General features: G+C 25.9%; 3 protein-coding genes across 23 annotated transcripts; 2 read left to right on the top strand and 1 right to left on the bottom strand.

The window, feature by feature from the left end:
• The first annotated feature begins 21325 nt into the window (after positions 1-21325).
• Positions 21326-26134, top strand: LOC111275311 (PHD finger protein Alfin1-like). 2 transcript variants are annotated; one of them, XM_022860565.2, is made up of 5 exons: positions 21326-21766; positions 21865-21897; positions 23184-23412; positions 25318-25447; positions 25540-26134. In XM_022860565.2, the coding sequence occupies exons 1-5, from the start codon at positions 21670-21672 to the stop codon at positions 25810-25812; spliced, it is 762 nt and encodes a 253-aa protein (XP_022716300.1). In that variant the 5' UTR covers positions 21326-21669; the 3' UTR covers positions 25813-26134. The 2 variants fall into 2 exon arrangements, with proteins under 2 accessions (XP_022716300.1, XP_022716302.1); XM_022860567.2 differs by having other exon boundaries at positions 21336-21766; positions 25318-25444.
• Positions 26135-30195: 4061 nt separating this feature from the next.
• On the top strand, positions 30196-70956 carry LOC111275310 (uncharacterized). Of its 20 annotated transcripts, none has more exons than XM_089754888.1 (12): positions 30198-30396; positions 30851-30893; positions 32262-32424; positions 32512-32629; positions 32768-32970; positions 33213-33415; positions 34095-34440; positions 34528-34614; positions 34865-34971; positions 35063-35203; positions 35338-35535; positions 70524-70956. In XM_089754888.1, exons 10-12 carry the CDS (start codon positions 35095-35097, stop codon positions 70850-70852), a joined length of 636 nt encoding a protein of 211 aa, XP_089611014.1. In that variant the 5' UTR covers positions 30198-30396; positions 30851-30893; positions 32262-32424; positions 32512-32629; positions 32768-32970; positions 33213-33415; positions 34095-34440; positions 34528-34614; positions 34865-34971; positions 35063-35094; the 3' UTR covers positions 70853-70956. The 20 variants fall into 20 exon arrangements, with proteins under 20 accessions (XP_089611015.1, XP_089611014.1, XP_089611011.1 ...); XM_089754899.1 differs by lacking the exon at positions 70524-70956 and adding an exon at positions 41050-42125 and having other exon boundaries at positions 30200-30396; XM_089754885.1 differs by having other exon boundaries at positions 34865-35203.
• Positions 39425-41946, bottom strand: LOC111275309 (Pentatricopeptide repeat (PPR) superfamily protein). The gene has a single exon (XM_022860561.2). The coding sequence runs from the start codon at positions 41944-41946 to the stop codon at positions 39952-39954; it is 1995 nt and encodes a 664-aa protein (XP_022716296.2). The 3' UTR covers positions 39425-39951.
• Positions 70957-72089: the final 1133 nt, after the last annotated feature.

The raw sequence follows: 72089 nt of genomic DNA, 5'->3' as shown, positions 1-72089 counted from the left end.
AAAGGTCACAATGATTTGAAATGGGTAATTATTCAAATAGTCATGACTATTTGAAATTGTTCGGTATACATATTTATTTTTTAAATATTTTACTTATTAATTGTTGAAATATTAAAAAATTAATGTTATTTTAATTTGAATGAGCTTGTATGAACAGAAACAATTGTTTTGTGACAAAACAAAAAGTTATAACAATTTGTTGTTCAAATAGTCACAACAATTTGAACTTGTTTGGTAAACAAATTTATTTTTTAAATCTTTTACTTATTAATTGTCTTAATATTAACAATTTTGTATTATTTTATTTGAAATAAGCTTGTATGAACAAATGAAATCTTTTTATGATAAAACAAAAGCTTATCGCGATTCTAAATAGATAATTGTTCAAATAGTTATAGTTATTTAAATTTGTTCAGTAAATAGTTTCATTTTTAAAATCTCATAATTACTAATTTTGGGAATATTAATGACTTAATATTATTTTATTTCGAATAAGTTTATATGAACTGAAATAATTTTTTTATGACAAAACCAAATTAAAAAAAGTTTAATTTTTTAAATCTCTTATTAATTTTTGAAATATTAATAGATTTGTATTATTTTATCCTGAACAAACTTATATGAACAAAAACATTTGTTCTATGAGTTATAATGATTTGAAATAGATAATTATTCAAATAGTCATAATTATTAGAACTAATTAAGTAAACAAAATTATTTTTTAAATTTCTTACTTATTAATTTTTGAAATATTAATAAATTTATTTTATTTTATTTTGAATAAGCTAGTATGAATTGAAAATATTGTTTTATGACAAAACAAAATGTAGTAACAATTTTAAATAGATAATTGTTCATATAGTCTTAATAATTTGAACTAGTTCGACAAACAAATTTAATTTTAAATCTCTTAGCTATTAATTCTTGAAAAATGATTAGATTAGTAGTATTTTATTTCGAATAATTTTGTATAAACATAAATAATTATTTTATAATAGAAAAAAGGTTTATTTTGTAAATAATTGATTTGAAGTATACAATTTTTCAAATAGTCATAACTATTTGAATTGGTTCAGTAAATAGATTTATTTTTTAAATCTCTTACTTATTAATTTTTAAAAGATTAATAAATGAGTATTATTTTATTATGAATAAGCTTGTATGATAAAAAAACATTTGTTATATGACCAAACAAAAGGTAACAAAGATTTGAAATAAATAATTATTGAAATGGCAATAATTATTTGAACTAATTTGATAAATAGATTCACTTTTTAAATCACTTATTAATTTTTGGAATATTAATAAAATAGTATTATTTTATTTCAAATTAGCTTGTATGAACTGAAACAATTGTTTTATGACAAAACAAAAGGTCATAATAATTTTAAATAAATAATTGTTCAAATAGTCATAACTATTTGAATTTGCTAGGTAAACAAATTTATTTTTTTTTAAGCTCTTGCTTATTAATTTTCAAAATATTAAGAAATTACCATTATTTTATTTTGGATAAGCTTTTATAAACTAAAACAATTGTTTTATGTTAAAACAAAAGGTTCTAACAATTTTAAGTAAATAATTGTTCAAGCAGTCATAATTATTTGAACTTGTTCGATAAACAGATTTATTTTTCAAATCTTTTGCTTATTAATTTTCCAAATGTTAATAAATTTGAATTATTTTATTCCGAATAAGCTTGTAAGATATGAAATAAATATTTTATGACTAAACAAAATATGATAACGATATGAAATAGATAATTATTCTAATGGTTTTAACTATTTGAACTGGTTCTGTAAGCATATTTATTTTTTAAATCTCTTGACTTATTAATTTTTGAAATATTATTAAATTAGTATTATTTTTAACCGAATAAGCTTCTATGATAAAAAATAATTGTTTTATAACAAAACAAAGATCTTAACGGTTTGAGATTGAAAATTGTTCAAATAGTCATAACTATTTGAATTGGTTCGATAAATAAATTTATTTTTCAAATCTCTTATTTATTAAATTTTGAAATATTAATAAATTAGTATTATTTTATTTTGAATAAGCTTCTATGATCAAAAACAATTGTTTTATGACAGAAAAAAAGATCATAACAATTTCAAATAGATAATTGTTCAAATGGACATAATTATTTTAACTTATTTGGTAAACAAATTTATTTTTTTAATTTCTTACTTATTAATTTTGAAAATTTTAATAAATTATCATTATTTTATTCTATCTAAGCTTGTACTAACTGAAACAATTATTTTATGATAAATCAAAAGGTTTTAATGATTGTAAATAGACAATTGTTCAAATAGTAGTAACCATTTGAACTTGTTCAGTAAACAGATTTTTTTTAAATCTCTTTTTGTTATTGATTTTTTGAATGTTAAAAAATTAGTATTAATTTATTTTGAATAAGGTTGTATGAACTGAAACAATTGTTTTATAACTAAACAAAAGGTCAAAATGATTTGAAATAGATAATTATTCTAATAGTCTTAACCGTTTGAATTGATTTAATAAACAAATTTATTTTTTAAATCTCTTACTTATTAATTTCTAAAATATTATTAAATTAGTATTATTTTAATCCGAATAAGCATGTATGAACAAAACAATTGTTTTACAACATAACAAAAAATCATAACAATTTGAAATAAATAATCATTCATATAGTCTTAACTATTTGAACTAGTTCAGCAATTAGATTTATTTTTTAATTTTCTTGGTTATTAAGTTTTGAAATATTATTAAATTAGTGTTATTTTATTCTGAATAAAATAGTATAAACAAAACCAATTGTTTTATGACAAAATAAAATGTTATAATGATTTGAAATACATAATTATTCAAATAGTCAAAACTATTTGAAATATTTGGTAAGCAAATTTACTTTTTAAATCTTTTACTAATTAATTTTTCTAAATATTAATAAATTTGTATTATTTTCTTTTGAACAAACTTATATTAACAAAAACATTTTTTTTATGACAAAACATAAAGTAATAACAATTTGAAATAGATAATTGCTCAAATAGTTATAATTATTTGAATGGTTCAGTAAATAGAATTATTTTCTAAATCTCTTACTTATAAATTTTTGAAATATTAAAAATTAGTTTTATTCTATTCTAAATAAGCTTGTATGAGCTAAAATAATTGTTTTATGACAAAACAAAATGTCATAACAATTTCAAATAAATAATTGTTCATATAGTCTTAAATGTTTGAACTGGTTTGGCAAATGGATTTATTTTTTAATTCTCTTAGTTATTAATTTTCAAAATATTACTAATTTAGTATTATTTTATTTTGAATAAGCTTGTATAAACATAAACAACTGTTTTATGATAGAACATAATGTTATAATACTATGAAATAGATAATTGTTCAAATAGTCATAATTATTTAAATTGATTTGGCAAATAGATTTATTTTTTCAATCTCTTATTAATTCTTGAAATATTAAAAAATTAGGATTATTTTATTTCAAATAAGCTTGTATGTTGAAAAACAATTGTTTTATGACAAAACAAAAGGTAGCAACGATTTGAAATAGATAGCTGTTCAAATGGCCTAATTAATTAAACTAATTCGATAAACTAATTTATTTTTTAAATCTTTTAGTTATTAACTTTTGAAATATTAATAAAGTAGTATTATTTTATTTGGATAAGATTTTATGAACTAACACAATTGTTTTATGACAAAATAAATTTTCATAAATATTTTAAATAGATAATTGTTCAAATGGTTAAACTATTTGAACTTGTTCGGTAAATAGATTTATTTTTTCAAATCTCATGCTTATTACTTTTTCAAATGGTAATAAATTAGTATTATTTTATTTCAAATAAGCTTGTATAAACTAAAACAATTATTATATGATTAAATAAAAGGTCAAAACGATTTGAAATAGATAATTATTCTAATAGTCTTAACTATTTAAACAAGTTTGACAAACACATTTATTTTTTAAATCTCATATTAATTTTTGGAATATTATTAAATTAGAATTATTTTTATCTAAATAAGCTTATATGATCAAAAACAATTGTTTTATGAGAAAACAAATATCATAATGATTTGAGATTGATATTTGTTCAAATAATCATAACTATTTGAATTGGTTTGAAAAACATCATTAGTTTTTAAATCCCTTACTTATTAATTTTTGAAATATTAAAAAACTACTATTATTTTATTTCAGATAAGTTTTTATGAACTGAAACAATTGTTTTATGACAAAACAAAAGGTCATAACAACTTTAAATGGATACTTGTTCAAATAGTTAAATCTATTTAAACTTGTTCGGTAAACATATTTATTTTTTTTAAATCTCTTACTCATTAATTTTTCAAATGTTAATAAATTAGCATTATTTTATTTTGAATAAATTTGTAAGAACTAAAATATTTGTTTTATGACTAAACAAAAGTTTAGTACTATTTGAAATAGATAATTATTCTAATAGTCTTAACTATTTGAATTGGTTCAGCAAACACATGTATTTTTTAAATCTCTTACTAATTTTTGGAATATTGTTGAATTAATTATTTTAATTTGAATAAGCTTGTATGAAAAGAAACAACTGTTTTATGACAAAATAAAGATCATAATGATGTGAGATAGATAATTGTTCAAATAATCCTAACTATTTGAACTGTTTCGGTAAACAGATTTAGTTTTAAAATCTTTTATTATTTTTTAAAATATTCATAGATCAATATTATTTTATTCTAAATAATTTTGCACAAATAGAGACAATTGTTTTATGACAAAACAAAAAGTTGTAATGATTTCAAATAGATAATTGTTCAAATGGATGTGACTATTTGAGGTTATTCGATAAATAAATTTATTTTTTAAATCTCCTACCTATTAATTTTAGAATATTAATAAATTAATATTATTTTATTTTGAATAAACTTATATGAATAAAAATAATTGTTTTATGACAAAATAAAAGATCATAACTATTTGAAATAAATAATTGTTCAAAAGTCATGACTATTTAAACTTATTCGGTAAATGGATTAATTTTTTAAATTTTCTACCTATTAATTTTTAAAATATTAATAAAATAACATTATTCTATTCTGACCAAACTTGTATGAAGAGAAATAATTGTTTTATGACAAAACAAAAGATCATAACTATTTGAAATAAATAATTGTTCAAACAGTTATAACAATATGAATTTGCTCGTCAAACATATTTATTTTTTAAAATTTTTACTTATTAATTTTTGGAATAATAATAAAATAGTATTATTTTTATTTCGAATATGCTTGTATGAATAGAAACAATTGGTTTATGACAAAACAAAAGGTCTTAACTCTTTGAAATACATAATCGTTCAAATAGTCATAACTATTTGAATGTATTTAGAAAACAGATTTTTAAAATTTTTACTTATTAATTTCTAGAATATTAATAAACTTATATTATTTTATTTGAAATAAGCTTGTATGAATATAAAAAATTATTTTATGACAAAACAAAATGTCATAACGGTTTAAAATAGATAATTGTTCAAATAGTCATAACCTTTTGAACTTATGCTGTAAACAAATTCATATTTTAAATCTCCTATTCATTAATTTTTGAAATATTAATAAATTAGTATTTTTTTATTTTGAATAAGCCTGTTGAACTAATACAATTGTTTTATGATGAAATAAAAAGTCATAATGATTTGAAATAGATAATTATTCTAATAGTTATGAGATTTGAAATAGATAATTATTCAAATAGTTATGACTATTTGAACTTGTTCGGTAAACATATTTATTTTGAAAATTTATTACTTATTAATTGTTGAAATATTAAAAAATTAATATTATTTTAATCCGAACAGGCTTATATGAACAAAATAATTGTTTTACGACAAAACAAAAAGTCATTATGATTTAAAATAAATAATTGTTCAAATAGTTATAACTATTTGAAAATATTTGATAAACAGATTTATTTTTTAAATCTTTTACCTATTAGTTATCTAAATATTAATAAATTTGTATTATTTTAATTAAATTAAGCTTGTATGAATAGAAAAAATTATTTTAAGACAAAACAAAATATTATAGCGATTTGAAATATGTAATTGTTACATAGTCATAACTATTTGAACTTGTTCGATAAACAAACTCAATTTTTAAATCTCTTACTTATTAATTTTTGGAATATTAATAAATTAAAATTATATTATTTGGAATTTGTTTGTACGAATAGAAAGAGTTGTTTTGTGATAAAATAAAAGGTCATAACAATTTGAAATAAATATATGTTCAAACAGTAATAACTATTTGTATTGGTTAGGCCAATAGATTCTTTTTTTAAATTTGTTACTTACAAAATTTTAGAACATTAATAAATTAGCATTACTTTATTCTGAATAAGATTGTATTAATAGAAACAAATGTTTTATGATAAAACAAATGGTCATAACGACTTGAAATAAATAATTATTCAAATTGTTATAACTAATTAAACTGGTTTAGTAAACAGATTTATTTACTAAATCTTTTATTAATTTTCAAAACATTAATAAATTAATATTATTTTATTTTGAACAAACTTATATAAACAAAAACATTTTCTTTACGATAAAACAAATGGTCAAAGTAATTTCAAATAGGTAAACTCTTCTAACAGTCTTAACTATTTGAAATGGTTTAGCAAACACATTTATTTTTTAAATCTTTTACTTACTAATTCTTGGAATATTATTAAATTAGTATTATTTTAATCTGAATAAGCTTGTATGAAAAGAAACAATTGTTTTATGAAAAAATAAAGATCATAACAATTTGAGATAGATAATTGTTGAAATAGTCATAACTATTTGAACTCTTTAGGTAAGTAAATTTAGTTCTTAAATCTCTTGTTAATTTTCAAAATATTAGTAGATCAATATTATTTTATTCTAAATAATTTTGCATGAATAGAAACAATTGTTTTATGACAAAACAAAAAGTCATAATGATTTCAAATAGATAATTGTTCAAATGGATGTGACTATTTGAGGTTATTCGATAAATAAATTTACTTTTTAAATCTCCTACCTATTAATTTTAGAATAGTAATAAATTAATATTATTTTATTTTGAATAAACTTATATGAATAAAAATAATTGTTTTATGACAAAATAAAAGATCATAACTATTTGAAATAAATAATTGTTCAAAAGTCATAACGATACGAACTTGCTCGGCAAACAGATTTATTTTTTAAAATTTTTACTTAATAATTTTTGGAATATTAATAAATTAGCATTATTTTGTTTTGAATACGCTTGTATGAACATAAATAATTGGTTTATGACAAAACAAAAAGGTCATATCTATTTGAAAGAGATAATTGTTCAAATGGTCATAACTATTTGAAATTATTCAGAAAATGGATTTATATTGTAAATTTTTACTTTTTGATTTTTGGAATATTAATAAATTTATATTATTTTATTCAGAATAAGCTTGTATGAACAAAAATAATTATTTTATGACAAAACAAGAGGTCATAATGATTTAAAATAGATAATTGCTCAAATGGTTATAAGCATTTAAACTTGTTCGGTAAACAGATTCATATTTTAAATCTCTTACTCATTAATTTTTGGAATATTAATAAATTAGTATTATTTTATTTTGAATAAGCCAATATGAACTAATACAATTGTTTTATGTTGAAACAAAAGGTCATAACGATTTGAAATAGATAATTATTCAAATAGTTATGACTATTTGAACTTGTTCTATAAACATATTTATTTTTAAAATCTTTTACTTATTAATTGTTGAAATATTAATAAATTAATATTATTTTAGTCTGAATAAGCTTGTATGAACAAAAACAATTGTTTTATGACAAAACAAAAAATCATAACGATTTGAAATAAAAAATTGTTCAAATAGTCATAATTATTTGAACTTATTTGGTAAACATATTTATTTTTTAAATCTTTTACTTTTAAGTTGTCTGAATATTAATAAATTTGTATTATTTTAATTGAAATAAGCTTGTATGAATAGAAAAATTATTTTATGACAAAACAAAAGGTTATAGCGATTTGAAACAAGTAATTGTTCAAATAGTCATAACTATTTAAACTTGTTCGATAAACAGATTTAGTTTTTAAATCTCTTATTAATTTTTAGAATATTAATAAATTAGAATTATGGTATTTCAAATTAGCTTGTACGAATAGAAACAATTGTTTTGTGACAAAACAAAAGGTCATAACGATTTGAAATAGATAATTGTTCAAACAATTATAACTATTTGTACTGGCCAAGCCAACAGATTTCTTTTTTAAATCTGTTGCCTATTAAGTTTTATAATATTAATAAATTAGCATTACTTTATTCTGAACAAGATTGTATTAATAGAAACAATTATTTTATGACAAAACAAATGGTCATAACAACTTGAAATAAATAATTATTCAAATTGTTATAACTAATTGAACTACTTTGGTAAACAGATTTATTAATTAAATCTCTTATTAATTTTTAAAATATTAATAAATTAATATTATTTTATTCCAAACAAATATATATGAACCAAACATTTGTTTTATGACAAAACAAAAAGTCATAACAATTTGAAATAGATAATTATTCACATAACCTTAACTATTTGAATTGGTTGGGCAAACAAATTTATTTTTTAAATCTCTTAGTTTTTAATTTTCATAATATTAGTAGATTAGTATTATTTTATTTCGAATAAGCTTGTATGAAGATAAATAATTGTTTTATGATAAAATAAAAAGTTATAATGATTTGAAATATACAATTGTTCAGATAGTTATAACTATTTGAATTGGTTTGGTAAGTATATTTATTTTTTAAATCTCTTACTTATTAATGTTTGAAACATTAATAAATTAGTGTTATTTTCTTCCAAATAGGCTTGTCTAATGAAAAACAATTGTTTTATGACAAAACAAATGTTCATAATGATTTGAAATAGATAATTGTTCAAATGGCCATAATTATTTGAACTGATTCGATAAATTGATTTATTTTTTAAACCTCTTACTTATTAACTTTTGAAATAATAATAAAGTAGTATTAGTTTATTTTAGATAAGCTTTTATGAACTAAAACAATTGTTTTATGACAAAACAAAAGGTCAAAACAATTTGAAATCGATAATTGCTCAAATAGTCATAATTATTTGAACTTTTTCGATAAAGAAATTTATTTTTTTAGATCTCTTGCTTTTTAATTTTTTGAATATTGATAAATTAGTATTATTTTATTTCAAATAAGCTTATATGAATGATACGATTATTATATAACTAAACAAAAGGTTACAGCGATTTAAAATATATAATTGTTCTAATAGTTTTAACTATTTGAACTGGTTGGGCAAACCCATTTATTTTTTAAATCTCTTATAAATTCTTGGAATATATTTAAATTAGTATTATTTTTAATTCGAATAAGCTCATATGACAAGGAACAATTGTTTTATGACAAAATAAAGATCATAACGATTTGAGATAAATAATTATTCAAATAGTCATAACTATTTAAATTGTTTTGGTAAACAGATTTAGTTTTCAAATCTCTTATTAATTTTCAAAATATTAATAAATCAGTATTATTTTGTTCAAAATAATTTTGCATGAACAGAAACGATTGTTTTATGACAAAACAAAAGCTCATAATGATTTGAAATAGATAATTGTTCAAATGGATATGACTATTTGAACTTGTTCGGTAAATAAATTTATTTTTTAAATCTCTTATTAATTTTCAAAATATTAATAAATTAGTATTATTTTATTATAAATAAAATGGTATAAATAGAAATAATTGTTTTACAATAAAACAAAATATCATAACTATTTGAAATAAATATTTGTTCAAACAAGCATAATTATTTAAACTTTCTTGGTAAACATATGTATTTTTAAAATTTTTTACTTATTAATTTTTGAAATATTAATAAACTAGTATTATTTATTTCAAAAACACTTGCATGAACAAAAACAATTGGTTTATGACAAAACAAAAAGTCATAACTATTTGAAATAGATAATTATTCAAATAGTCATACTATTTAAACGTTTTCAGAAAATAGATGTATTTTTTAAATTTTTGCATAATAATTTTTGGAACATCAATAAATTTATATCATTTTATTTGGAATAAGCTTGTATGAGCAAAAACAATTATTTGATGACAAAACAAAATGTCATAACGATTTGAAATAGAAAATTGTTCAAATAATCGTAACTATTTGAACTTGTTCGATAAATTGATTCATTTTTTAAATCTTTTACTTATTAATTTTTGGCATATTAATAAATCAGTATTATTTTATTTCGAATAAGCCTCTATGAACTAATATAATTGTTTTATGACGAAACAAAAGGTCATAATGATTTGAAATAGATAATTATTCAAATAGTTTTAACTATTTAAACTTCTTCGGTAAACATAATTATTTTTAAAATCTTTTACTTATTAATTATCAAAATATTAATAAATTAATATTAGTTTAATTCGAATAAGCTTGTATTAACAAAAACAACTGTTTTATGACAAAACAAAAAAGTCATAATGATTTAAAATAAATAATTGTTCAAATAGTCATAACTATTTGAATTTATTCAGTAAAAAAAGTTAGTTTTTAAATCTTTTACTTATTAATTGTCTGAATATTAATAAATTTATTTTATTTTAATTAACATAAGCTTGTATGAATAGAAAATTATTTTATGACAAAACAAAAGGTTATAGTGATTTGAAATAGGTAATTGTTCAAATAGTCATAACTATTTTAACATGTTTGATAAACAGATTCAGTTTTTAAATATCTTACTTATTAATTTTTGAAATATTAATAAATTAGAATTATGCTATTCCGAATAAATTATTTTATGACAAAACAACTGGTCATAACAATTTGAAATAAATAATTATTCAAATAGTTATAACTTGTTGAACTAGTTTGGTAAACAAATTTATTTATTAAATCTCTTATTAATTTTTTAAATATTAATAAATTAATATTATTTTATTTCAAACAAACTTATATGAACATAAACATTTATTTTACAACAAAACAAAAGGTTATAACGATTTGAAATAGATAATTATCTATATTGTCTTAACTATTTAAATTGGTTTAATAAACAAATTTATTTTTTAAATCTCTTAGTTATTAATTTTCATAATATTATTATATTAGTATTATTTTATCTCTAATAAGTTTGTACGAAGATAAATAATTGTTTTATGATAAAATAAAATGTTATAACGATTTGAAATATATAATTGTTCAAATAGTTACGACTATTTGAACTGGTTCAGTAAATATATTTATTTTTTAAATCTCATACTTATTAATTTTTAAAATATTAATAAATCATTATTATTTTATTCCGCTGGCATGATGAAAAATAATTGTTTTATGACAAAACAAAAGTTCATAACGATTAAAACTAGATAATTGTTCAAATGGCCATAATTATTTGAACTGATTCGATAAATTGATTTATTTTTTAAATCTACAACTTCTCAATTTTTGAATATTAATAAAGTAATATTATTTTATTTTGTATAAGCTTTTATGAACTGAAACAATTATTTTATGATAAAACGAAATGTCATAATGATTTTAAATAGTTAATTATTCAAATAGTCATAACTATTTGAACTTGTTTGATAAATAGACTTATTTTTTAAAATTTCTTGCTTATTAATTTTTTGAATGTTAATAAAATAATATTATTTTATTTCGAATAAGCATGTATAACTTGAAACAATTATTTTATGACTAAACAAAAGGTCAGAATGATTTAAAATAGATAATTATTTTAACAATCTTCACTATTTGAACTAGTCCAACAAATGCATTTTTTTAATCTCTTATTTATTAATTTTTAGAATATTATTAGTTTAGCAATATTTTACTCCGAATAAGCTTGTATGAACTGAAACAATTGTTATATGACAAAATAAAGATCATACTGATTTAAGATAGATAGTTGTTCAAAGAGTCATAACTATTTAAATTGGTTCAGTAAACAAATTTAGTTTTTAAATGTCTTATTAGTTTTCGAAATATTAATAAATTAGTATTATTTTATTTTGAATAATTTTGTATGAATAAAAACAATTATTTTATGAGAAAACAAAATGTCATAATGATTTGAAATAAATAATAGTTCAAATGGACATGATTATTTGAACTTATTAAGTAAACAGATTTATTTTTTAAATCTCCAACTTATTAATTTTTAGAATGTTAATAAATTCGCATTATTTATTTCAAATCATTATGATATTTTATTTTGTCATAATTAGTATTATTTTATTTTGAATAAGCTTTTATAAACAAAAACAATTGGTTTATGACAAACAAAAGGTCATAACAGTTTAAAATTGATAATTGTTCGAATAGTCATAACTATTTGAACGTGTTCAGAAAACAAATTTATGTTTTAAATTTTTACATCTTAATTTTTGTACTATTAATAAATTTAAATTATTTTATTCAAAATAAGCTTGCATAAACAAAACCAATTATTTTATGACAAAATAAAATGGTCATAATGTTATGAAAGAGATAATTGTTTAAATAGTCATAACTATTTAAACTTACACTACAACAAATCTGGCAATTTGTGATGATTTTTATAAGTGACACATTATATTTTATCATGCAAAGTATGTAAAAGTTGATGAAAATATATTTCGCCACACTTTTATATTGTTTTGATATTTTATATGACGATATATAGAATTGCCACATGATAACGTTATCAAATTCTTGTCGCCAAATTTTACCTTGGTGGGAAATTTTTTTGTGACATTTTTTATTTTAGGTGATGCTTTAATTTTGTCACCAACTTAAAATTTATCTTTGATGAATTTTTTCTGATAGATTTTAGGTGACACTAATTCTTGTCGCAAAATAAATGCTTTAGTTAATTATTAATGACATTATAATTTCATCACGTCAATTTATGGTTTATATGACGATAACATTAATATTACAAACTTTTACCGTCAAATTTATTTGGTGAAAAATTTATTTGTGACATTTTTTATTTTTGGTGATGTTATAATTTTTGTCACCAATTTAAAATTTTATTTGTGACAAATTTTTTCTTATAGATTTTAGGTGACGTTATTAATTTTTATCACAAATTGAACTTTTTAGTTAACTATTAATGACATTACAATTCTATCACATTAATGTATGGTGTTATATGATGATAACATAAATGTCACAAACTTTTACCACCAATTTTATTTGGTAGAAAAATTTTTTTGTGATGTTTTTTATTTTAGGTGACGTTATAATTTTGTCATCAATTTAAAATTTTATCTGTGATGAATTTTTTTTTATAGATTTTAGGTGACGTTATTAATATTTGTCACATATTGAACACTTTTGTTAACTATTAATGACGTTGCAATTTTGTCACATCAATGTATGGTGTTATATGACGATAACATAATGTCACAACTTTTAAATGATGTTAATGTTATTTATTCATCACTAATAAGTTCAAATTAATGTATAATTTATAAGTGATAATTTTACTTAGATTATATATATCTAAATAGAAAAAATTTTAAGTAAACTTGACCATACTAATAACTTTTAAGTAAAAAATAAATTTTAAATAATTATTAACACTGATAGAAAAAAAATAATTTTAATTGAAATTTCCCTAAACTACACCCTAAGAAAAATGATTCTATATATATATAAAAGTACATGTAGAAAAAGATAAAAATAGGGTACCTTTCAAGAGGAAGGGTAAGGTTAAGATTCTAGAAATCATCCAAAGCACCTAAAAAAGGTTCAAATTTCAGAGTTTTTTTTGGCCAATAAATTTCAGAGGTTTAAGAAACAAAAGATTAAGGAAAAAAATAAGGCAGAGATTTTAGACACAGAAATAAGTCCATTCATATGAGACATTCGTATAAGTAAAGTTCTCTATCTTGCATTAAATAAATATTTTACATCGAAAAATTTAAATGTGTGTAATTTATATGATATTACATGTTAATTTAAATTAATTAATTTTAAATTAATAATGTGTCTTATCTCTAAAAAAAATACTGTTTTGTCTCCAAATATTTGGAATGTAATGATTTTTATGAATTTAAGAAACAAATTTTGATTTTAATGTATTTAATATTAAAATTAAAATTGTATAATTTTTAACAGTAAAAAATTAAAAAATTTTAAATATTAAATAGTAAAAAAAATAATTTTTACATAAAAAGAAATATAGAATTTTTTGAGAACTCAAATTTTATATTTTTAATTTTTTGGCCAATTTTATATTTTTTAATTTAATAATATGTACTTATTATAATTAAATAAATAAATAAATAAATAAATGGTCAAGAAAAAGAATACGTTAAAGGCATAGTAGCAAATAAACAGCCCAATCCAAGCCAAAGAAGAGTACCAAAAAATGGCGGCTATTGCTGCTTTAGGACCAGTCGCTCTTCTTTAGTTCAAACCTTACTTTACCCTCCGTTTCCTTGCCTTCTATTCCAAAAACCTAACAACTCCTTGCCTTTTCCCGCCACTTTCTCACCAGGCATCCTCTTTCCACTCACCCATTCCTCGGAAACAATGCTTCCACTCCATTATTTTCGCAATGTTACAGTCCAAAGAAATGACAAAAATGAAATTCCAAGGAAATAAAGTTGGCTAACTCGGGAATACAGTTAGTGAGTTTGGGAAGAAGTTCAAAATTGTTGACATAAAAGGAAGACCAGATGAAGGTTTGGATCAAGTTGACCAAACTATGGTGGTTATGGGTTGGCTACGGACTCCTGAGTTCAAAGCAGCGTAACATTCCTTAAGGTAACAATTAAATTTTTTTTTCTTTTCCTTTTTTTCCAATTAATTAAAATTGATGATTTTATATTTTATAGGTTAATGATGGTTCATGCCTTTCAAACATGCAATGTGTGATGAATTCAGACGTTGAAGGCTACGATCAAGTATTACCAAATCGAATAATTATGTTCATCCTTTCTTATACATGAAATTGAATAAAAAAGCTCTTTCTTTTTTTCTTTTTCTTTTTTAAATTTGTTTTAGTTTCTTAGCACTTTTTTTATTAGTATCCAATCCATTCGATTTACTGTGCAAAGTTAAATTCTCAAATTTTTATTTGGGATATGTCTTTGTTGAGATAGTTGCCAATTATTTTCGTGTTCAAGCTTATTGGTGGAATCTAACTTGATTTTTATTGGTGCATCTATACCGATATAAAAGACTTTAACGGCTAGCCAAGGATCAAAGCAGAAAGTGGAATTGAAGGTTGAAAAATTTGTTATAGTATGGTAAACTCTCATTTTATGTTGTTGAAAGTTTATTATTGTGATATGTAAGAGTTTATCCATCCATTTTTCCTTGAGAATTGACTCAAGCATTATGCATTTGTAGGCTATCGAAGTTGCTCTAAGGAATAAAAAAAACTTTTTAGTTTTTTTGGACTTAAATTTAGAAGAGAAAAGACAGTTGATAAGTTATTAAATTTCACCCATCATGTTGCATTATACATTGTACTTCGTGATTCCTCACCTTTGAGAAATGACAATGAGTGTGTATATTACATTAATGTTACTACATGTTCCTCTCTTAGGTTATTATATGAAACTTCTTTGCCAAATTAAAAGATGAAATTTAAACTTCTAGTAGTATCTTTGTACTAATTGCATGTAGTTTTTTGGCAGGTTGGAAAAAGTGATCCTTCCTATCCTATTCAAAAGAAAAGGGTTAATCGAGAATTTTTGAGAACTAAAGCTTATCTTCATCCTAAAACAAACACATTTGGTGAAGTTGGATTTTGCTACTTGTCACTATCATCTCTAGTTCCAAGTATATACTTGATTTTGTTATGGTTGTGATGTTACAAGCATTATATATCCAGTTGGTGGTGCCTTTTAGTACATTGATTTTGTTGTGGTTGTGATATTACAAGTGTTATATAACTAGGTTTTCTTTGATTCCTAATTCAAAAGTGAGAATTGGTACTTTTTTTAGCATTCGATTTTTAAAAATCAATTAATTTTTCTTTATTTGCTAAGTCTTTATGAACTTTACTTGTCAATTTCAAAGTTACAAAAACTCCCACAGTCCCATTACAAATTTCACCTTTTAACAAGTTACAACTATATCTATAAAAAGAAAGCTTCATCTTTAAATTCTTTATCAAAAAGCCCTTGCCTGATTCTTGTGATTCTTGATTTGATGTGGTTGCTTATATTGTGTCTATATGTTTCTACTTTATTTGTTTGCATGTTTATATCTTAGTTTAAGTTATTATTACAACTGCTACCTTTCTATTTTGATTTGGATGATAAAATGTCTTTCATATGATGCAAGATATACCAAAGCATGATAATGACATAGGGTCCTTGAAAACAGGTGTAATTGTAATTTTCCCATGATTTATCCGAATTGATTTAAAAATAGGCTTGAGGTAATGGTGATTACTTGTTTAAACATGAACCACCCATCTATTGCCTATTTCTTATGATTAGTATCAACATTGCAGATCGAGAAGTTTACTTGTCAATTTCTTAACAAAAACTATTCTTTAATATAGGGTACGACCTCATTTAAAAATTGCATATGCATAAAATATATTAGTTTATTTTTTATATTTGTTTTGATCTTATTGTGTGTATTGTGGTTTGTTTTGATATTGGATATTATTTATTTATTGCAGCTTCACGTGACACAAACTCACCATCAACACAATCACCCTCGACACAAGATTTGGATTGAGAGCTTAAAGACAAGATTTTGATGACTGCTTATTTCATAGTTTCAACTCTTTATTTTTTAAACAGTATTATTTCTATATTATTTTGACATAGACTTTAAAGAATATACTACATTTTTAAACCACTTTAAATATTTTGTGGATTTACAAGAACACTACATTGGATTATTCCACAAAAATGTTTTATATATAGAATTTAATGACGTTAATTATGTCACCAATACTGTGACGATTTATCTTTAGTCACTAATATATCAAATTTATCATTTATTTTGTGACGATTATAGCCTTTAATGATATTTTGTCATAAATAGCTAATGAAAACTAATGTCACAAAAAAATAAAGCATAATGTTGCATTTGATTTTATTGTCATGTTTAATGTTATCTTACAATGTTATCTTACAATCATTTGTGACGATAATTGTGTTACTAATACTGTGATGATTTACTTTTCATCATTAATGTATATGATTTTATCGTTTATTTTGTGATGATTATAACATTCAATGATGTTCTTTTTTATAAATAGCTAACGAAAACTAACGTCACAAAAAAAAAAAAAAAGCATAAGGTGACATTTGATTTTATTGTCATGTTTGACATTATCTTATAATTATCATGACAATAATTGTGTCACTAATATTGTGACGGTTTATCTTTCGTCACTAATATATATGATTTTATCATTTATTTTGTGACGATTATAGCCTTTAATGACATTTTTGTTCATAAATAGCTAACCAAAACTAATGTCACAAAAATTAAAGCATAAGGTAATGTTTGATTTTATTGTCACAATAGACATTATCTTACAATCATTGGTGACAATAATTTTGTCACTAATATTGTGATGATTTACCTTTCATTACTAATATTTTGAATTTAAATAATAAAGAATTTAACTTTATTGAAAGCTTCAAAAAAGAGTTTAAAAAAATTTTTATATTTAAATAATAAATTAAAGAAACAAAAGTGGTGAAATAAAAGAAATTAAGTGAAAAAGACTATTTTAATGAAAGCGAATTTAGAATAATATAAGATTAATTGATACTATTTTGGGATGAGTATTGTAGGGTACTAATACCTTTTTCACACATAACTGACTCAAAACTTAGTTTTGAAATGTAGATAAAAAAATTTTTTTTTTAAAGGTGTCTTAGTCAAGGTTAAGATTTCTTTAGGAATGATAGATTCAATTAGGTTACTAATTGTATGTAACCAAAAAAATTAATGATGACTTTTTTTTTGTGTCTAGTGATCGAGTTTTCAGATATTAGTATTATAATAATATCTTTCATTAGTGTCCAAACACGACAACTTGTAGTTTTCTTTTTTCCATGTTAGATGTGATTGTTTGCGAAATATCATTGACCTAGATTGCCAACAACTAGATCTAATTGTATTGGTTAGAAGGTGGCCATATTTGGCCAAATAACGTAGATAGTGAGATGTAATTGTTGGCAAAAAAATCTTACTGTTGACAACCTTTAACTGGAATTCCCATGATCAATTTAAGGGTTCATTTGGATAGATAATTAGATTGAAAATAATGATAAAGGTGAGATTAATTATTATAGTAATGAAATTTGTTACTATGATCATGAGATTAAATTAATGGTAAGATATATGTTTAAATACAAAAACAACGATAATAGTGGGATAAATTGTACATAAAAGAGAAAATGAATATTAAAAATATTAGATTAAAAATTATATTTAATAAAAATTTAAATTATTTAATTTTATAAAATTAAAATTTATTTATTATATTAAATTAATAAAATTATTTCATTATTTTTAAATGAAAAATAAAAAATGAAAAAAAATATAAAATTGAAAAGTTTCTCGTAAAGATATTTTTATCTTTATAATATAAATTAAAAGGTAAAATAGAAAAGAAAAAGAGATGGGGAGGGGAATTTAGTCATTGGACCAAAAATAGTCCATGGCTAAACGGAAAGAAACTCACGGATCAGAACCAAACAAAACTTCGATAGCTTTTTGTTAACTTTTAGGATGCAATTGCATTTCATCGTGGGTACGATTATATCCAAACGAAGTTTAAGCTGCTTGCATTATAAGGTCAAGTTCTGTTCTGTTGTGGGAAACCGTGGTCAATTTTCGCCATTGGAAACTAGTGGAGAGAAGAAAAACAATGTTTTACTAAAAAGTAAATGAAATAAAAGATAAATAATAATTACTTCTTACGTCTTATAAATATTGTCATAACTTGATTTTTATTGATCAAAATATTTCATCTTTAATTTCATTTTATTTTAAATATATGACTAATTAAGATATAAAATATTTTTCCAAACACCTTGACGAGGCTTTCAAATACATTTTCATAAAATTTTAATTTAGTGAAATATTCAAAATATCAATAATTAAAGTTGAAAATTTTTGACTGTAAAGTAAATCAAGCTAAATATTATTTATGAGATTGTGAGAGTATAATTTATTAAAAAGAGTAATTGTAATTTTCTATTCTTATTCCTTACATATACTTTAATTATAAGTTTATTAACCGAACATCGTATCAAAATTTTCTTATTTATTTTATTTTACATATTAAACTATAATGTGATAATCATCTGTTGCTGTTTGGCAAAATTAATAACAAAAAATATGATAAATATTTTTTTCTATTAATGTTTTAGTCATTTCTAACAGTGAATTATTCGTTCACTATTTTATTTTGGGACAAATAAACAAATGGTTTTTTATTATATATGTTTTGTTATTTTCTACTTAAAAAAATAAAATTATTAGTTTGATTTAACTTTTATTTTATCATTTACTTTGATATCTTAGACTAATATCGTTAATCAACTTAATAACGTGGTATTACATCCAATAAAATTTTGACATGTATTAAAAAAAATTAGTAATGTCACATCGTTAATAGTAACATCAATATTACAAGAAAAATAAAAAAAACTCTAAAACATAAAAATTAATTCTAAAAATTTTCCTAAAAAACCATAAATTTTTAAAAAAAATTTAAAAAATGAAATATTTTTAAAATCTATAAAAAATTATGAAAATTTCAAAAAAAAAATCTTAGAATTTAATAAGATTCATAAAAAATTTAAAAAAAAATCAAGGATTAGAAAAGAATTTCTTAAAATCTTATAAAAATTTTTTAAAATTAAAAAAATTAAAACAAATAAAAAATCTGAAAAATAAAAAAATTTTAAATTTTTTTTAAAAAATATTAAAATATTTAAAATTTTAAAAAAATCCTAAAATGATTAAAATTTTTGAAAAATCTAAAGCATTTAAAAAGCAATTATAAAAATTAAAAAATTTATGAAAAATTAAAAAAATTGAAAACATAATAAAAATCTTAAATTTATAAAAAATGCTAAAATATTTTAACAATAAAAAATGTAAAATTTTGATACAAAATCCAAGAAAATTGAAAAAAAAAGTTCTAAAAAATTATATAAAATATAAAAAATGAAAATATTAATAAAAATTTCTTTAAATTAAATAATTCACAAAACATGATAAAACGTGAAAATTTAAAAAATATATAAATTTTTTTAAAAACTGAAAGTGTAAAAATTTCTAAAAAAGTTTAAAATTTTTGAAAAATTAAATAAAAATTCAAAAAAATCTGAACCATTTAGAAAAATTACAAAAAATTTAAAAGTTTATTAAAAAATCAAAAGAAATAAATTGTTTTTTTATTATTTTTTTAATTTTAATTTTGTATGAAATTTTTTAGATTTTTTATTAGAATTTTTTTAAAAAAATTAGATTTTTGAAAAAAAATTTATATTTTTTAATTTCTAGATTTTTATTATTTTTTTAATTTTTAGAATTTAAGAAATTCTTATTTTTATTAAAATTTTAATTCTTTTGAATTTTTTAGAATTTTTTGTATTTTCATTAAATTTTGAGATTTTTTTAATAATTTTAAAAAATTCTTATTATTTTAAAAAATATTTATATTTTTTATTTTTTTATAATTTTTAAAAATAGTCTAGATTTTTCAAAAAGTTTTTAGAATTTTTTTTAATTCTTTGAAATTTTTTATTAGTGTTAATGTAACAATTAATTATGTAGTATTAACTGAACTTTTTTTTTATACATGCTTGCATTTTATTGAGTGGTAATGTTATGTTAATGAGTTGACTGATGAGATTAATCCAAAATATCAAAATGTATAACATAGTGAAAGTTAGAGTACTTAAACTGATAATTTGTTTTAAATACTAAATTGATTAAAAAAATGTAGAATATAAGGGACAAATGAGTATTTACACTTTTTATTTTAATAACTATTTAATTCTTTTTTATCCCATTCCGGGAATCAAACTTGTTGTAAAAAATTGTTTTAATAATAGGTATGCAGATAAATATACTATAATGTTGATATTTGACAAAATGCCTTGGTATAATATAAAATAATATAATATAATATAACTGCTTAAAATATTCAACTCAAAACTTGAATGAATAGGAAGTAAAACACTTTTTGATCCAAAAAAACAAAAAGAAAAGAGAGATAGAGACAAGACAAGGCAAGGCAAGGGAAACGAGGGTACTGCTTAACTCTCTCATTCTTTGAGTCTAAAATTGGCTTTTAGTTTCCGTTATCCGTGACTCCTCTGCTTAAATCCCCAATATCCCAAATCCCAACCCAGCAACAAAGAAAACCCTAATTCTGATTTTCCTTTAATTGTGATTTGCTCCTCTCAAATTCTTTTCAAAGGACTTATATATATGTGTGTTTTCTCCACGTACTACTCTTCATATAGTCTTAATTGAATTTATTATTTCAATATATATACGTATATAGTGGGAGATCAAGGATTTTGGGTAAGTGAGAGAAGAAATTTTAAAGAGAAATTGAGAAAAGCGAATGGAAGGGATACCACACGCAATACCTAGAACGGTAGAAGAGGTCTTCAACGACTTCAAGGGCAGACGCTCTGGCTTGATTAAGGCTCTCAGCACTGGTTCGTTCGCCTTTCTTTCTTTCCTTGATTTGTTTTATAATTTTGTGTTTTGAAAGTTACAAACAAATTCAATTAATGGGTTTGGGTTTTTACGGCAGATGTTGACAAGTTCTACCAACAGTGTGATCCTGGTGGGTTACTTTTGCTCAATTTCTATGTTTCATTCTGATTAGTTAAAGGTGCAGCAGCGTTAACTGTTTGTCTGTCTGTTCCTTTTTTCTTTCTTGTAGAATATGGTTTTTACATTTTTTTCTTTCAGTCAAATTTATGTTTCTATGATGATTTTCTGAATGCCAAAGACAAAACACATTATCTATCCTGCGGTGGCAGCTGAGTCTTTAGTGAAAGCTAATGAAAATCACACTGTCAAATGTATTTTAGTTAAAGCTGTTAACCTTGTTTTCTTGCGTGATGGCTGCCTGATCAGATAAATTCTGTAATGTCTACTGCTTGAGTATGCAAATTTCCGTTTTATCTTTACTTCTGTAAGACTTTGATTTCCTTTTTGGCCTTATCAATCCATAAGTGGGTCATGGTTGTTTCTGTCAATATGTTCTATCAATCGCATCATGCCCTGTATTCTGTGAGCACCTTTCTTGTTTTAAGTCCTCTCAGATCATTTACCTAATTGGCTCCTTGATTTTTTTTTGGTGATTTCTTGATCATTTATCATTGTTTTATGGTGTAGTTGGGCTGGCGGTCTTTAATGTCACTCTCAAAAGTACTTATCATGTCTTCATTTTATGGTTTCTTCCGTGGTGGCTTAAGATTTGCTTGAATTTTTGTAGTAGTCATATAATAGTTTTGTTGAATGAATGAATATAGTTTTATCATTGTTTTATGGTGTAGATGGGCTGGCGGTCTTTAATGTCACTCTCAAAAGTACTTATCATGTCTTCATTTAATGGTTTCTTCCGTGGTGGCTTAAGATTTGCTTGAATTTTTGTAGTAGTCATATAATAGTTTTGTTGAATGAATATACCTTAACCTGAACTTTCAGTGGAAATGGAATGGTTCATTTTCTTCATTTACAGATGAAAATTACTTTTTGACTTCAACATGCTGCTTTTTCGTACTCTCCTTGATAATAATAATACTCATGATATCTCAGATGTAATTCTGCATTCTTAAATTTCAGTTCCAAGGAGCAGTTTGGGTCTGATTCTACTTGACAAATCACAGCTGAAATGTGGTTCTCATGGCTATTTGATTAAATTTTATATTTATATTCCTACCTGATTATTTTTACATATTACTATTTAATTTTAAGTCTATCATTGAATATTTCTATTCTAATGCATACATAACGACTTAAAACTTGATAATGTGCTGCATGTTGTGATTAATTTCAGCAAGCTTATATGATCGAAAATTCTGTATTACATTTGTTTCCTGAATGTACTTTATTTATTTGCAGAGAAGGAGAACTTATGCCTATATGGACTTCCAAATGAAACATGGGAAGTTAACTTGCCTGTTGAGGAGGTGCCTCCTGAGCTTCCAGAGCCTGCACTGGGCATAAACTTTGCTAGAGATGGAATGCAGGAGAAGGACTGGCTATCATTGGTTGCAGTTCACAGTGATTCATGGTTGCTTGCTGTAGCCTTCTATTTTGGTGCACGATTTGGGTTTGGCAAGAATGAGAGGTATGTGTGCTTTTTCTTTGTCTACTATGGCACACTGAGTCCCAGTTTACACAGCTTAGTTGCTGCAGTATCATGGTTTAATTTTGAATTTTATGCTAACTGAATTATTCTCTTTGAGTTTACTAATATATAAGCCCAGTACCCTAGTTCTGTTAAAATGGGTTTATTACAAACTCAAACGAGGAAGAGAAGGTGCATGAGTGGACAATGGGTATTGGCCACGAAATGCGTTCCATTCCAGTGTAGAGAGTGTGCCATTGGATTATGGCACACGATTGGAATGGCTAACCGGTTGAGCTAGTTTTAGAGTTAGAGGAGTTGTTCTTAGGAGATTCCTCGTTAAAGAAAGTCTCTTTTAGCTGACTAGAATGCATGAGAAACCATTTAACTGTCATTCTCTGAAGTAAGACTCGGAAGTAGGATTAGGACTCGTACTCGGAAGTGAGGGGGCAATCGGTATTGCACAGGTTGATGGAGCATTACCTTGATGATATAACATAATAAAAGGTTCTTCTAACTCGCATAATGAGGCAAGAAGAATAGCTAAAGATTAATAAGAAAAAAAAAATGATAGAATTGAACAACCATACAGGCATTTCTTTTACCAATCTGACTTGTCAATCATTGAAAGCACAAAGTTTATGAAGGATGAAGTGATACTAAATGTACAAAATTGTGGAAAGTCTGTTTAATCTTTATTTCTTTCTTTAATTTTGCATTCTTTTTTGCTTTAAATTTGGTAATAGATGAATTGGGAGATATTTTGGTACTCATTACTTTTTGCTGACATGCCATAACTGTTTATGCTTTCAATCACCTGAGGAAGTGACTGCCTTTTTCAATTTGTAGAAATACATCTCACTAAGTTTGAGAGCACAGTTTGGGACTTGAGAGGGAGTTCTGGATGCCAAAAAGCTAAATGAGATGTTCTATTCCATTTTACTACTTAACTGTTATTATGTAATGTTAACTAAAGTCTTGCATGCCATTGAATGAAATATTGACTGGAGTGTTCTTCTAAATGCTTACACACTCAAACATAGTGATTTAACTATAATTTTTCCTGTTAAAGAGAAGTTTGTCATATGCATATTCAAACATAGCTAAGCTACCAACCTTATGGTTACTTGTTTTCTGGTCTACACTGACTGGAACAAGAGCTCTATTTGTTGCTATAGTGTTTTTTTCTTTTTTATTTGAAGGTGTGATGTCCTGCAGCCATAGCTCAATGAAAGCTACATAGGCAAATTAATGATTAATAAGACAGTACTTGCTTAAGGAAGGAATATTTGACACATTTGGGTTGTCTCAAAGATATGGAGTTTGTATTTTGCGAAAGAAGCAAAATGAGCCTTTAGTTCCATTGTTGCAGCGGTGTGATGGTGACAGTGTGGAAGCCTATCTGACCTAAAATAAAATAGTGAGTAAGCATAAGGACGAGGCGGCTGTGAGAGAAAAGGGAACGGCCCTGTTTGCTGGGAATATGTAGAACAATACCATGTCACCTGCCATCTCTTAATTTAAGCCCTATAGTTGTTGCTTCTTTCTCTTTGGGTGGTTTTCTATCATTGAACCAAAGGATGCTGTTCTCTCAACTTTCTTTCCTTGAGTAAAAGAAAAGAAAGATTAAACACCTTTTGCCCTAATCTCAGGTGTTGCTCAAACATGCATATTTACCTGCTTCATAAACACATGCATAGTCCCCTCTCATTAGGGACTACAGTTGTGACACTTGTCTTTGTGTGTGTGTTGGGGGGGGGGGGGGGGTGGGGGTTCCTCGTATCTTTTACTTTAATGATGCTTCCATAATATCGACCAATAGGCCCTTAAATTACCTTATCCAGTGTAATGTCAATTTGATATTGCTAATACTATTCTAAATGTTTTTTCTTTCTTATTTTGCAGGAAAAGACTCTTCCAGATGATAAACGATCTTCCAACCATATTTGAAGTTGTGACAGGAAATGTTAAGCAACCAAAGGACCAATCTGCTAATCACAACAACAGTGGCAAAAGCAAATCAAGTGCTAAGGTGGTATGAAGTTAAACTTGATTCTTTTGTGTTTTTATTCCTTTTATACTTGCTTCTCTTATTTAATGTCACATTCATATCCTTGTTGTTTGCAGTCTCGTCAATCTGAACCCCAAAGTAAAATGGTAAAGATCTCTCAAACACCTAAGGATGAGGATGAGAGTGGGGAAGAAGATGAGGAAGATGATGAACAGGGTGCCACTTGTGGGGCATGTGGGGATAGCTATGGCACTGATGAATTTTGGATTTGCTGTGATATCTGCGAGAGATGGTTCCATGGCAAATGTGTGAAGATTACACCTGCAAAGGCTGAGCATATCAAGCAGTATAAGTGCCCAAGTTGCAGTAGCAAGAGGGCTAGAGTTTGAAAGTAGGTTCAGAAGTCGGACTTGAAGCAATTTAAACGCAGCACGCAAGGTTTATAGCTTTTTCCTTACAGTTTGGAATTAAAACAGAGTTGCACCTTTTAGTTGATGAATTTGGATGACTGCAGATGGGATTTTAAGTTTGGCTACTCTTGGCTCCTGATCTTTTTAATTTTTATCGGAATTGTGTTTCAAACCGATACTGGTAAGTAGAAATATTATTATTTTTTATAGGTCAAATTGTGCAATAGATATCTGTATTTTAGTTAAACAGTGGAATTAGTCCATTTATCTTAACGCATTCAAATTGGATCCTTACGCTTCATTTAATTATCAAATTTAGTTAAATTATTAACAGTTTAAAATTTTTCATTAAAATTGATGATGTAATATTTTGACTTTTCTAATGTGGCATTTTTGTTTTTATGGCCGTTGATTTTGATAATGTGTAAAGTTCATGTGGTAAAAGATGATCACATGACAGTTTTTGGATATGTCATCATTTTTTCATGTCAATTTTTTTCAAATTGTATGGCTTATTTTTGTATTTTAGATAAATGGTGAAATTAGTCCTATATTAATATATGTTCTAATTTGATATTTATACATCAATTAATTTTCAAATTTAAGAGTTGATATAAAATAAATTAAAAAACCTACAATAAAAGATAAAATTTTTAATGCAAATAGGCTGAGTTATGATAAATATTTTAATGCAAATAGGTTGAGTTATAAATAAAGTCAATGTGTGGTTCAAAACATGGGTTTTATCATGTTTTCTAAAACGGTATCGTTTCAACTTGTTATAAAAACAAAAAAATTATTTTCTAAATTTTTCTTTTTTTTTTTTCCTTGTTTTTCTCTTGCTTTTCTTTGCAAGTCTTATTTAATAAACTTATATTTCAATAGGATTTTTAGAAATTAATAATAAAAAATTCAACGATCATAAAATAATTTATCTAAAAATTTCAAAAATTGTTAGTACTAAAAATCAATTGTTGTTGAATTTTCAAAATTTTTTCAAATCAATATTTTCAAAAGTTTTCATATTTTATTTATGTTTTCAAATTTCAATTTTTTTTTGACTTTGACTTCTTGATTTCACTAACTAAATAATAATAATAAATAATAAATAATAAATAATAAATAAAATACTTTTAAGCTTTTAAATTTGAGCATAAAATCTAATATCACAATTAAACCCAATTGATTCAAAAACAATTTTAAAACCTAATGCCGAGATAAAATTTGAAATCCATTTTATATCAAAAGAATTAAAAAAAAAAAGAATATCTACAATTACTTTTATTATTGATTGTGTGTATGGGCTTGTTGATTATGAGTTTCTTGATCTAATTTTTAAGTTTCTATCATTTTAAAAGTTTTTTTTTTAATTTTTTATCTATTTATTTTTTATATTTCCTAAAAAATAAAAAATAACAAAAAATGAAATAAATAAAAGATAAAGAAAAGGTATAATAATCAAATATCCAAAAATTTTTATTTCATTTTTTTGTTAATAATCTATTTTTTAGTTTATGTTGGACTTATAATCTAATTTGAGATTAATCCAAATTGTTAAATTAATTTCAATTAATAATTTAAATATCCAAAAATTTTTTTATCTAAATATAAAAAAATGTCACGGCTGAATTTAGGTTTTTTTTTTTAATGTTATTTAAGGTAAAATCTTAAATTTGATAATTAATTTATATATATGAAACAAATTTGAATATACATTATGGTAGAAAGAATAATTTCACAATTTAAGCAAAATAAAGAGACTAGCGGTATAATTTAAAAAAAGTTGACATGAAAAAATAATGGCGTGCTAAAAAGTTTTGTTACATTATTATATTTGACTACGTAGATTTTATACATCAACAAAATTAACAATCATGTAAATAAAAATTATCACGTTAAAAAAATCAAAATATCATAATATTAATTTTAATAGAAAAAATTTGAATTATTAACAATTTCACTAAATTCAATAATTAAATAAAATATAGAGATTTAGATTGAATACATTAAAATAGAAGAATTAATTACACCATTTAATTAAAATACAAATATCTATTATATAATTTTGACCTATTTTATATGTTGGTGTATCTTTCTAGTTTCCTCTGTATGCTTAATATCTTCTACTCATTTGATTACCTTTTTGTGGTTGCATTTATTGATGGTATCTTGTTCCTTTTGCCAATTTAGTGGCAAAATCTTTTGTTTAGCTTTGGTCATCGAATTAGTTTTAAAAAATGGTATCTTATAAATATGTTATTCAAATTTTAATATTTATAATTTTTTTATTTTTAATTTGTGGTTTCTGTGTATAAAAAAAAAAAAATTGTTTAGATTGGAGTCTGTTTCCTGTCAAAGAAATATTACCGGCTAATTGTTTTGGGTATTTATTTAATCTTAGAGTTGTTTGAAACCTGTTTCGTTCAGCTGGAGCTTTTATAAAAAAGTGTTATTTGAGTAAAATTGTTCTAAAAATGTTAGAAGGAGAAGTTAAAAATATCGGTTAATAGTTAATTTTATTAAACTAAATCACAAATTTTTGGATAAAAATAAATAAAATAAAGAGATATTTTTTGTTAATTATAATTTAAAAATAAATGAATTCAATAGAAAATGAACAAAATAAAAATAATGTGAAATAATAAAATTTTTCATAATTTTATAAATTATTAAAGAAAATGAAAATATAAAAAAATTAATTAAAAATTTGTTAAAATTTTAAATCTGCTTATTGTATAAATTAAAATTCTTAGAATTTTAAGAGAAGTCAGTGTTTGTAGTAAATAAGCCATACCATAAACTGGGCGAAATCCCATTTTAATTTTGCGTCTTTAATTTTATTTAATATAGTTTCACTTTCAGGTTGCAAAGTCTAAATCCTACAACATAAAACTGGCTAACATTATAGAATCTATACATATACTTACTTACTATTAGGTATTTAGTGGTATTTTATAATTTGATTACTCATTTCAATTTTGGGATTAATTGAAGAATAATTGAATGACATTTCTCATTCAATTAGCATCCACCCATAATTTTTTTAAAATTTTTTTAGGATAAAACATTTACTTTTTAAATAAAAAAATATATATATTTTTGCTTTTTTCTTAAAAATAAAAAATATAATGAGGATAAATTGAATGACATTTGTCATTCAATTCGTAACCCACAAAGTTTTATTTATTTTTTAATTTTAGAAGAATTTTTTAACTCTCTTAATAAACAAAAATAAAAATAGAAAAAAGAAAAAGAAAAGTAAAACAGTGGTTTTTTTTTTTTTTGCTCTTACAAATTTTTTTCTTTAATTTTAAAAAAATATTTCTCATAAAAAAGTTAAAATCGGAAAGGGAAAAAAATAATTGATTTTTTTTTCATTTTATCTCCTTTAATTTTTCCTTTAACTTTTTTAAATAAATATTTTTCATGAAAAAATAATATAAAATATAAAATACCAATAATCAATATTCACCAATGAATTAATAATAATAATAACAATAATCTAAACATTATATAAAAGTTATCTCAATTTCTCAATTTACTATACACATCATTATTATATTTAAAAATAATTAAAAAAGTAATTGAGGGGAGGGGAGAAAGCATGGGGAGCGAAAAAGAGATATTTATTATGTTTAGCTTTAAGTTAAAATAAAGAACAACAAGAAGATTCCATAAATACACGGAGATGCTTCACCTGTTGCCTTTCTCAAGAACCAAATATATGCGGCTTCTAGAGTCTTCCGTGGATCCACTGGCTGATAGCAACTTTCTTTCTTTTTGGATCTTTATTCCTTCTTTTTTTAATCATTGAATTCAAGTTAATATAATATTAAATTTAAATTTAATTTTAAATTTATTATTTAAAATTTAATTTAAATTTAATTAAATTTTATTTTTTTATTTAAATTTGATTTAAGATAAAAAAATAAATTATTTAAATTTATTTGATTAAGTTCAATTAATATGTAAAAATAAATTTAATTTTTATATTTAATAAAAATTTAATTATTTATGTTCGAACTCAAATTCGAAATATTTTATTAATTAAAATAATTAAAATATATTAAAAATAAAAATTTGATTAAATTCGTAAGTAACTCATTATTATAAAAATACATAAACTTAATTCGATCAATAAATTAAATTATTTAAACTCAAACTTAATCTAATAATAATCAAATTTAATTCAAATTTTATTCAAATTAAACTTAAATAATTTATAAATATTAATATATCATTTATATCTTTGATCTTAATCGAGATAAATTTTTCGTTCTCATTTTTTCAATTTATTTATTTATTTAATTTTTATTTTGGTTTTTAATTGTTTAATTGATTTATTTATTATTTAAAATTTTAAGGGCTCAACTTTTGTTTCGTTTTCGAGAACCAATTATGGCTGTAGGTTCCAACCATGACTGTAGGTTTTCGACAACTTGGCCACTTTTTGCCCTCCTAAAGAACCGAATACCCATTCAAAGTAATCCCTTATCACCTTAGAGGCTAAGGTTAAGATTAAATCTTTTCTTTCTGATGATGCATTCCTCCCTTTATGAATGGGTAAGTGTTTTTTTTTTTTTCTTTTTATTGTTAGTTGTAGGACTTAATTTTTTTTTTATTTTCTTATTTTATTTTCATAGTTTTTGATTTCTTGACTAATTAAATTTGAATTTTACTGGCATAAGTGAACTATTAGGAAAACCTGTATCTTGAGATATATTATTAGTACTCGATTTGACTTGTATCCTTAGATGTCCCAAATAATTGATAGTAGCGTATACTAATAAGAATTGCAATGTTCTGTCAAAATTTAAAGTATAAAATAAGTTGTCAATACTACAGATTTACTAACCCAAGTTCTCAATATGACAAGGCAGAGTTAAAGTATCTACAGTATCTTCCAAAACCTACTATATCCTTGGACTACTTTTGTTTATCTTTTACTATATGTTGTTTGTGTTTATTGAAATGTGTTTTTGTGGGTGAGATTTTACTTGCTTTTAATTTTTCTTAGGTGAAATTTCATACTAAGTTTTGGAAAGAAGAAATTTTTGAAGGTAATGTTTCATTGATTTGCCAAACTTTAATATGGAACTGTTAGTTATTGATATGAAACTGCTGCATAATGTTTCAATAAATAACTTTTATTCACTTATTTATTTATTGTTCAATTTGATATATTTAATCCTTTTCATTTGGGCTCAGGTTGAAGAATTTGCTAAAAGAAATTTCAACAAGGGGTAGATGGGTAATTATCTGTTCATAATGAAATTCAATTCAAACAAATTAATATTTAATAATAATTTGGACATCTCATCCATACAGGTGCTCAGTTTTGGGTTTTTATTGGGGTTTTAGCTATTGTTGTTTTATTAAGTTATGAAGGATTCTTATAAAGATAAAATATTTTAATATATTGTATGACATGCTCCAAGTATTTTTAACAATAAACTTTAATCAATGATTATAATTGAAATTATAGTAGCTATAGGATGTAACTCTTACAACATGAAAATGGAAATTTGGTTTATGTATATTGGAGCTGTTACTTAGAATTCATTTATATAAATTGTTAGTCAGTGGTTCCATTGCACTATACATTCATGATATGTGTTCGTAGCAAAACTAAAATATGGTGTTGCATCAAAATTGAGATAATTAATTGAAGCGTTTTTCAATGTATGAATGAAAGGCAATTCTTAAAGCGTGGCTCTTTTACATTTGTTTAAACAATTAGATGATTTAAAGTCATTTTCAATAATATTAGCTTTTTACATTTGTTTAAATAATTAGATGGTGCTATAGTGATTTGTCTTGGTGGGCTCAAATCTTTATTAGTAAATATTAAAGACCTTCTCATTGTGCATATTTTTGTCCATTTTCTCTTTTGAAATATAAGCTATTTTTTTTCTATCTCCTACTTCTGTTTCGTTTGTTAAAAATAATTTTAGTAGGAAGTTTGATAGAAATAATAAGTTTGATAGAAAAAATAACTATATGCTCTTAAACTGTCCTGATATTATGCTTTAAAAGAATTGTTGAAACAAATGGGGCCAAAACTTATGTGTTGTTATGTATGAATTGAGATTGATAAAGTTTATGTCTTGTTTAATCATTGATCTTAGAGGAAATCATCTCTAAGTTCAAATCCCAGATGAGATTGCTCTGTTCATCTTTGAAAAGTTGTAAGTGATTTTATTTATGTTTTGAATTTCAGTTCTTAGAATAGATATTTTGACTTCAACAACCTGGTAGAGGTTTGATTCTTTACCATGCAAGTTAACTCATCCATCTATAGCAAGATGGATTCCCATCCATTTAGCTTATCTTTGTGATGGAATGGATGTCTTTATATTGCTATATGATGTCTCTGTTAATATCACTAATAATGATTGTGTTTTCCATTTCTTGGGATGTTGGAACAGGTTACTGAAATTGTTACAAGAAATCTTGACAAAATAATTGATGTTAATTACTATCCTATTGAAACTGTCAAAAGATCAAATTTGCATCAGACCTATCGGCATTAGAGTTTAAGGGCTTGCATACACATTCATCTTACTTCGCATGGACTTTAATTGGTCTAAGGTATATTTCAATACAGACACATTGATTTGGCATACCTTTTTAACCTGAATTAGTTTTGTCTCATAGATTACTGGTTTTGAATTTCAGGCTTAACCGCTGAATAAGGACATATTTGAGACCATAATCCTATGCTTTAATAACTTTTTCTGATATAGATGAGAAAGAGGGCCCCTATGAGACATATAATGGGAATCCTATGAGTAAGGTAGGTGATTTTCATAATTTTTTTGAAATGCATGCAAGTATTTTGGATTTTAGTTATTCAATGTGAATGCAATGCCTTAAATGCTCATTTCTTACTAATATATTTTGCTCACTGCTGAGTTTTTTTGTTAAATTGCAGGGTATTCTTCAGCCAAACATGTGGGGCGTTACACCTTTAGATTAGTGGAATTGGAACGATCTTAGCGATATGATAGCTGAGAATGGAGTGACAAATTCACTTTTGTTAGCACCTATGCTTGTTGCTTCTACTAGCCATATTCTTAGAAATAATGAATGCTTTGAGCCATATACTTTCAATATCAATAGTCATAGAGTTCTGAGGTGATAATTCCTGGCTTCCTTTTACTCATCTCCTTTCATTTATTTGTTGTTCATTCCTTAGAACTTATCTTCTATCTATCTCCAATAAGGAGTTTGTGGTGGTCAGTAAGCATCTTTTTCATGACTTAATTGAGATGGGTCTTTGGTATCTTGTTATTAAGAATAACATAATACATGAAGATGGTTTTGTTGAGAATGTTCCAGAAATACATCACACCACTGAGTTTTTTGTTAAATTGTAGGGTATTCTTCAGCCAAACATGTGGGGTGTTACACCTTCAGATCGGTGGAATTGGAATGCTTTTAGGGATACAATAGCTAAGAATGGAGTGAGAAATTCACTTTTGTTAGCACCTATGCCTACTGCTTCATCTAGCCATATTCTTGGAAATAATGAATGCTTTGAGCCATATACTTCTAATATCTATAGTCGTAGAGTTCTAAGGTGATAATTCTTGGCTTCCTTTTATTCATCTCCTTGCATTTATTTCTTGTCCATTTCTTAAAACTTATTTTCTGTCTATATCCAGTAGGGAGTTTGTGGTGGTGAACAAGCATTTTTTTCATAACTTAACTGAGTCTGTTATTAAGAACAACATAATACATGAGGATAGCTCTGTTAAGAATATTCAAAAATACCTCAAGAATTGAAAGCAATTTAAAAGTATGAATTGCTGTTTTCTCCATGGTTTTCTTTTCAACCAAGGCCCAGATGCCTATTCTTATTTATTTATTTATTTATTTATTTTTACTTTAAGTGTGAATTGTGAAGCTAAGGCTTATATTAATAATAAATAAAAACAATCCCTGCCTCTATTTTGCTGTACAACTCATCAATGTAAAAAAACCTGATGTGAAGGATGTTTTGGGAAGACACCGAGTAATTTAGTGTTATTTGAGAGAAGAAGCTTATAGAGATATGTGGAGAAAAGAAAGGGGAACAACACGTAGGACTTGGAAGAAGAAAAACAGGGGAGAAAGAAAGGGGTTAGGGAATCTACAAAGAGAAAAATGATGATGGATGTCAATATGTTTGATCGCCTGGATGATGGATCAATTCTTGGGGTTTTATTGGGTATCTTTTATTTTTGAAAACTGATTGATTCTTATTGTTGTAATGGCAGGTTTCAAAGGGCTACCAATCTTCATCGATTCAACATCAACGTCAGATCAAAATAGCAACAATGACAAGAAACTAGTTCCACCATTGGATTTGCACCAACCCAAGAATAAACTAGGAGAGGTAGATAGCTCATGTAATCCTTTTTGGATGATAAAGATTTTGTATTTGGAGAATTGAAGTTTTTAAAAGAGATGGGTGGGTTGGATTTTGGTCAAGATATCAAATTGGAACCATGTAAGCTTTTAGAGAAATTTCAGAGAGAAACGAAACAAGTGAATTTGGGTTCTTCATCTGGTTTCAACAGGAGTCAATATTGTTTCCGATGTAGAAAGCCTCAGCTTGCATTGGTTGGTGCAAAAATTCTTTTATTTTTGTTCATTCAATGCTGTTATTACTTATTTATAGCTTTTTTCTTTCAAAATTTGTACTTTAAGGTATTTGATGATTTACTAGTTGACCCACAACAATTGCTAATGGTGACCATTGCAACTGCATTAAGAGAGATTGGTTATGAAATTCAGGTAAATGACATTGAGTTTTGGACATTTCATCATTTGTGAGTTTTATTTTTATTTTTATTTCTTTTGTTTTTAATAGCTTTAAATCTGGTTGTGAGTCAAGAACACTCTAAATGTCTTTTCGGTTGATAACTTAGTGCTTATATTGCTGGGCATGTTGGAAGTGATAGCTGTGACTATGACTTACAAAATCTTAGAAAATGAAGTTATGGATTCATGTTAGCTTTATGTGTTTTAAGTTCTTTCTTCGAAGGTGGACTCTCTTGAAGAAGGTCCTGTGCACAATGTTTGGCGAAACATTGGAGTTACCATCACTATTCTTAATGATAAGCTGAATGAGATCGAAATTGATTGGCTGAGGTATGTGTGTTTGTAGTCTGTAATAAATTCACTTTAAGATTGATATTTTGCATGATAGTGTTTAATTGAAGGTACATACGTGATAACACAGAGGCAGAATTGGTTTTTGGTGTGATATTTTGCATGACAATATTGAAAATTAATTATTATGATAACAAAAAGGCAAAAGTGGTTTTTGGTGAGCCGATGGTAGTAGGAGAAACTCTTGATAACAAGACATTGGAAGGGCAAGGTTAGTAAATTCTATTCTAGCAAGCTCAAGTTAAACTCGAATTTGTTTGGCCTTTTATTTGAGTTGAACATTCATCTGTTCATCAAGTGATCAATTTAAAACTTATTTTGGCCCTTCCATGTTTATAAAACAAGGAAAAATTGAATTGCATCCTCCAGCTGAGTCTACAGAAGTTAATGTAAAACCAAGTGAAGTAGTTGAAGGCAGTGAAACACAACCAGTTTCTTCGTCGAAGAACTTGGAAGATCATGAGATGCAAAAGGAATCGAATTTCGAGAAGAATCTATCTGGAAGAACTCACCATTTTGAGAATCAGAATTCCATGACGGAAGGTTAGTACTCTTCTGTAAGTAGGTACTAAAAGATACTGATACATCATAAATATTAATTTGTTTTGAAAGTTCATTTAGATACACAATAAACACAAGATATCCACCTTAGTTATTTGGTACTTTTTTTGCAAAGATGACGAGGGGACTAGAAATTCAATTTTTGGTGCAACATCTTCTACTTGACTTGATTCTGTACCTTAAGAACCTGCAGTTCTAGAGCCTAAAGAGCGTGAATTAGCCAAAATCCATACAAAGGGCCGTGTTTTAAGATAGGATCGAGAAGGCTTACCAAAAGAATCCCAATTTGGCTTAGCTTGGTTGTGGACACCGAGTTTTCTAGGGAAGATGATTTAAAGGCAAATAGCTTGAAAGAAAGTTGTGGAGTTGACTATCTTTATTGGGATTCACATACTAAGAATGTACGTAGACTCTTTTAACATAGCACGGGTCTACGTTCTAGTAATCATAATAATAATAATAATATACAATTAAATTGGTCATCAATTAAGGATAATTTTCAATTGAACTCTCCAATTGATTGCACTAAAAAAAAAAGATCAAAATATAAAAGTTTTTATTTATTATTTAAATCAAATTATGTTAAAAGTACTTGTACCCCGTCAAATTTTGAAATTTAACTCTTCTATTATAATTTATATCAATTCAATCTAATATATATATATATATATATATATATATTATATTACAACATACAAGGTTACATGATCAAAATTGCTTATGTGGATGTCTAGGTGGATAATCTCTTTTAATGACACATAGGATAATATTTATATTATTTATTTATCAAATAAAATTTTTTAATAAATTATTTAAATTGATATTTTGATAATTGTTTAAATTAAAATCAATATCTATCTAAGATTGAAATTTTTGCATAAGATTTGAATTCAAATATATTAAATTATAATTTATCTTTTCTTTTTAAATTTAATGACAATTTCAAATATATATACTTAATAAAATTTTATTTTTTGTCAAATAATTTTATTTAATAAATTATTTTAATTTAATATTTTTAGATAATTATTTAAATTTAAATAAAAATTTATCAAAAATTGAAAATTATTTAATAGATTATTTAAATTTAATACTTTTAGATAAGTTAATGAATTATTGACTAGAAAGTATGTATTTTTAAAGTAATAAAAGCTTACATCTTTATATGAAAATATAAGACATTTGAATGTTGATAAAAAAGTTAGATAAAAATACGTTTTTGCTTTGAAAACAAATATAATGTTTTATTCTAATATATTATATTATATTATATTATATTATAACATACAAGGTTACATGATCAAAATTGATTATGTTGATGCTTAGGTAGATAATATCTTTTAATGACACATAAGATAATATTTATATTATTTTATTTATCAAATAAAATTTTTTAATAAATTATTTAAATTTAATATTTTAGATAATTATTTAAATTGAAATAAATATCTATCTAAAATTGAAATTGTTGCATAAGATTTGAATTCAAATATATTAAATCATAATTTATCTTTTCTTTTTAAATTTAATGGTAGCTCCAAATATATATACTTAATAAAATTTTATTTTTGTCAAATAATTCTATTTAATAAATTATTTAAATTTAATATTTTTGGATAATTATTTAAATTCAAATAAAAATTTATAAAAAATTAAAAATTATTTAATAGATATTTAAATTTAATACTTTTAGATAAGTTAATGAATTATTTATTGGAAAGCATATATTTTTAAAGTAATAAAAGCTTACATCTTTATATGAAAATATGAGATATTTGAATGTTGATAAAAAAATTAGATAAAAATATGTTTTTGCTTTGGAAACAAATATAATGTTTTATTTATGTTCTAATTCAAATATTTTTATATTATATATTTGGTTAATTTATTTGTTTCTCTTTAGTCTATAACTTTTTTTAATTTTGCTTAGATTGATTATAATTAACTTTTTGTATCATATATTTTTTTGTTTTATTCATTTCTTCAATGTTTTTATTCTCTATTCATTTATTAATATATTTGCTTTTATTATTATATATATTTAATATTGACAAATTAATATGTAAATTTATATTATTTATTTCCTTTTGCTATACTTTTTATTATTGAATTTCTTTGTCTATAATGGATGATATGAGAAGAATGATGATCACTGTCATATCTAACTCACAAAAAATATAATCAATTTTGTTAAAAATAATTAAAAATAAAAAATATTTCAAAAAAAGTTTTTAAGCATAACATAAAGAATTATTATTTCTCTTTTATCTAAAAAATAACTTTATTTTGTTGACATATATAGAAATAATTGTTAGTCTAATATATTTGTGTAATAATACTTTAAGTATTTCAAAAATAAAAACTAATAAAAGGCAAATATTATAACAAAATTAATAATTGTGATTTGTTGTTTAATCACACACACACATACACACATATATATATACACCACTTAATCAATATTATGGTAAAAATAATTATTAATTATAACTATTTAAGTATTGATTTTTGATTTTTTATCAAACAAGAAAAAAAGCGGTAGCAAAATTTTTAATATTTAACAAATAAATTGAAGAAAAATTTTTTTATGAAAAAAAAAGATTTTTATAATTTTTGAAAATTTACAAAAGTTTAGACTTCTTTTATATGAATAATATCATTTATAATATATTATATATAAATTATCATTTAATTGTAACTTAGTATTTATAGATATATAATTATATATTAAATAATTAAAAAATAGTTTTAAAATTATGAAAAATTTAACAAAAAATCCCGTCCATTGTACGAGTTAAAAAAGCTAGGTTTTATATTATTTTGATTTGATAATTTTAATTTAATTATTAATTTTGTTTTTTTTATTAAATTTATTGATGAAAAATTTTAACTATATACAGATCCATTAAAATGATGTGACATTTTTATTGAGTTAAATTATGAGAGATGTGATGTGGATTACAGAAATATCATATGATTTATTTATTTTTATTCCACGTCACCTTAAATTTTTTTCACCCAAAAAAGACCTTAATAACTTGCTTTAATTTCTTTGAAGTAATAAATGAAACATGAGGATGGCATACGCTGCATCTATTACGCTTTTGAAGCAGATGCACAGTTGCACCATGTTGAATTTGGGTATGTTTAGTTAAAGGGATTTAGGGATGCGGATTTTCTATTTGGGTTTGGGATTAGTAGAAAGGATTTGGAGATTGGGGATTTAGTGGCTTAATTTTGTGATTAAGAGATTTACGATTTTTTTTTCCTTTCAAATGTGTGTGTTTTTTTTAGCTTAATTTTTTTCATTTATTACTTTAAAAAAATTTGAAGTGAATTATTAAGTCTCTTTGGTTAATAATAAAAAAAAAGGTTTAAACTAACGTGATTAAAAAATATATCACATGATATTTCTTTAATCCATGTTAGCATCCCTTGTAATCTAAATAAATCAAAATGCCACGTCATTTTAGTCAATGAACACGTAAACAAATCAAATGTCATGTTGGAAAAAATAAATAGAATTAGTTCTTAAACTAAAATTATTAAATCAAAATAATATAAAGATTAAATTTATATGAAGTATAGTAAAGGCACTAAATTTTAAAGTATGGCAAAATACATGAACTTGTGGTAAATTTGACCTATTATTTATCAGAAATAAATATTAAAATCTTAAAAAATATAATAATAAATAAAAATATAAAATATATATAAAAATCAAAACTATTTCATTAAAACTTATAATTTTTGAACTGTTCATATTTTGCTTCATTTTCACAAAAATTAATATACAATAACTCGAAAAAATCATACAATTGATCAAATAATTAAAAACAAAAACATAATGCTCCTAATAAGACATGAAATGTTAATAAAAAACAATAATCATAACATTTAGATTTATTTTTTAAAAAAACCTTTAAAATTTTTATAATATTTAATGTATACTATTTTTTTATTATTTTTATGTTAAAATAAAAATAAAAATATTAAAAATGAGAAACGGTCAACCCGCTATGCCGGGCTCAAATTCTAGTGATCATAAAAAGTTAGGTTTGCTTTCCTCACCAATAATCTCTACAAGAGCCATTACCTGTAAATGAGATGATGAAACCCGTCTATCCCGCACTAGTATCTCCATTCGTCCCAACATAGAGATAATTTTTATAGCAGTATGGCAATGATGACAAATTCTTAAATTCTTCACCACTCGAATAACAGCCCCCATTTCACTACAAGAAGAGCCAAACAAACAGCCAATTTCTCGCTCTGAGTGCCCACCATCTCTTCCTTCTCTTCGTCTTCAACATCTCTTAGCCTGTAACTCTTATTAGCAATGTATCGTAAGCCTTCGCATTTCCTGCACAGTTCATCCAATAGCTTATAGATATCAAATCATCGATCGTATGATCTATCTCCCAGAATGACCTTATGCACTTTACCATCATGTTCCACCCATGTCCAACGGGTTGTCTTCTTCACTCCTAATTTTCTCATTGATTCTCTGACTCGGTCCACATCATCCCACCTCTCAGCTGAAGCATATATATTTGACAGCAGAACATAATTTCCTGAATTAGTTGGTTCAAGCTGAAAGAGCTTATTTGCTGCAAACTCCCCAAGTTCAATTCTTTTGTGAATTACGCTGGCATTAAGAAGAGAGCCATAAATTCCTGCATGTGGTTCCATTGGCATATGATCAACCAATCTCTTTGCTTCATCTAGTTCACCCACTCGACCTAACAAGTCAATCATACAAGCATAGTGGTCTACAGTTGGACATTTTATTGATTCAAATACCCTGCGACCTTCTTTCAATAATCTTGCATGGCTGCATGCTGTAAGGACACCGATATAAGTAATACGGTCTGGCTCAATACCTTCTTTTCTCATCCTAGAAATTAGTTCCACAGCTTCAATTCCATTGCCATGGGCGGCAAATCCTGAAACCAGCACATTGAAAGAAACAATGTCTCTTATTTTCATTTCCTGGAATATCCTTTCAGCATCTTCCATTCTCCCGCATTTTGAATACATGAAAATCAAAGAGTTGTAACCAGAAATGCTCAGCTTGATCTGGTTATCAACAAGGAAATTGACAATCCAATTTCCCATTTCTAAATCCCCAAGGTGTCCACATGCTGAGATAACACTAACCATAGTTATTTCGTCTGGTTTCAAGTCAGTAGTAGCTATCATTTCTTCGAAGAGCCGAATTGCCATTTCAGGATGCCCATTTTGGGCAAAACCAGCAATTATCGTGTTCCATGAGACAATATTCCTTACGGGCATTCTATCAAAGAGCTCTCTAGCTAAAGCCAAATTGCCAAACCTCGTGTATGCTGAAATCATGGCATTCCATGTAGTGCAACTCCTGTGCACGCTGAGCTTATCAAAAAATTTTTGAGCAGTCTCAAGATTCCCACACTTTGCATGCATATCAAGCAAGGCTGTTTTGAGAAAAGAATTCAGCTGAACCTTCTTCTTGTACAGGATTTTGACAAGTGAGTCCGCAAGGGAGGGATCGCCAAGCGATGAGCATGAAGAAATGACAGTGACCCATGTGATTTGATTTGGTTCAGTCCCATTCCCAGCTTTTATCATATGATGAAACAATTGTAAAGCCTCTTTCGCTAAGCCATTTTGAGCATAACCAGAGAGCATTGCATTCCATGAAACCACAGTTCTGTGCGGCATCCGATCAAAATAGCTTCTCGCAGTGAACAAATCCTTTATCTTGGCATAGCCAGTAACCATCGCTGTCCAAGTAACGACATTCCTCTCATTTTCAGGCATCAAGTTAAAGAGACTGCATGCTTCAGCTTCCATACCGCAGTTCCAGTATCCAGAAATCATGGAATTCCAATCCGCAACCATTCTCTTAGGTATTTCATCAAATAGTTTCCTAGCCATCTCAAATGAGCCAAATTTGGAATAAGCATTCATAATGGCATTGCGCGTATGAGGATCTTGATGATGACCCAATTTCAGAAGATGGACATGAAACAAAATGCCAGCTTTTCCAGATGATTTGATCAGAATAGGATAAAGGGAACCAGGCTTATTGTTGCTTGCTAGCAATTGAGAAAACAGAGAGGTCAATAATTCCACTTCCTTCTCTTTACAAACATGAAGACTGAAGTAGTATTCAACCATAGAATTCAAGGCAAAGAGATTGGGGGAAGGCGTTGAATGAAAAATGATCCGGGTGTAGGAGAGTGGGGCGCGCAGACGCGCGCAGCTGTTGATGAGCAGTGCCACCCAGTGGTTACGGTGGTGGAGGGAGTTTTGGATAAGCTGCGCATGTAACTGCTTTAGTTGAGTTTGATTCAGTATTCTGCCTGCTATTTGTACCCAACATGTCCAATCATTCAAATTGTTCTTTGCCATACCTCATTTAGTTGGAGCATCCGGCTCCTCTCCAGCCCCAAAAAGCACTGGAGAGACCGCTCCAAGTCTAAAATACTGCCTATTGTGTACGAATTCCTTGCCTCTACTTCACATGTCGCCAGCCCAAAATGCACTGAAGAGGCCGCTCCAAATCTAAGATACTCCTTATTGTGTATGAATTCCTTGTTCCTCTTGTTCGCAAGTCGGGGCTTATCCTTCCGAGCTGCTAGTACATGTGTAGTAACTGTTTTCGTACTAGGTTTTAGATTCATTTAAAAAGTTGGAGGCTTCAAGATAAAGAAAACATTAGAGCAAACAAACAAATGTAGATAAAATTCAAAACATAATCTAAACGTGAGAAATTTTCTACAATTTTGTGAGTAATATAATTTTATTTTTGATATTTCAACATTTTAATAAGAATTTAATAACATAATAGCTACTTAAAAAAATACAAAATTTTTGAAAAGGAAATATTTTTTATCGTGTCATCCAAACAATAAAAAATATAAACATTTCTAAAAAATATCAACATTTTCAAATAATTATTTTCTAAAATCTGATTTTTGTGAAACAAATGTAATTATAGTTTTCAAGTTATGGGCCGTGGGGATAGGATTGTCTTTGATCCAATCACGTCATATTAAATCATTTTAAATAATTTTGAATTAGGATCATTATCATTTTAAATTTAAATCATTTAGCTTCGGATAATTTTAAATTTATAGGTTTTAATTTTTAAAACAAATAAATTTTAGTATGAATTTTTTCAAGTTAATCTTTTTGGTCATTTAGGTTTAGATATTTTGATTTAGATTAATTCATCATACTTTTGGTCCTTTTGTCAAGATTTGTGATGTATCTTATTAAAGTATTGAAAGCATTTATTGTTGAAATGTTAAAAATAAAATATTATAATTATAAATCTTTTAATATCAATATTTTAAAAATAGTTATATTTTAATAATAGTATTTACTAAAATAATTAAAATTAAAATATTATTTAGATAAGTATTAAAATAATACTATTTATTAAAATAATAGTTCTAGAAAAACAAAAATAGAAATATTTATTATTAATATATTAAAAATATTTATATATTGAAAATATTTGTTATGAAATAAAAAATTCTTATTTATATTTATTATGAAATTTTAACATTTGTCATTAAAATTATACAAATATTATATTTTAATTTTTTAAGTATATTAAGAAATAATTAAAATATGAAAAATTTATATTATTAGAAAATTATTATTAAATTGTAATAATGTTAAATTAGATAACACTTACTATTAAAAAGTATTATTTATTGTTTATTATTAAAATAGTAATATAGCACTATTTATTATTAAACTATTAATTTTATTTATTGTTAATAATATTAAAAAAGTAATATTTATTATGAAAATATTAAAATATTTCATATGAATATTTTTAAAATTTTTTAAATATAAGTTTCAATTAAAATTTAATTAAAAGCTTTTTTTCTTACATAATAATATCTCAAGTTGATTTGAGCTAGGTTAAGCCATAAAAGAATATGCCCAAGAGCCAACTTAAGTTAAACTTAAGGTTACCAGCCCATGTTGGAAAATATTTTTAAAATATAAAAATATGATTAAGTAAATAACTTAATCAAAGAAAAATAATGTTATGTTATTAAAATAATTTAAGGTAATGTTCCATGATCAATAGGATTGATTTTGAACTTGAAAGAATCATATTAATTAGGTTTTACATGAAAGTAGTCAACTTTGTTGCTCAAAAGAGTCAACTGCTTTCAGCATCCAAAGAGGGTATGGAATCAACTACTTTAACAAATAAAAGCTAAAACTTAGATTCTATATAAATAACAGTCAACTTCTAGCATAAAGCAATCGATTGCTATAGCTAGAAGTGAGAAGAATCAATTTGAAACCTTAATGAATCGATTGTTATTGATTAACTATATTATGGAAAACTGATATATGCTATAGTAGTTGATTGCCATTAAAGAGGAATTGACTATTTTATAGGAAACCAAATGTGAAACCTTTTTAGATTGGTAATGGAATCGACTGCCTTACTAAAGGAGTTGGCTGTTTTTTTTCTTGTGATTTTCTAGAAACAAAAAATACAAAGAGTAGTCAACTGCCATCTTTAAGTAGTTGACTGCCCTATGTGAAAAGTTACAAATTCCAGAAAAGCATGAAAAATTATTTCTTTTAAGAATGAAAAGGTTAATAGTACAAATGAGTCTTATTATTCAAAAAGATATCTTTCTTATTAAATGAAGTGATCTTTGATTGAAAACACACAATCAAATAGTCACAACCTTAAGATTTAATCTTTATAAATAAAGATTATGAGTGGTCATTTAAGATAGTTAAAGAGGTTCGATAGATTGAACAATATTGAAACATTCTTTTAATTCTCCCATTCTCTCACAAATAAGGTATAGTTACTTTGACATAATTTTTGTAGATATTAATGTTCAAAGTTAGATGTTTTCATTTTCATCAATGGAAGTTTAGTGTTTGATAGCATAAATGCAATGTGAAATCAAACAAGGCTTTATTGTATTTTGGAGGTTTTTCGGTTATATCCCTTTTGTATATCATAACTAGTAGGGAAGAAATAAGTCTTTAAAAAAGTTGCATTCACAGCACACTTTGAAGTCAATTTTCTTTATACTTTAAAGGTTTCATCTTAAGTTCAACTAAGGCTTGGAAGGGAGGTATTTGAAGCAAAGACTGCAATTAAAGATACAAAAAGGAAGCTTACAATCAACAAGGTCGTGATAAAGCAAGTTTAGGAAAAAACAAGTCTAGATTTTCTAACAACATGAAGGATTGCTCGACTAATGGTAAAATTTTTTATGAAAATTATGCTCTCTTTTTCTAAAGTAAAAGATAATTTTCTATTTTTTGATTTAAATTTTCATTGATTATCAAGTTATTTTTTGTTAATCAACAATTTTCTTAAAATGTAGAAATTATTTTCTAAAAGTCAATTTTTACAAAACAAACAACATCAAGCCAAATTTCCTACTAAGATCATTAAGAAACTATATGTCATTCAAAATCTTTACTTAGGCAATATTAGTTATCCTAGTTCTTTCTAAAATAAAATTTTCCACCAAAATCTATTGTCACTTCATCTTTTTGACAAATAGGAACAATCTTTTTGAAAGTTTTGTATTTATAGAGGTTTTATTTGTAAGGAAAGAAGTTTTAGACTATAAATTGATCGAAATGTAATGTGATGACTGTAAAAATTAGTTTTTTTATAGGTCATTTTTTAGTTTAAAATCTGGGAATTTTGTTGATTTTTGCTAAATAAAAATAATTTCCACAAAAATTGTAAAAGAGTGATTCAAGTATTGAAATTGTCTTACCTTTACTTATATTTGAAGAAATTAGAATAAGAATGAATTATTATGCCAACTAATCAAAACAAAATCTAATTAATGTAATTAAACTTGAAAACATGCAATAACAATGAATTAATATGAATTTAAATCTAAACTAATGCAAATAACAAGTAACTTATGAATTAAGATGCAACCAACTTAAATTAAGATAAACCAAAACTTAAATTATACAAGAACCTAAAATTAAACTCAAAGTATGTAAGATTACTGAACCAAATTAAATAGAATGTTATTAACCATATGTAATTCAAACCTAAACATGCAAGAATAAACTGAACATGTAATTGCGTAAACATGTAGTTACGTAAAACATTATTAACAACAATTTAAATATGAAATGAATATGCTTTGAATTGAATTGAAACTAAAACTAATCTAAACAACCTAAATAGCATGCAATTATGAGCAACAACTAATTAAAGTATAACTGATTGTAAATAAAACTGATTAAACTTAAGATCACGTAACTTAACGAAATTGATTATGCATAAACATTAACTAAAGAAAACTTGAAATCACAATCAATAGAACTCAATTAAACCCTAAAGCATGTAACTACTATGAATTTTACTTAACTAAATTAACCTTAAAACTTTGAAAACAGAACTGAAAAAACTAATTAATATGCAGGAACTACTGAATTTAAACTTACCAACTTAAATGAAACCTAATTGAATCTTAATTAATCCTAACAACATAAAACTTAAACAAATTAACCCAATTAAACCTTAACCAAATTCTTTTAATCCTAAGAACATGTAGTCTAACTGAATTAATCTTAACTAACTTAGATAACAGTAAATTAAATCAATATCTAAGCATTAACATGTAAATTGAAGTAAAATTAATTAATTGAAACATGCAAACATCAACTTAAAGAGAAACAACATAAACTTAAATTGATTTGAATTGAAGAAGCATGAACAAAAACTTAAACTTGCAAATTGAAACTTAAATTGCTTTAAAAACTGAAAATAAACTTAAACAATCTTAAATTGTAGTAAAGAAAAGCTTAAGAACAATAAAAACTTAAAAGAAAGTAAAAAGAAAGCTAATAAATTAAAGATTGATCTGTCACTCCAATCATGCTTTTCCTAATGCCTAAACTAGCTATTTATAGAACAAAAATACAAGAAATCCTAAAGTGATAAGTAGTGTTAGCCTTAAATTGATAAAATATTTTGAAATGATAAAACAAAAAATTGCTAAAATTGAATTAAAATGATTTTGACTTAATTCGAATATTTTTTTAGCTTTTTATCTAGTAAAAAATATGTTCAGTTCATCTGGCATGGTTTAAAAACAAAATTAGGCAAAGTAGCATAGAAGGGATCGATCTCCTCTTCAAGGGGATCGATTGATTTTTGGCCAAAAAGCAGATTCATGCAATTTTCATGAAAAACAATCAATCCCCTTCTTGTATGGATCGATTAGTTCAATGTTTTTAAAGACAGAGATATGGATTTCTCATGGATAAGGATGAGTTGATCATAGAAAATGATCTTACTAATTATCAAAAAGCAATGTTGGACATTGATTCTAACAAATGGCATGAGGCCATAAAATTCGAAATCGAATCCATGTATGCAAACTAAGTATGGACTTTGGTGGAACCATTTAAAGAGATAAAACCCATAAAGTGCAAATGGAATTTCGAAAAGAAAACCGACATGAATGGCAATGTACAAATGTACAAAGTTAGGCTAGTTGCAAAACGGTTATAATTAAAAACAAGGAGTTGATTTTAATGAAACTTTTTCACCAATAGCCATGTTAAAATCCATTAGGATTTTGCTTGCTACTATCGCATTCCATGACTATAAGATATGGCAAATGGATGTCAAAACGGCATTCCTTAATGGGAATTTACAAAAAGATGTGTACATGACACAACCTAAAGGATTTTAATCTAAAAAATTGCCAACATGGTGTGTAAGCTTCAAAGGTCTATCAATGGACTTAAGTAAGCATCAAGGAGTTGGAATATATGTTTTGATGAAGCAATTATAGAATTTAGATTCATAAAAAATGTAGATTAACCATGTGTATACAAAAAGAAAAGTGGTAGTGTAATCGTTTTCATAGTGCTATATGTGGATGACATATTGCTTAGAGGAAATGATATACCCATCCTACAATCTACCAAGATTTTGTTATCAAAGAAGTTTTCTATAAAGGATTTGCTAGAAGCAACATATGTGCTAGGCATAAGGATCTATAGAGATAGATCAAAGAGGTTGCTTTGTCTCTCATAATTTGGATACATAGAGAAAGTGCTAAAAAGGTTTAGCATGGAAAAATCCAAAAAGGGATTCTTGCCAGTCTTGCATGGCATAAATCTTTTCAAGAACATGTGTCCTAAAACACAAATTGAGAAAGAAATCATGAATAAGGTTCCAAATGCTTCAGCAATTGGTTCCATTATGTATGTAATGCTATACACAAGGAATGATATCTCATATGCTTTAAGCTTAATAAGTAGAAATCAAGCAAATCCTAATGAATCTCACTGAAAGGACGTGAAAACAATCCTTAAGTACTTGAGAAAAACTAAAGACATGTTTCTTGTTTATGGTGGAGCCAAACTCCTTGTTGAGGACTATTATGATGCAAGCTTTCAATCCGACCAAGATGATAGCAAGTCAGAAAATAGCTATGTTTTTACTCTAAATGGTGGAGTAGTAAGTTTGAAAAGTTCCAACAGAGTACAACTATAGACTCGGTAACTGAATCTAAATATGCAAAAGAGGTCATTTGGATCAAGAAGTTCATAACTGAACTGAACGTTGTTCGTAGCATTGTTGATATGATAACAGTATATTGTGACAACAATGGAGCTATTGCTCAAGCCAAGGAACCAAGGTCTCATTAAAAGTCCAAACATGTATAGGGGCAATATCATCTTATTAAAGATTTTGTTTCTAAAGGCGATGTTAAAATTGAATGAGTACCCATTGAGGATAACATTGCTAATCCTATTATAAAAGCTATGTCCCAGCAAAAACATGGTAAGCATGTAGTCAAATATAGTATTAGATACATAAATGATTGGCTTTAGTGCAAGTGGGAGATTGTCGGTATTTGCGTTTTAAGTAGAATCATATTTTGGCTAAGACGTTATCATATTTGTAGTACTTTGATATTTGATATCTTATAAAGGTCTTATTCCTTTATCATTGAGCTTGTGCACATATATTTCAATGTTATTGCTTATATGATAAACTCCTCAGAATATAAATAAAGCATTGTAAGGGAATTACAATGAACACTATAATACTGAGATCATTATTGCATAAAAACTATATGTTCCAAAATTATTCCTAGTCGATGTTTTATCAATAAGAGGACTTTGACAAAAGTTGTCGAGACTAACACATGATTATGGTCTTGCTTATGAAGCAAGCAACCAATTTCATAGGTTAAAATTTGGGTAAACTTGAGCTAACATGTAGATGATTGTTACAAGAACAAGTTCACTGAACATAACCCGATATGATAATGCTTTATGGTAGTTTACATTCTCATGTGATGGTTGTATAAGTAATCCTTTGACTTTATATTACTTATGATCTTATATGATGAATGTTATACTTTGACTTTACTTATGGTTCTAACCAAGAATGCTTCAGTCGAGTTTTGTTGGGGTATAAATGAGGCATATGAAGAGGCATGAAGTAATCAAGATGGGATTCATCACTTTGTATGATCAAAAGAATATTTCAACTAGTCTTCATTGAATTAACTTGAGAAATCTTTTACTAAAGTGAAATAAGATTCTATAATAATAATTTTCTAATTAATCCCTAATGAAATTACCAAAATACTGTATCCAGTATATGATAAAAAATTAACATGTGGCCAAATGAACTACTATGCCTTTATACTATCTTTAAGAAAATAATTCTTTTTCAATAGTTATTTACTAGATTATCCCTTATGAAATTATTGAAATATTTTTTCATTATATGATAAAAAGTTAACAAGTGGCCAAATGGATAATTATGCCTTCATGTCATAATTACCAAAATACCCCTTCTTTTGTAATTATTTACTAAAAAATCGCCTATGAAATTACCAAAATGCCTTTTCCCATTATATGATAAGAAATGAAATGTGACCAAAAGGACTATTATGGCCTCATACCACAATTATGAAATATCCCTTTTCTTATATTTATTTACTAAATAATCCTTCAAGAAATTACTAAAATGCTATGTACATTATATGATACAAAATTGACACATGACCAAATTGACTGTCAATCTTTCATACCATAACTACAAGTATACCCTTTCTCTAATAGTTATTTACAAAATAATACCTATGAAATTATTGAAATGCCCTATCCATTATATGATAAAAAATTGACATGTGACCATATGAACTATTATGCAACCATACCATAGTTTTGAAAATATCTATTATCTTATAATTATTTATGAAATAATCTCCTATGAAATTACGAAAAAACCATTTCCGTTATATGATTAGAAAGTGACACGTTGTCAAATTTAGTATTATGCCTTCATACCATAATTAGGAAAATATATCCCTTTTCTTCTAATTATTTAAGAATGATTTCGTATGAAATAACAAAAATACTCTTTCAATTATATGATAAAAATTTGCATGTGGCCGAATGGACTGTTATGCTTTTATACTATAATTATGAAAATACCCCTTCTCCTATAATTATTTACTAAATAATCTTTTAGGAAATTGCTAAAATTTCATTTCCATTATATGATAAGAAATTGACAAATGGCGAAATGAACAATTATTTTCACATACCATAATTATGAAATTACCCCTTCTCTTATAGTTATTCACTAAATAATCCCCTATAAAATTTTCGAAATGCTTTTTCCATTACAAGATAAAAAATTGACATATAACCAAATGGACTATTATTTCCTCATAAGATAACCAAAAATACCCTTTCTCTTATAATTATTTACTAAATAATTCTCTAAGAAATTATCAAAATACCCTTTCATTATATGATAAAATTAAAAGAATCCCGTACAAAATTGCAACACTATTCATCCTATTATTTGATGAAAAAACGGTAAGTATCTAAATAATACTGCTAGAAATTACCAAAATGTCCTTTTCATTATATGATAAGAAAATTACATGTAGCCAAATTGACTGTTATGCCTTTATATCATATTTACAAAAATACCCCTTCTCTTAGCATTATTTACTAAATAATCCCTTATTAAATCACCAAAATGCCCTCTCCATTATATTATAAGAAATTGACATGTGGCAAAATAGATTATTATACTCTCATACTATAATTATGAAAATATCCTTCTCTTATAATTATTTACTAACTAATCTCCTATGAAATTACTAAAATGCCCTTTGACATTATGTGATAAGAAATTGACTTAAGGTTAAATGGACTATTATGCTCTCATAACAAAATGATGAATATACTCATTTTCTTATAATTCTTTACTAAATAATACCTTATAAAATTATCAAAATACCCTTTTCATTATATAATAAGAAAATGACATGTGGCCAAGTAAACATTATGCACTCATATCTTAATTACGAAAATACCCCTCCTCTTATAATTATTTACTAAATAATCCCTTATGAAATTACCAAAATACCCTTTTCATTATATGATAAGAAATTGACATGTGACCAAATAGAATATTTTTCCCTCACAACAAAATTACAAAAATAACTCTTTTATTATAATTATTTAGTAAAGAATCCCTTATGAAATTACCAAAATACCCTTTTTATTACATGATAAGAAATTGACATGTGGCCAAATATACTATTATTCCCTCATACCATAGTTACGAAAATACCTTTTCTCTTTTAGTTATTACCAAATAATCCCTCACTAAATTACCAAAATATATTTTCCATTATGTGATAAGAAGTTGACGTGTGGACAAATGAACTATTATGCCCCAATATCATAATTACGAAAATATCCCATCTCTTATAATTATTTAGTAAATAATCCTTTACAAAATTATCAAAATACCATTTCCATTATATGATATACAATAAAAGAATCACTTACGAAATTATAAAACTACCCATCCCATTATTTGATGAGAAAGTGGCATGTGTCCAAATGTACTTTTTTGCCCCTCTATCATAATTACCAAAATACCCTTCTTTTATAATTATTTACTAAATAATCTCCTATAAAATTGTCAAAATACCTTTTTCAATATATGATAAGAAATTGATATTTGACCAAGTGGATTATTATTCCCTTTATACTGTAATTATGAAAATAACTCTTTTCTTATAATTATTTACTAAATAATCCCTTAAGAAATATTAAAATTTCTTTTACATTATATGATAAGAAATTGATATGTGGCCAAATGGACTATTATTCTTTGATATCATAACTACAAAAATACCCCTTCTCTCATAGTATTTACTAAATAATTCCTTATTAAATTACCAAAATACCATTTTCATTGCATGATAAGAAATTGACAGGTAGGCAATTGGATTGTTATTCCGCATAACATAATTATGAAAATACTCTTTCTCTTATAATTATTACTAAATAATCCGTTATTAATTTACCAAAATACCTTTTCCATTATATGATAAGAAGTTGACATATGGCCAAATAGACTATTATGCCCTCATAGCATAATTGCAAAAATACCACTTCTCTAATAATTATTACAAAATAATCCCTTATAAAATTACCAAAATACACTTTCCATTGTATGATAAGAACTTGACATATGGCAAAATGGACTATTATGCCCTCATACCATAATTACGAAAATATCCCTTTTCTTATAATAATTTTCTAACTAATCCCTTACGAAATCAATAAAATACCTTTTCCAGTATATGATAAAAAATTGACATGTGACCAAATGAATTACTATGCCTTCATACCATAATTACAAAAATGCTTCTTTTTCTAATAGTTAGCTAGTAAATAATCCTTTATGAAATTACTGAAATACCCTTTCCAATATATGATAAGAAGTTAACAAGTGACTAAATTGACAATTATTCCCCCATACCATAATTATGAAAATACCATTTCTTTTACAATTATTTACTAAACAATTACCTATGAAATTACCAAACAGCCCTTTCCATTATTTGATAAGAAATTGAATGTGACCAAAGTGACTATTATGGCCTTATACCATAATTATGAAATACCTCTTCTCTCATACATATTTCCTAAATAATCTTTAATGAAATTACTAAAATGCCTTTTCCATTATATGATAATAAACTGACATGTGGAAAATACCTATTCCATAATTCCCATTCCAATTTATGATAAGAAATTGATTTGTGGCCAAATATTCTATTATGTCCTCATACCATAAATATGAAAGTATCCCTTTTCCTATAAATATTTACTAAATAATCGCCAATGAAATTATCAAAATACCCTTTTCCATTATATGATAAGAAATTGACATATGGCCAAATGGACTATTATGTCCTTATACCATAATTACAAAAATACCCCTTCTATTATAATTATTAACTAAATAATACTTCAGGAAATTAATAAAATGCCTTTCCATTATATGATAAGAAATTGACATGTGGCCAAATTGACTATTATGCCATTATATCATAATTATGAAAATATCCCTACTCTTAAAATTATTTACTGAATAATTTTTCAAGAAATTACCAAAATACCCTTTTTAATATATGATATGAAATTGACATGTGGTCAAATGAACTATTATGCCCTTATACCATGATTATGAAAACACCTATTCTCTTACAATTATTTACTAAATAATCTCTTATGAAATTATGAAAATAACCTTTCCATTATTTGAAAAAAAATGGACATGTGGTCAAATTGACAATTATGCCTTTATACCATAATTACGAAATTATATTCCTTCTTTTAAAAATATTTACTAAATGATCTAAGAAATTATGAAAATACCGAATCCATTATATGGTAAAAAACTGACATATGTCCAAATGAACTATTATGCCCTCATACCATAATTATGAAGATACCTTTCTCTTGTAACTATTAACCAAATAATCCCTTATCAAATTTCCACAATGCCTTTACCATTATATGATAAGAAATTGACATGTGACCCAATAGTCTACTTTACCCTCACACCATAATTATGAAAATACCCATTCTCTTATAATTATTTACTAAATAATCCACAAAATCACAAAAATACCATTTCTATTAGATGATAAGAAATTGACTTGTTGTCAAATTGACTATTATCCCATCATACCATAATTTTGAAAATATATTCTTTCTCTTATAATTATTTACTAAATAATCTCCAATAAAGTTATGAAAATACCCTTTTCCATTATATGATAAGAAATTGACATTTGATCAAATCAACTACTATGCACTAATGCCATAATTACGAAAATATCCTTTCTCTTATAATTATTTACTAAATAAGCCCTTAAGAAATTACTAAGCCACTTTTTTCATTATATGATAAGAAATTATATGTGGTCAAATAGACTATTATGCCCTCAAAACATAATTACGAAAGAACCCCATCTTTTATAATTATTTAAAAAATAATCCTCTAAGAAATTACCAGAATGCCATTTCTATTATTTGATAAGAAATTAACATGTGATCAAATTGACTATTTTACCCTTATACTATAATTATGAAAATAACTATTTTCTTATAATTATTTACTAAATAATTTCTGATAAAATTATGAAAATACCCTTTCCATTATATGATAAGAAATTGACATTTGATCAAATCGATTACTACGCCCTCATGCCATAATTATGAAAATATCCCTTCACTTATAATTATTTACTAAATAAGCCCTCAAGAAATTACTAAATGCCTTTTCCATTACATAATAAGAAATTAATAGATGGACAACTGGACTGTTATGCTGTTACACCATAATTACGAAAATACCTTTTGTCTCATAATTATTTACTAAATAAGCGCTCAAGAAATTACTAAGACATCTTTCTCATTATATGATAAGAAATTGCATGTGGTCAAATAGACTATTATGCCCTCATATCATAATTATGAAAATACCCCTTCTCTTATAATTATTTACTAAATAATCCCTTAAGAAATTACCATAATGTTATTGCTATTATATGATAAGAAATTGACTTGTAGCCATATTGACTATTTTGCCTTCATACCATGATTATGAACATAACCATTCTCTTACAATTATTTACTAAATAATCTGTTATGAAATTATGCAAATAACCTTTTCATTATTTGATAAAAAATTGACATTTGGTCAAATTGGCAATTAAGCCCTTATACCATAATTATGAAATTATATTCCTTCTTTTTAAAATAATTTACTAAATGATCTAAGAAATGATGAAAATACCCTATCCATTATATGATAAAAAATTGAAACATGGTCAAATGAACTATTATGCCCTCATACCATAATTATGAAGATACCCTTATCCTATAACTCTTTGCAAAATAATCCCCTATCAAGTTTCCAAAATGCCCATTCCATTATATGATAAGAAATTGACATGTGACCAAATAGACTATTATACCCTCACACCATAAGTATGAAAATACCCATTCTCTTATAATTATTTACTAAATAATCTACAAAATTACAAAAATACCATTTCCATTAGATGATAAGAAATTGACATGTTGTCAAATTAACAATTATCCCATCATAGCATATTCATGAAAATATGCTCATTCTCTTATAATTATTTACTAAATAATCTCTGATGGAATTATGAAAATACCTTTTCCATTATATGATAAGAAATTGACATTTGATCAAATCGACTATTATGCACTAATGCCATAATTATGAAAATACTTTTCTCTTATAATTATTTACTAAATAACCCTCAAGAAATTACCAAAATGCCTTTTTCCATTATACCCTGTATAATAGGTGGACAAACAGACAATTATGCCCTCATACCATGATTATAAAGATACCCTGTCCTTTATAACTATTTACAAAATAATCCCTTAAGAAATTACTGGAATCTCATTTCTATTATATGATAAGAAATTGACATGTGGTCAAATTGACTATTTTGCCATCATACCATAATTACAAAAATAACTATGCTCTTATAATTATTTACTAAATAATCTTTGATGAAATTATGAAAATACCCTTCCATTATATAATAAGAAATTGACATTTTATCAAATCGACTATTATGTTCTCATGCCATAGTTACAAAAATACCCTTTTTTATAATTACTTACCAAATAAGCCCTCAAGAAAATTACAAAAATGCCTTTTCCATTATACGATAAGAAATTAACAGGTGGACAAATGGACTATTATGCCCTCATACCATAAATATGAAAATACCCCTTCTTTTATAATTATTTACTAAAAAAGCTCTCAAGAAATTACTAAGCCGCCTTTCTCATTATATGATTAGAAATTGTATGTGGTCAAATAGATTACTATGCCCTCATATCATAATTACGAAAATACCTTATCTTTTATAATTATTTACAAAATAATCTTTAAAAAATTATTAGAATGCCATTTTTATTATATGATAAGAATTGACATGTGGCCAAATTGACTATTTTGCCATCATACCATAAATACGAAAATAACTATTCTCTTATAATTATTTACTAAATAATCTCCAATGAAATTATGAAAATATCGTTTCCATTATATGATAAGAAATTCACATTTGATCAAATCAACTATTATGGTCTCATGCCATAATTATGAAAATACATTTTCTCTTATATTTATTTACTAAATAAGCCCTCAAGAAATTACTAAAATGCCTTTTCCATTACATGATAAGAAATTAACAGGTGGAAAAATGGACTATTATGCCTTCATACCATAATTATGAAAATACCATTTCTCCTATAATTATTCACTAACTAAGCCTGCAAGAAATTACTACGATGCCTTTCTCATTATATGATAAGAAATTGTATGTGGTCAAATAGACTATTATGTCTTCATACCATAATTATGAAATTACCCCTTCTCTTATAATTATTTACTAAATAATCCTCTAAGAAATTACCATAATGCCATTTTTATTATATGATAAGTAATTGACTTGTAGCCAAATTGACAATTCTGCCATCATACCATGATTATGAACATAACCATTCTCTTATAATTGTTTACTAAATAATCTCCAATGAAATTATCAAAATACCCTTTACAGTACATGATAAGAAATTGATATATGGCAAAATTAACTATTATGCCTGCATACTGTGACTATGAAAACACCAATCCTCCTACGATTATTAACTAAATAATCTCTTATGAAATTATGAACTTAACCTTTCCATTATTTGATAAAAATTGATATGTGGTCAAATTGACAATTAAGCCCTTATACGATAATTACAAAATTATATTCCTTATTTTAAAATTATTTACTAAATGATCTAAGAAATTATGAAAATACCCTATCCATTATATGATAAAAAATTGAAATGTCGCCAAATGAAATATTATACTCTCATACCATAATTATGAAGATACCCTTTTCTAGTAACTATTTACAAAATAATTCCATACCAAATTTCTAAAATGCCCTTTCCATTATATGATAATAAATTGATATGTGACCAAATAGACTATTATACCCTCACACTATAATTATGAAAATACCCCTTCTCTTATAATTATTTATTAAATAATCTATAAAAATACAAAAATACCATTTTCATTAGATGATAAGAAATTAACATGTTGTCAAATTGACTATTATCCTATCATACCATAACTATGAAAATATACTCCTTCTCTTGTAATTATTTACTAAATAATCTTCGATGAAATTATGAAAATACCCTTTTCATTATATGATAAGAAATTGACATTTGATCAAATTTGCTATTACTCTTTTATGCCACAATTACGAAAATACCCTTTCTCTTATAAATATCTACTAAATATGCCCTAAAAAAAAACTAAAACACCATTTCCATTACATGATAAGAAATTAATAAGAGGATAAGTTAACTATTATGCCTTCATACCATAATTACAAAAATACCTCTTTTTTATAATTATTTACCAAATAAGCCCTTAAGAAATTACTAAGACGTCTTTCTCATTATATGATAAGAAATTATATGTGGTCAAATAAACTATTATACCCTCATTCAATAATTACAAAAATGCCTATCTCTTATAATTTTTTTACAAAATAACCCCTAAGAAATTACCAGAATGCCATTCCTGTTATATGACAAGTAATTGACATGTGGCCAAATTGACTATTTTACCCTTATACCATAATGACAAAAATAACCTTTCTCTTATAATTATTTACTAAATAATATCAAATAAAATTACCAAAATACCCTTTCTAGTATATGATAAGAAATTAACATGTGGCCAAATGGACAATTATGCCTTCATACCATAATTATAAAAACAACCATTCTCTTACAATTATTTACCAAATAATCTTTTATGAAATTATGAAAATAACCTTTCCATTATTTGATAAGAAATTGACATTAGGTCAAATTGACAATTATGCCCCTATACAATAATTACGAAATTATATTCCTTCTTTTAAAATTATTTACTAAGTGATCTAAGAAATTATAAAAATACCCTATCCATTATATGATAAGAAATTGATTTGTGGCTAAATGAACAATTATTCCCTGATATCATAATTATGGAAATACCTTTCTCATGTAACTATTTACAAAATAATGCCCTATCAAATTTCCAAAATGCCATTTCCATTATATGATAAGAAACTGATATTTGACCAAATGGACTATTCTGCCCTCACACCATAATTATGAAAATAACCCTTCTCTTATCATTATTTACTAAATAATCTCTTATGAAATTATGAAATTACCCTTTCCATTATATGATAAGAAATTATCAATTGATCAAATTGACTACTCCACCCTCATGCCATAATTATGAAAATACCCTTTCTCTTAAAATGATTTACTAAATAAGCCCTAAAGAAATTACTAAAATGCCTTTTTCATTATATGATAAAAAATTAGCAGGTGAAAAAATAGACTATTATGCCTTCGTACCATAATTATGAAAATACCCCTTCTCCTATAATTATTTATTAAATTATTCAATATTAAATTTCCAAATTGCACTTTTCATTATATGATAAGAAACTGACATGTGGTCAAATTGACTATTATACTATTATACTATAATTATGAAAATATCCCTTCTCATATAATTATTTACTAAATAATCCTCTATAGAATTTTTGATATGCCATTTTCATTATAAGATAAGAAATTAACATACAGCCAAATGGACTATTATGTCCTTATAACATAATTATGAAAATACCCTTTCTCTTATAATTATTTACTAAATAATCCCCTATCAAATTATCAAAATACTCTTTTCATTATATGATAAAATTAAAAGAATCCCATATGAAATTGCAACAGTATTGCTCCTTCCATTATTTGATGAGAAAGTGGCAAATGTCGTGGTCATAATGTAATTACAAAACTACTCCTTCTCTTATAATTATATACTAAATAATCCACTATGAAAATTTTAAATTATCCTTTCCATTATATGATAAGAAATTGACTTATGATCAAATGAACTATTATGCCTTCATACCATAATTATGAAAATACCCGTTCTCTTATAATTATTTATCAAATAATCCATCAAGTAATTACTAAAATGCCTTTTCCATTATATGATAAAAATTTGAAATGTGGTCAAATGGGCTATTATGCCCTCATACCATAATTACGAAAACACCCTTTCTCTTTCCATTATATGATAAAAAATTGACACATGACCAAATTGACTATTATGCCCTTATATTTTAATTACAAAACTACTCATTTTTTTATAATTATTTACTAAATAATCCTTTATGAAATTACCAAAATACTTTTTTTAGTATATGATAAGAAATTGACATATGGTCAAATAGATTATTATGCCCTCATATCATAATTACAAAAAATCCATTCTTATATAATTATTTACTAAATAATCCCCTATAGAATTTTTGATATGCCCTTTTGATTATAAGAAAAGAAATTAACATGCAGTTAAATGGACTATTATGTCCTCGTAACATAATTATGAAAATACCCTTTCTCTTATAATTATTTACTAAATAATCTCTTATGAAATTATCAAAATACCCTTTCCATTATATGATAATTAAAAGAATTCTATATGAAATTGCAAGATTGCTTATTCCATTATTTAATGAGAAAGTGGCAAACGTCTAAATGCACTATTATGTGGTTATATTATAATTACGGAACCACTCATTCTCTTATAATTATTTACTAAATAATCCACTATGAAAATTTTAAAATAACCTTTCCACTATATGATAAGAAATTGACTTGTGGTCAAATGAACTCTTATGCCCTCATACCATAATTACAAAAATACCCATTCTTTTATAATTATTTGCAAATAATCCCTCAAGAAATTACTAAAATGCCTTTTGCATTATATGATAAAAATTCAAAATGTGGTCAAATGGGCTATTATGCTATCATACCATAATTATGAAAATACTCTTTCTCTTTTCATTTTGTGATAAGAGATTGACATTATAAACACCGAATTTTATTCGAAACATTTTAGCATGGTTAACCTAGGCCCATTTATAACCTTTTAAGAGCCCATAAAATGCATCGATATTTAGGCCTAATAAAAAGAGGCCCACATGGTTACTATAAAACTCTTTCGCATGGGATTTATATGGATGATAACTTTTCAAGTGGATGTATGGCAAATAAAGAATAACTAAAAAGAGCAAACCCCAAAGTCAACCTTGATCAAACTTACACAAAACCTGGTCAAAATGAATAGAATCGGGGTCAATCCTCAAAGTTCACAATTAAATTAGGTGATTTTTTAAAAATATTAAAATTTTTTATTGTACTGGGGGAAGTACAAAATTACTAAAATACACTATAGGGGATATTTTCGTAATTTAACTTTTTGAAGCTCAAATTTTCATGAAACTTTTCAAATCTCAATTTAATAATATTTCACGAATTGTGGTATATTTGAAATCATTGAATTACAAAATACCCTTATTAGGATATTTTTGTAATTTGGTTTTCCCTAGATTGGATTTTCATGAAACTTTTTAGATCTCAATTTTATAATATTTCATGATTTTTGGTGCATTTGAAATCACAGCAGTACCCTAAAAAGTGTGAAATTACCAAAATACCCCTATAAGGGTATTTTTGTAATCTAGCTTTTTTGAGTTCAGATTTTCATGAAACATTTCAGATCCTAATTTCATAATTTTTCATGATTTTTGGTGTATTTGAAATCACAGTAGTATCCTGAGAAGTGTGAAATTACCAAAATACCCTATAAAGGTATTTTTGTAATTTGGCTTTCCTGAGTTTGGATTTTCATGAAACTTTTCAGATCTCAATTTCATTTATTTCATGATTTTTTATGTTTTAAAATTCCAAAAATAAGCATGGAAACACTGATTTCTAAGAAAATGGCCTAAATATCGAAAATTTTGCACTAAAGGGTAAAATGATCTTTTCATGGGTTTGGAGGATACAAAAATCTAACATTTGTAGTGAATAATGTGGACCATTGGATCTTTTATTGATTTTGATCCAATGGCCAAAGGTGATTCCTTGAAAAGAAAAAAGAGAAACTTTGACCCTTAGATGAATTTCATCCAAGGGTCTATATTCACATAAATGAGATTTTTTTGGAGGGGTTGACTCTTGAAAAGCTAGAGGGAAGGGTTTGCCGAAGGGAGGGCAACTGGAAATGAGGAGAGGGTGCTGAGAAAAAAATGAAAAGGAGGCATGTAAAAAAGAGGAAAGAAACTGCTAAGAAAAAAAAATGAAAAGAACGAATGAGTGGAGGTTTATTAAGCTATGTCGTTTAAAAAAAAAAGGAGAATAAGGGAAGATTGAAAAAGGAATTTATAGGGGAGAATTTCAAGCTACACAAATAGTAAAAAATAGAAATAAGAAGAGTAAAAGTAGCTTCATGACTATCCCTTTTCATGAGGTTATCTGATTTTCTTTTAGCTTTTCTTCCTATGCATGATTCTTAATGGTTGCTACATCTTTGTATCACTAGATTGATAGTTTCGGTTAAGACAACTAGCAAATAGGGGTTAAGACCTTTTAAAGAGTAATAGTAAATGAAATCTCCATTACCCCATATAGTTTATATGTTGTGTATATAAAAATGGTTTCTTTTTGTTTCTAAAAAATAAGAATGGAATAGGTTCTTAGACATGCTAAAACTTTGACTCCTTGCTTGGTTGTGAATCTAAATTTTTTTTTTATTATTATCTTCTAGGGAATATGGAAAGCAATAAGTAGTTCTTCATGCACATTTTCAAAAATAAGGGTTCTTTAAACTAGTTGTTTACTTATTATAACAAAAGGAGAGGTAGCTTTTGCTTTTTCACCTAGGAAACAAAAAATAAAAATGCTGATTAGTTCCTTTTCTTTCTGTTTATAGGTTGTTTATGGGAATGAAGATTTCCCTTTAGTTAAATCTATTAGTTTTTTATATGTGACTGATCCACTGGCAACTTTGAAAATATGATCATAGATATTACATTAATAGATAACCTATTATCAATAAGCACTTTAGCCATTGTATGAGTTTTACACTTAACAATAACATGTAAAACCTTGACTTCAGGAGGTATCTCATCATTACTAAAAGAAATAAAATTTGGGGCTATGATATTTCGCACCATGTGATCCACATTCTTTGCAGAAATATTATGCTCAACATAAGCTTGATTGAGCATTTTCAACAGAGTATTCTTATGTGGTTCTGAGTTCAGTAGTAGCAACAACAATGAAATAGAAGTTGGCAACTTATTCAACTGGTTTACTACACTATACTTACTATGCTTCATGACCTAGAGAAACTTGCAAGCTTTTTTGTTGGATATAGGTTTCTTGTACTAAACTTATAGGTTTGTTATAGCAGGACCAAAATCATTTTTGAATGTGACTTCTTCTTCTTCCTTTGCTTTTTTTTTCCAAAATTTTTAAGCATTTTAGGAGTGTAACAATGACCAATTCTAGTCATTCCTACTACTCCTATTATATTCATAGCATGTTATTGTTCTTTAAGGTTACTTCATCGATAGACCCTTAAACTTCCATTTCACAATTATAATCTTATAGGATTGACTTCTAACTCTTATAGGGAAAGGGACTAGGAACATAAATTGTCAATGGTGCTCTAAGGAAATGCATCGACTCCTCCATAACTGGTTTTGTTTCATCATTATAAAATATAGTGAGGGATTTTGGAATGAAAGGTGTTTTTAACCCATCGCCTATCACATTCACATTGCTAATGTCATCTTCAACATAGAATTCAATTACCCTTTCATCCATTAACTATTGCAACACCATCCAAAATCCTTGACAGTCTTAGATCACATGTCCTACATTCTTTCCATGATAGTAACAATTGTGGTCATCATCTAAATTACCTTTATCATCAATCATTGGCAAAATTATGTTTGTCTTGACCAAACAATCAAAAACCCTTTTCATTGGTGTTTTCACCTCATTGACCCATCTTTTCACTATCAACTTTTATCCATCTGACTCTGTATTAATATTGCCACCAGAATGATTGAGGAGAGGATTCTACCAATATTAGTTTTAGACTTAAAGTTAAAATTTACAAACCCTAATCTATCAACTTTTGCACATTATATTTCAAAGTCATGCAATTTTCAGTGGAATGATTGGTTATACCATAATGAATTTGACGTTGGGGTCATACCATTTTGGGTATGACGGCTTTAATGGCATTGTATACTTAGGAGCAATAAAGTGACCTTTCATCAATTGTGGATATAAACTAGTGTATGATATAGGGATAGGGTCAAACTAAGGTTTCTTTCAATTGTTGTTATTTTGTGGGTTCATTGACTTGAACTAGTAGGTTGAGTTGACATTACCAGAGTGAAATTTGTGGTTGTAAATTGAATTCTAGTCTATATGGGGGCTATTGGGATTGTTGATAGTGTTATGGTGATTGGGTAGCTTGGTTAGTGGTTGGATAATAAGCATGGAATTACAGTATTAGATTATATAGGACAAATGGTCAGAATAAGGGATTCCCCATAGACATAACATGTGTCTCTTGATTTTTCTTTCTTGGGTTGGCTAACTTTTTGGTATTAAAAGTTTCAAGTCCTTCAATCTTGCTAGTTTTAATGGCATTCTTGATCATTTCTCTTGAAATTACCATGTTAAAGAAATTTTTTGTAGCATTTTCCACTAGTTTATCATAATAAAAGGCCTTCAACGTGCTAATAAATAGCACTATAACTTTTTTTCAGTTAGTGATGGTTAGACTTGAGCCCTATATCTCTCCAACGATGTGCGTACTCTTTAAAGGTTTCTGTTGATTTTTTTTCTATATTTTGTAGAGATAGTCTATCCGAAATAGTGTTAATGATATGCTTATATTGAGCTAAGAAAGTTTTAGTTAAGTTTTTCTATGTATGGATCCAGCTCTGATCTAACTGGACATACCATCTTGTTATTGATCCAGTTAAATTATCTTGAAAATAGTGTATCAAAAGCTTATCATTGTGAGTATGACTTGCCACTTCATGACAAAACATCATAATATGAGTAAAAGGACATGTAGTTTCATCAAACTTTTCAAAATTGAGAGCCTTGAATTTTGCTGGTATAACCAAATTGAGCACCAAACTAAGCTCATTTGCGTCCATATTCCCAAAGATGTCATTCCTTTTTATGACCTTTAGTCTTTCTTCTAGCATATCGTACTTATTTTTTATCTTTCCACTCACTACTGGTGTAGATATGTCACGTTACTTTTCTTGTTTTACAAGATCATCTAAATATGGTGCAATGCTAGGATCAATAGGACTCAATTTTAGATTGACATTCACATGTACTTGGGGTTGACTAGCAGATGGTCCAGCATCAATGTAAGGTTGAGGTTGACGAACAAAAGGTCCAACAAAAATGAAAGGTTGTGTGGTTGGTGGTTGCAAATGGATTCCTTGAAAAGTATGAACTCGCAGTAGAGCAAATCCCAAAGAATATACTGATTCCTTTATATTAATCTCACCTCTTAGTCTCTGTGCACTAGCAACTTCTTTGCCTTTTATGGAGCTAGTTAACAATTTATTTAACTCAGACATCTATGCCTTGATATTCAACTATATGTCCATCACTCTCACCCTTATTTCTTTCTATGCCTTTTCATCCCTTTCAAACCTAGTTGAATTCTCTTCTTTCATGACTCGAGAATTGCAACGAGTATTATACTTGTGCGAAACTACTTAAGCTGACTTCTTTCGCGTCACTATTCTTGAACTCTAATTATTAATCATGAATTAGAATACATGGTATAAACATTATTATTATTATTATTATTATTATTATTATTATTAATAGTTTACATGTATGCAATGAATGTAATGTAAAAGAGGTATTGTTTTGGATCAATCTAAGTAAAAAAGAAACATTCATTAACCATAAAAATTCCTATACATCAACTAATCATTCTTGCATTAAAATCATAAAAATACCTAATTTGAGCATACTGGTCCCTAACTTGACATAAGAAACACAACAATTGTTGATAGTAATGCTGAGTTGGTATGATCTCTTGCTCAAGTTCTTCAACTCTCTCCACCATTCCTTGGCTTTCTGCACCATCTTATAGACTTAAGAAGTTAAGTGCTCTATATACTATTACCTTCTTAGGCTCTCTACTTTTCACATTTCTCAAGCTTCCACTTTCCATATTAGAAGTACAGGCCCAACAATCCTCCCTCTCTTGCCATTTAGTCAAAATATTATCTATGTGGTTTTAATTGTTGACCAACTGAATTTTCAAGCTTATTAGCTCATGTTCCAAAGCTTTTTTCTCCTTTTACAAATCAAAACTCCTATTCTGTTCTCCTTTCAATCTGGCCCTTAGCTTTTCATTTTCCTAATGGCACTTGGCTACCTTTGCAGAGATTCTAAAAAGTTTATCTTTTTATGTTTGTTGTTTTTTGGTGAATGCAAAAATCACTTCCTTGTTTTCTCAGGCTATACTCTTCTAGTACTCCACTATCTTTCTTAGTTCTTCCATATCCTTCTTGGATTTTCTTGAAGGTCCGATTTCCATCCTCAATCTATTATTCTCTTGGTGAAGATCTTACAAATCTTCTTTCAACATTTTTCACTCCTTGGTCAACTTTTGTAATGTATCATCTTTTATCATTGAATTATACCTCAATTGGTTCTCCATCTTTTTTTTTTCCATCTCAAACTCTCGTTGAGTGATCTCAAGAACTGATAATATCAGCTCTGAAGTAAGATTGGGCAACTAATCTAAAACATTTACTGATAGGGACCTAACTCATTGACTCTCTTCATTCTTCAAACAAGGTACCCTTTCTATAACATTAATTGCATATTTGGCCATGTTCATCCGATTAATCAACTTCCATTCGTTGATGACCTCTCAGATCTTTTTATATGCCTGAGTGCTCTATAGTCAAACTCGAGTGAACTAAGCTTATGAGTCATAAGGATGAACTGACGAGAATCATATTGCCTTTGAACTATAAGAGGTGTATAACTCACTGCCCCTATATCCCTTGCAATGGTACCTATGACTTATCTCCACAATTGTACAAAATGGCTGTGGGAAGCATCCAAGGTGCCCTTCATGTTACATCCTCACTAGTAAGCTTTAGAAAGAACAATATTCATTGAACTTTTGTTTAATCCCTCCACCATTCCTTTATGATAAACTTTTTGATGAGAAAAAAATGAATGGACATATCTTCTCTATTATCCAAAAGTGACTTCTAAGCCAAACAAAAAGTAACTTCGCATATCCTAAAAATTGACCTTCACTCTTTTTTCGATAAAAGTCTAATAGTCTCTACTAAAATGGTCAATGAAAGATTTATACTTTTTTCCAACTACTCAAAGAAATCAACCATTGATGCTTCTACATATCCTAACACCTTAAGAAATATCATTAAATCATACACAGCTAGAGTAAACAAATCCAATCTTTGATTAATATCAAGATACTTCTTTACATACACAGCTAGAGTAAACAAATCCAATCTTTGATTAATATCAAGATACTTCTTTATATATTCTAACAAAAAGGTTAATGGTCTTGACCCTATTTTTTTCCTTCTTATGCTTGTCTATCTCCTTGACCCCTATTTGCATAATCTTGGCCAACTTTTTTTTATATCTGATGATCTTTTGCTCTTTCTAATAAATCTTGTCTTAATTGGTAGACTCTATCTAGAGTAAAGATGAATATTCTTCAATTGTGGGGGCCAAGTCTTGTTGGTTGAACATGAAACACCAATAAGATGGATCCTAAAACTATATCATAGCTTTAACTAGCATCTCATCAATCTTCACCGACAGAAGCAGTGCCATATCCCTAGATTTCTTTAAAAAAGACTCCCTTTTTTCTACTCCCCACTATTGCCATATGGTTTCCAATTTGGCTATGTCATTCTGATTCAAATCTATGTGCACAAATTGTGGAAGTGTAGAAACATAACCGACCCTTAAACAATCTCTTTCTTTTTCTTAGGTGCTTTCTAATTGGCTTTTGACTTCCAAATAATTCTTGTTGGAGGCTTATGCTATTGATGGCTTTATGAGTGCTTCCTTTACTGTTGATTGACCTAAAACAAATACCCCTCTTAAAATGCTATATCTCTATGATGTATGCAATAAAATCAAATGTTATATAAATAAAAAAATTAAAGATCCAAACACAATCATATCATATAACACAAATAACATAATATATGCAGTATCCTAACCTCTGGTATTTTCTAAAATACAGCATGGTTCTACCTTAGGCAAGCTTCTTATGGCTCACAATATGCTGAGTTGGGATTTATTTATCTAAAGGTTCCCAAATCAACCTTACATCATCATCCATTACAGACTAATAAAGCACACCAATCCTCACCCATTACAGGCTATAAACAGAAAGGGTTTGATTTAAGTGAAAGTGTTTTGCTAGCAAATACGGAAGTTATCACCTCACGAGAGCGTAGCTACTTCACTTCCTCCTAATAACGATAAAGCCTGGGTCTAGAGCTCATGCATGTGATTGAATATACAAAGGTGTACAAAGTGATATATTAATCAAAATAACATAAATAAACCATAAACACAAAATCAAAACAAAGAAATAATTGACAGTAATTTATTTTGTTTATTAACCTATATATATTTTTAAAAAAATTAAAAGAAAGGGAATTAAATTAAATATAAAATAAACTAATTAAATCTAAAATTTTTAATAGCGCATGATTAAAATTTTTGGCCTGATTCTCAAAATATCTCTAGTAGAATCGTCAAGTTATCATAACGTATTGATCTAGAGACTCAATCACTAGATATAAAAACTTAAAAATCGTAAAATACATGAGGAGTCGCCACCAATCTTTTTTAGGGTGTGATTGACCACCTAAAAGTTTATCTTTTTAATAAAGCTGGTGTAGAACTTTATTAAAAGGACAATTTTGATATACAGAAACAAGACTGGGTTTAAGAATCAATTACGTGTGGGGAAGGATTAACCTCCTACAATGCCTAGAAAATTAGTACTAATTAATTGTGCACTATTTATAATTTGGATAAAAATGGTTTTTATGCAAAATTTAATTATAATTCCCTCTATTTTTAGAAAAAAAATTAATTTCAAGGAAACTTTATTTAGGAATATTATGAAAATTTTAGATTAAAGAAATACCTTTAAATTTTTCGATATGAAAGCAGAATTCAAAGATAATCTTTTCATCAAAAATTTATCGTAACATTCCTTTTAAAAATAATAAAATAACATTTTTTATAAATAATAATTATTGTTAACTCTCCAAATCTAGGTAGAGTACCAACACTTACATTTGACAAAATGCTATTTTAATTTTATTTGTTTAAAACTAATTTTTAAGAACTTTTTATGTAGTAAAAATGAAAAATAATATAATTAATATTGAACATCTATAATTAGAAAAAATATATATATGCATTATAAATGTGCACATTAATATAAAAAAAATGAGATGTTTGCAAATAATGATCAAATGTGAATTTAGAAATCAGGTTTTCAAATATAAATAGACCACTTGGACTTTTCAACATTTAGATAGAATTTGGTTGCAACTATTTATTTTTAAATCTTGTCCTATCAATTTTATTATTTTATATTTTTATATTTGTTATTTTGACAAAACAAATTTATTTTAGATTATGAAAATGTATGAAAATTCTTTATGAAATAAAATTTTTTAAATACCCCTTCATCCATGTAACATCTGAGAACAAATTATTTTATAAAATATTTTCATGCAAATCCTTAAAATTTTAAAATGAGTTTGGAGATTTTGGGTAGGTTTGGGGTTGCAGAGTTTAATTTAAAATTTTAACTGAGGCCTTTTTAGGGTTTCGGATTTTAGGCTTTTTAAAAGTTTACGAACATCTCCAAAAATTTCTAACATTTAGACAAACTTTTAGAGCAAGCTCCCTTTTTATAACTTTTCTAAAAAATTAAATTTTTATATATTTTTTCAGTACAAGCTCGTTTTATATAACTTCTTCTAGAAAATAAATCTTTATATTTTATATTTTTTTTCTTTTAAAATTTTATTATTATTTCTTAATCTTTTATCATTTTATATTTATTATTTAGTAATTTCTCTAGATGGAATTATCTATTGCTTTTCTTAAAACACATTTTTTAACTCCCTCCAACGTTTGACTTTAAGATTTTTTTTATCGTTTTCATTATTTAGTAAAAAAACTTATTATTATTATTATTATTTTTAAAAAATAAACTTATTACCTTTATTTTGTTATCATTTTTATTCAAAAAAAACCTTATTAATATTATTATCATTTATTTTACTATCATTCAAAGTGATTGGGATTGCATTAAAAATAAACTAAGGCATAAAATAAAAGTAAAATCATTTTGAAAATTAAAACAAACATAATATTTCAAGCAACAAGGAAAAGGTCATAAATGTGTAAAGCTTCCCACCCCACACACTCACTCCATGCAGATGAAAGCAATTAACATGCAAAAGAAACTATGAATGTCCAGGCTTCCGACGGTGAAAACAAGACAGAAAAACAACAACGAAGCTTTAAAATTTTATATTCAAAACTTAGCAATAATAAACTAATAATTACCTAACAGCTGCGGTATCTAACTTTCCTATATGCAAATCACATGCAAAGGGGAATAAAGGGCGCAGGAACCACTCTATCGCAAACCAAGTACACGAAGAAGAGGCAGCAAGCATGGCGTGGATATTAAGCTTCTCATAGCAGTTCACTTACAGCAAAGAAACAACAGACATGAAAGAAAGTAAAAAAAACAAAACCAACATTGCGTGCTTCTACACACCCCATGCAGAAACGGCAAACAAAAACAGAAAAGATTACCTTCTATTTCCTGCTTCCGTCTTTCTTGTTTCCGCTACTGTTTCTGGTCTACCTTTTCTTTTCTTTTCTTTTCTGTTTGCCGGTTGCCTCCGCTGGGCTCCTTTTCCTTCTTGTTTTATTTTATTCTTCTCTCGCCCCTGTCTGTTTCCTCACGTTGCTACAGTTTTTCACGTTCCCTTCCTAGTCTTCTCTTCTGGTTTGCGTTTTCTTCTTCATGCAGTTTCTGGTTTTTTCCTTTTTTGGTCTTCTGCGTTTTCTGCCCTACAGCTTTGTTCAGTTTTTTTTTTTTTTTCTGGTTTCTGTTTGCTTCACCTTGTTTTTTTTGGTTCGTTTCTCCCCTGCTTCTTCTTCGCTTATCCAGCCTTCCTCGTTTGCTGGTTTTATTTTTCTGGCTTTTTTTCTTTTGCCGCAGCTCCCCTGGTGCGTTTCGGCAAGCTTTCCCTTCTTCCCTTTTCCTTTTTTTTTTTTTTTTTTGTTACTCCTCTCCACGTTTTTCCGTCTTCTCCTTTTTTTTGTACTTTTTCGCTACTGCCTTTCCCCAATGCTACTGCCACGTACCTCTATTTTGGCTATTGCTTCTCTTTTACCTTACTGTTTTACTGCCATGCACGACTCACCCACGCCCTACGCCTCATGCAGTTTTTTTTGTTCACGTCCTCATTTCCCGTTTTCTGCATTTGTTTTTCCTTCAGATTTTTCGCCAACTGCCCGCTGTATTTCGGTCTTGCCACTCTTCCCCTACGTCCCATGCCCAAGCGATGCATTTTTTCACGTGTTGCAGCACACTTCTATCAGCAGCAGTTTTTCACTTGTTCTTTGGGTCTCTTTTATCCATGCAAAGCTTTCCACATGGGCCCCTTTATTCCATGCATATTTTCCTGTGCATGTGGCCTCAAGCCATTTGCATATTAAGCCATTGGCTTCAGTATTTTTTTTTTTTAAGATGATTTTCATACCTCCAAGCCTAATTGAATGGGCCCAGGCTTCAAAACAACATAACATTTTTTTTTTGGGCCTTTAGTGTTATTGTTTTATCTTCATTTGGGCTCCCATTTATTTGGGCCAAATTGTATTTTTACATGTTTTATTTTTACTATTATTTATTATTATATTTTTATTATATTATTATATTATTACTATATTATTTTTTATTTTTTAATTTTATTTATTTGGTTTTTGTTTAATGAAAAGATGGGCCATTGACGGGCTTTTAAGAATGGACCTTTGTTGGACCCTTATCAGGGCTCGTATCGGATATTATTCGAGCCAATGCAATGGGCCTCACTTTGGAGTCTCTTATTAGGTCTCACCCTTGAGCATTTGAAAATAAACTGTATAATGGAGTAGAAAATTTTATGATTAGAGTCCAATTGTCAAACCTGAACTTGAATTAAAGTGATAAAATATCCAGAAAAAATTAAATATCTATAATAATCTCCTAGAAAGTTGACAAAATGTCATTTTCAATATATAATAAGAAATTGATATGTGACCAAATTGATTATTATATTTTCATATTATAATTACAAAATACTCATTTTTCTTATAATTATTTACTAAATAATTCCTCAACAAATTATTAAAGTATCATTTCCATTATATGACAAGAAATTGATATGTGACTAAATGGATTATTATATCTTCATATTGTAATTACGAAAATACCATATCTTTTATAATTATTTGTTAAATAATCTCTTATTAAATTACTAAATTACCTTTTTCATTACATGATAAGAAATTGATATGTGATCAAATGGATTATTATTCGCTCATAACATAATTACAAAAATATTCCTTATAATTACAAAAATATTCCTTCTCTTATAATTACTAATAAATAATCCCATATTAAATTATCAAAATACCTTTTTCATTATATGATAAGAAATTTATAGCTACCCAAATGAACTATTATACCATCATAGCATAATTACGAAAATATCATTTCCTTTAAAATTACTAAATAATCCTATATTAAATTACTAAAATACTTTTTTTATTATATAATAAAAAGTTGACTACAACCAAATTGACTATTATACCCTCATACCATAATTATAAAAATATCCCTTCTCCTATAGTAATTTTCTAAATAATCTTTCATGAAATTACTAAAATACCATTTTTAGTATATGATAAGAAATTGACATATTGTCAAATGAACTACTATACCCTCATACCATAATTATAAAAGTACATTTTTTATAATTATTTATTAAATAATCATCAATCAAATTACCAAAATGCTATTTTCA

The sequence above is a fragment of the Durio zibethinus genome, chromosome 26 (genome assembly GCF_047325235.1).
Source record: "Durio zibethinus cultivar Kanyao isolate XHJ-2024 chromosome 26, ASM4732523v1, whole genome shotgun sequence".
Lineage (NCBI taxonomy): Eukaryota > Viridiplantae > Streptophyta > Magnoliopsida > Malvales > Malvaceae > Durio > Durio zibethinus.
The sequence above is the reverse complement of the archived record's forward strand: the minus strand, read 5'-3'. Positions and strand labels throughout refer to the sequence as shown.

Excerpts from the sequence above, each read along its gene's own strand:
- LOC111275311 (XM_022860565.2), top strand. The coding sequence starts at position 21,670 with ATGGAAGGGATACCACACGCAATACCTAGAACGGTAGAAGAGGTCTTC. Across the intron at positions 21,767-21,864 it reads GATTAAGGCTCTCAGCACTG|ATGTTGACAAGTTCTACCAA; the intron begins GTTCGTTCGCCT and ends TTTTTACGGCAG. Across the intron at positions 25,448-25,539 it reads GCAAATCAAGTGCTAAGGTG|TCTCGTCAATCTGAACCCCA; the intron begins GTATGAAGTTAA and ends TGTTGTTTGCAG.
- LOC111275309 (XM_022860561.2), bottom strand. The coding sequence starts at position 41,946 with ATGGCAAAGAACAATTTGAATGATTGGACATGTTGGGTACAAATAGCA.
- LOC111275310 (XM_089754889.1), top strand. The coding sequence starts at position 35,095 with ATGACAATATTGAAAATTAATTATTATGATAACAAAAAGGCAAAAGTG. Across the intron at positions 35,204-35,337 it reads CAAGACATTGGAAGGGCAAG|GAAAAATTGAATTGCATCCT; the intron begins GTTAGTAAATTC and ends TTATAAAACAAG. Across the intron at positions 35,536-70,523 it reads TCAGAATTCCATGACGGAAG|ATTTTTCGCCAACTGCCCGC; the intron begins GTTAGTACTCTT and ends TTTTTCCTTCAG.